We start from the raw sequence: 72,089 nt of genomic DNA on the forward strand, positions 1-72,089 counted from the left end.
CCTGCCCTCCGGTATGTTTTACACTTAGTCATTTTTCTTTTTGACATTGTACTTCTTAACTTCGTTAATCTAACCTTTCAATACTTCTTTTCCAGCTCAATACTTTGGCAGAGGAATATTTCAGAGTCATTTTCCGCACCCCCGTTGACTCTGGGAAGACGGAAGAAACTCCGGAGGAGGAAGAGGAAGAAGAAGAGGAAGATCCAAAGAAGAAAAACGCTCCTCGTCCCTCCAAACGTCCCCGCGGCAAATCCTTCGGCCCCGACGTCGGAACCAATGGTGAGGGCTCAGCCAAGAAGGCCAAGACCGCTCCATCCTCTGGCGTGCAGCGCTTTGATTCTGCGGTAACCCAACATACCACTGCATGGTGTAGTACGCAAGTCATTGACATAACACAAGTGAAACACCGTTGCACTCGTATTACATCCCTCAGAGTGGTACAACATAAACATATGCGATTCCAAGGCATGTCTATAGAAGGATACACGAACTGTTTACAGAAGATCACCATAGCCTCCTACTTTACAGTGAGGTAAAAATTCAAATAAAGCTCCAAAAGAACGACTCGTAGTCTAACTCATTGCTAACTCTAGCTCTAGAGGTAGCTTGCTATAGAACTCTAGCTACTTAGGTAGCTTGCTATAGAACTCTAGCTACTTAGGTACTAGTCTAAGTTTTCACTCTAGCTGATGCAGAAGTTGACTCCATTGACTGGGTTCCCCTTCTTGTTGTACTTGACTCCTTTGTCTTCGAGTTCCACGGTAGTTTCTCCTTCGGTGACTTTAAATCTAAGATGGGGGTTCAAGAGGGAGGGAATGAGTACAAGCGTAATCAGCGAATTCATTATAGGAAATAGGTGTATCATGCACTGGCTACAGCCACAGACCAGAAAGTCATAGGCAAATGCAAGTTTTCGTAATCATTTCTTAAAAAGGTTGGTTTTATTCTGAAAAGTGTGCCCATCAGTCTTCACAGGTTGACCATAACTTTACGGAGTTCCTTTCCTGCCGCGTTCATAGTTCCCTTCCCGGAACAGGGAGTGACAGCCACAATTCAATACACTCTGCATAGGTGCGTTACTTTTCCCATAAGAGAACTTATACTTGTTGCCAACCGAGCTATAGTATCCGTCCACACTTCCTTGGTGTGAGGCCAGGTATAAGATCCAAGCCAATCAATGCCTTCTCTGCGACCTTGCATACCCACCCTTTTATCCATCCGCACATCCCCGGTAGACTTCTCCTGATAATACGGCTTTACCCACGATGTACTATGGACAATCCATCATAGACGCTAGAGCACACTCATTCTCAAGGATGAGGATTTAAGGAATTTCCCAACCGCTGCAGTGTTCTCGCAACACCCAGCCAGGCTCTATCAAGTCTGTTGATATGCAGAAGGAAAAAGATACAACTGACTTCCCCAGAGCTATTATAGATCTTATTGTTAACGCAATATGTACAACGCTAGAATCACTAGACGGCATTGGTGATTAATCCTAGATGAGTTAAACCCTTGCAATGGAACCTCCACCATAAACACATAACATGGTTCCATTGCCCACCACATAGTCATATTCATAATTGTAAAATAATATTTTGCTTTTCAATGCAGGAGTGATAAGTATAGTACTTTGTAAATAGTTTGATAAAAATAATCAAATGACATGAGCAAGCGATGAACTTGCCTTTCTTTACTGCAAGATTATGCAGGAAAAAGCTTCAATACGTGATAACTCCAATCTAAAATACCATCATCGTCCAGTAAGGACAATGTTTAAAGAACTGGCAAAGATTCTATAAGGCATAGTATGAGATGCAATCACCATGAGCGTAACCTAACCCCGATGATTTAGTATTAGTGAGTTATAAAGATTTGTTTAGGGTATGTTGCACTTTTTAGGTATGGTTTCACAAACAAGGTTCTTATTAGGGTTTGATTATATTAGTAGTATAAACAAGTATAATGCATCATAACAATCATACACACAAAAGAATGGTAGTTGCATACTATGCAGAGAGCAGTTGTCCATTTTAAGTCCTATAGAGCATGGTTAGTGGTTACTTGCTATTTACTTCAAAAGAATATCTTTTCAAGAACAGGTTTCCCAATGAACAAGAAATACTTCAAAGGTGGAGCTATGTGCTTCTAGGGTTTACTATTACTTTCAATTGATTCCTAAGTAGTGTAAGGCAAAAACTTTTATTATTCAAGGAATACATGGTTATGTGTAGCTAAGGGTAATAGGTGATTCTAGGTATGGTTTACTTACAGCATTTCCAAGTTCTAGGATCTTCCTAAGTATGGTGAAGGATGAGTTCTCAATGACTCTCAATGTGAATTGATGATGTGATAAGATTGAGTTGTAAGTCTATGCCTCAAGTTTGGGTCTATGCTTTGAAAATGAATGCTAATCCATGAAGGACAATCATTTAAACTCTACTCATGAGCTATGACTGTGGCTTAGGTATAGGAGTTAAATTTGAATTTATGATGAATGTTTATCTAAACAAGACAAGTAACACCTAACTCTAGTTATGATATTCTAGTTAAGATCTAATCATAAATAATTAATATGTAATTATCAAACATAGTCATGCATAGCAAGTCAAACAACTGGTTTGGAATTAAGGACTCATGTGGTTTATTTGTGGTTGGCCTTATTTGGTTTTATATGTGAGTACAAACTCATTACATTGTTTTTAGAATATATAGTTATAACATTTCATACCAGGGTTAGGTTTAAAGAATTTATGTTTAGGGTTTTAGGAATTTCCTAAAGTATTAAATTGTTTAGAATTTATTTAACTACTTTTAGATAGAGAAACTGTTCATCAAAATATAATTAAGTGTCCTAATATAATTTAGAACCATTTTACATTTATTCTATATTTTGTGAATTTTACATGATTTTTTCTTAATTAAAATCAAATCTTAAGTTTTATTTCTTAAACCATGTTAAGTAATTGTGAAAACATATTTATAACATGCTTAAGGTTGGATTAATAATTTAAAATAGTATAAATTCAAATTATGCATAGAATATATTTTCAGAGTTCAATCTACAATTTGTATTTTTATAATGTCTGTTTGATACCTGAGAGTAATTTTATATTATCCAAATCATAATCAAACAATTACACAAGTTATCTATGCAAAATTAGATTAGTAGGTAATTTATATAATGTGTGAATATTAAACACACAAGTGTATACATATTAGACACATGAGTGCATTTTAATAGGCTAGTTATATTTTGGCTAGAGCTAATGGGTTCGTTGATTCACTGGATTCAACTAGGCGCAATTAGCACACATTGAGAGGCTGGCCGATTGGGTTGGGTCAAACCCATACACGAACACAACACTTGTTTACTTCTACTGTATTTTTAGGAATGGGGGGGGGGGGGGTTATCCTCACTGGTCCGTTTACTTCTCCGGTTTTGAACGAAATAATCCCGAGATATCCCCTCCCACTGGCTCGGCTCGGCAATGATGTGCTGGTGGACGTGGTGGACCGGCGGGGACGCGAAGAGGGGCCGGGCGCTCTGGATCCTGTGCGGGGCAGAGATGGCGCGATCGACCTCCCGGCTGCGCCGTCCGGCATCCGGCGGCGGGGAGTCCCGCTCCCGCCCAGCGACAAAGCCTCGGCGTCCCGCCTCGGCACCCAGTTCCGGTATGAACAGGGCCGGTTCATAGATTTCGGGAACCCTAGGGCGAAACAACACCAAGGACCCATTTTCATAGTGGCTGAGCTTTTCTAGGGCAGGGGGCGATGGCCCCCCTACTCTCAAAAATTCCTTAAAGATATTCATTTATGTTAAATTTATATATTATACTTAAAGTTTAAGCATGATAAGTTTTCTAGGCCTCTTAACAATCTCGGTCAAGCTTCACCACTTGGTCACACACAAAAAAAACTAGAAAAAATATTATTCACCAAAATAAATATTAGGGTAATGCAATAACAAATTAAATAATATTTACGTTTGAAAGATCCATGGTCTTCAGAATATTGGTGAAGATGTTTGAAACTATTTATTTCTACTAGCAAAAAGTGCCCATACGTTGCATCGGGAGAAACAAATACTGAAACACTTCTCGACATGTAATATGACAGACTTGTAATGTAATGATTGTGAAGGCACTCTATCTTCCTCTTTTACCTTTTTCACATGAATTCTACAACGCCCCGTTGCCATCGGCTCGTTCCAAGTGGCCACTCTTTAGCCCCAACCTTCTCCTGAGTTGTGGTCATGTCCAGAACCGAGCGACTACCCGTTAGGTATTGCAAAAACTATAAAAATATATGTGCAAACATTAATTTGGAGGTTTTTTTTGACTATTCTTCTGATATCCTAAAAACTCTCCAATCATTCATACTTTTTTTCAAAACATGCTTACTTTCCTCCGGTTTATGCAATTTTGCATACATGAATGTCCTCAGGAAAAGCATGATAACGTTACTACTCAAGCTGAGCAATGAAGAGATTACAGATTCTTCTTGTGATTGCACAATTATATCCTTTTGTGACTCCTTTATTTTTTTATACTCAACCAGATGATTTTCATATATTGCCGCCAATGCCATCACATGTATGCTTGTATATACTAGTTGTATACACAATTCATCTGTAACTCGAATCCATGATCCTGGACCTGCATATGTCTAATCACAAAAGCGACATGCGTCAGCCATTGCTGGCTTCCCCCCCCTTCGATTCAAAACTATTGGACAACGGCCTGCTTGTACTCTGCTCCAGACGACCATGATTACTTTCTAGACGGAAACTAGCTTGCTCCAGGCCACGTACCGCCTCGACTCGAAAGTCGTAACACAGAGAGATAGATATCACTAAAACCTATGGTCAAGTACCAGTGCAATGCCAACTTTAGATCGGTAATGGCGCAAATCAAAGTATTAGGCATTGGCTCCCCTACATGGCGATGATACCGCGTATGGCCAACACGCTCCTCGCTGGGCGTTTCTCCGACATCACCATGGCCCCTCTCCGACATCACCATGGCCGCTCTGCCGTGCCATTGCAACAGACACCTGAGTGTTGCACCCAGAGAGAGAAAAAATGCAAAGCCCCGAAACACACACCTCTACTCTAATTGTGCCAAAATTTCAAATATCATCACCTACTACGTCTATTTCCTTCTTCCTAAACACCGGTGCGCTGGTTCCTTTGGTTGGCATTGGGACCTGAAAATTTTCTTCCTTTTTTTGTTATTGTTCATTAAGCCATAGTTTCTAACATATATATAATTGATCATTTCTTACTTTTTTATTGCAATCGCACATCAAACGGTTATAAACGCGACAAGCAAAAAAGAAGAACGAAACAAGAACACACGTAGGGGACACAAGATTTAACGTGAAAACTCCCTTCCAACAAAGAAGAGAAAAAACCACGGGCGCCAGCCAGCAAAATTTCATTATATCGGGAAATGTTTACAAAACGTCATGGGTTAGAGCATGTCTAACAGGCCCCTTACTTTTCTGCCCTGTATATCGCGATTATTTCGCCCCGTATAAAAAAAGTGCTGGTAGATACACCGTTCCGTCTAGCAGACCCCGTATTTCACCCCGTAAATTCGTAAATTTAAAACCCCGGGAAACTTTCATATTCATAGTTCGTCGATCATACATACGGATCAACGCTTCTACATCCAAAATGCGCGATCCTAAATGGATCGCGACTTCTACTCGGGGAGGTCGACTAGGTACGAGTCTGCCTCCGCCTCCGCCTCCCGCAACTCTGCCTCCTTCGCGGCGGCGATGGCCGCCGCCACCTCTTCCTCCTCCGCCCTCTTCCTCTTGGCGTCGTCCTTGAGGAACTGTCGTAGCGCCTTCAACAAGTCGGGGGCCTCCTCCTCCTCGCCGGCGAGCGGAGCTCCTCCAGCGCTGGTGCTCCCACTGCTCGCGTTCCAAGCCTCCTTCGCCCAGCGGCGGCGCTCCCAGTCGGTGCGCCACTCGTCGAACTTGGGGCCGCTCATCGGCTTCATCGGTGGATCCTCGTTGTACTAGCGCCCGCCCGCCGCGAAGTCAACGAGCTTCGGCGGGACGTACGCGGCGCCGGCGTACCTGCAGGCCGCACGCCGGCTCCCGGCGGCGGATCTCTTGCATTGGCGCCGCCACGCATCCCCCACGTTGTCCGGCGAGCGGGATCGCTTCGATCCGCTCGCCGGCGAGGCGGTACTGCGGCGGCGTGCGTCCATGCCGAAGCTGGGGTGAAATGTGGAGGTAGGTACTTACGGATTGCTCGCCGGAGCTAACTATGGAGTCGGCGGCGCACGGCGGAGCTAGGGTTGCGAGTGAGGGGTTAACCCCTCACTCGCACCTGCGCCCAGTATAAGTACGGGGCGACGGGGTCGATTTCCTGGGCCCCGTATTCCGCCGAAACGGGCCAGCCCGAATACGGGGCCTGCTAGACGCCCCAAATCGCGCCTGCCCCGTATCCCGTCGGAATTTTACGGGGTGGACGGGTTATATGGGGCCTGTTAGACATGCTCTTATCTTATAATCTGATTAACCCTAGCTGACGGCTTACAAAATGTATATATTCGTCAGAAGTTAGCCTCCCTTTAGTATATGAATTTGGATCACAATATAACGCAAGCTGTAATTTCTGACAAAATAGAGTTAAATGTTTCTTACTCTTTTGCAATGTGTAATTCATCACTTTTCAGCAGGTCCACTCTCCAGTTCAACTGCGCCAAGAAAAAGCAACGTTTCGCCAATGAAACGACTTCAGCAAATTCAGTTGCGTTTGAAGCTGCTATCATACATTGAGAGGTTGTTGCCGAACAAATCACGAGGAAGCACTGATTCAATTTCAGTAGGCTATAGTACAACTGCTTCAGATGTTTTTTGAATCATGAATTCATCATCAAGCTGCAAGGATCGTTGGTTCCTAGTCTCATCAAGCTGGAAGTAGATACAACTCATCCATGAACTATCCAGTTAATGGAGACGGGACTCGTGACACTGTCCATGAACTCGCCTGTTGAGTCCTTCTAGAGCCACGCAAATGGCCTCCGATGCTTTTACCAGATTTGTTGAGTTGTGGCACCTTGCACGAGTTTACTGGCATGCTCATCGTCTCCTTGTGCGATAAGTAGAACGTGCTCGCCCTCGCCCCAGTACAACTATATATGGCCTCATCCTGTGCAGCGCGCCCACCACCACGATGGTCGCCAGTCCTCGGGCACGCCCTGGCCGGAGGCGGCCGGCAAAGGCGTGCGGCGTCGTCCTTGCCGAAGAACGTGGCTAGCTGGCGCACTAACCACATGTGTCGAACGACCTCCTCCTTCGAGAGCAGCTCCATTGTAATTACCGTCCTCCCCACGCACTCGTCCTCGTCGAACGGAGTGGCCGGCTGTGCCGAACTACGTCGTGCCTCGGGAGCTGTTCGGCTCTGTCGCACTGTCCGTGCACACTTGTCCTCATCCACCAATGGAGGTCTCCCGCCAGCAGCGTAATCCCACCGGGCACCAGACCCCTCACCACTGCTGGTTGCACCGCTGCGTCCGACACAGGCCACCGGCCACCACCGCTCGTTGTTACCTACAGGCTGCAGGCTCGAGGGACACGGCCGTATCCTCCCTAGCGTGCGGAGAGCAGGACGAACTCCATGTTGTCCTTGCCCGGAGGGAGACCGGGGACGAGCCTAGGCGGCGGGAGACGACCAAGTCCCTGCCGCGCCCGTATCCTCCCTAGCGTGCGGTGCAGCTCCGCCAGCAGAACCTGCACGGAGGAGAAAAGTCTCAGAAGGTCCGTTCGTGGGGCTCACTGCGTCAGGTACCCAGATTGCCGGCACAAAAAAGTGCCGGCAAAGGCACCAAAAGTGCCGGTAAATATTTTTCAAGGCACAAAAAAAAGTGCTGCGTTTATTCCAGTCGAGGTAGGTCTTTGCCGGCATTTTTAGAAAAGTGCCGTTAGTTGTATTTTAAGGCACTTCCAAAAATGCCGCTAGTTAGTATTGCCGGCACTTTTGAAAGATGCCATGGAATCTTTTTGCTGGCACTTTCTGAAAATGTCATAGAATCTTTTTACCGGCACTTTTCGAAAAATGTCACGAAATCTTTTTACTGGCACTTTTCTAGCGATACCATCTAAACTTTTTGCCGGCACTTTTAAAGGATGCCTACAATTACTTTTTCAGGCTTTTAATTCTGGTGCCGCTGATTATTTTCTTAGGCATTTTTAAGGTTACTATACTGCCTGCAAACATTCAAGCAATCTACAATCAAGCATACATCAAACTCAATAAGTTAAACAATGTTTAAAACCAATATTTCCAAGCAGTCTAGGTCTCAAACCAACATTCTGAAACATTCAAGGGTTCACAATCGAGGCATCTAACTTACATGACCAATAGGGTTCATCTCCACATCATGAACAACATGGTTTGAAACCATTAGATAAAATACACAACAAGGTTCATCTAATAGGGTTCATCTTACTGGCTTCCATCTTACTTGTCTGACCAAAGGTTCTCAATTTTCCTCATTTGTTCCCGATTCGCCGCTTGTTCCTCCAATGTCAGCACAGTACCATCATATCTAGAATAAACAGACCAAACATGACAAAAGTAGCAATATTTCTTTATACCAGGGAAGTACACATATTACCCATTGCGAAAATAAAATCAAATTGCAGCAACTAGTAAGTAGTAACACATTAAATTTATCAAGTACATAGGTACCTTGTATACAGAATAGAAAGTATACACATTTATAGTAAAAACCAGTGAGCTCAGGCACTTGTCCTTAACTGACATTTGTTCTGCGCCTCCTCTACTCCTCTGCTCCAAAAAGATAACAGGCAAGAATTCAAGTCAGGTCTCAAAACGAATTCAAGTCAGGTCTCTGAAGAAGATACCAGGCAAGAATTTAAGTCAGGTCTCTGAAGAAGATACCAGGCAAGAATTCAAGTCAGGTCTCAAAACGAATTCAAGTCAGGTCTCTGAAGAAGATAACAGGCTTCCAGGAACTCCATTTGCATCCTACAGTACTTTATTACTTTATTAACAATATATTATTGCATCCTAATTTAATTGTTTCTGGAAGTGGTATGCTTCTACAGTAAGTTGATTAAAATTCTGTAGTACTCCTAATTTAATTGTTTCTGGAAGTGCTATGCATCCTACACCTAATTTAATTGTTTCTGGAAGTGGAGTAATTTAATTGTTTCTGAAGTATAAGATGTGCTTCAAATTCTGAAAAAACTGAAATGTACTCTGAAAAAACAGAGATGTACTCTGGACAGTCTGTTGTGTAGGGGTGGGGAATAGCTTTGAATTTGCTTGCCTTCTCTTCCTCCAGTTTCTTCTGTAAGAGTTGTGCCTCTAGTTGCCTCTCCTTGTCATGCCCTCTTTCCTGTAACATGGGTACACTAATGTTATTTGCAGGAGTAGATTAGAAAAACATTTCACACACATCTAAGTTGTGATCAGACAAGAAAAGTAGACACTAGTCTTTACTATTATATTGGAGTTGGTCGTAGGTCATACAACGCGTTTGGTGAAGGAGATTGAGACCATCCTGTCCGTCCAATCAATGTTACTATCTCTACTTCGTCCGATCCAATTTAATCTTATGGTCCGATCTAATTTCATCTCAAATCGCCTCTTCATCTCTTTGTGACATATATTAAATAGGAAATATCACGGTATCAATCAATCATGCTAGGACATGGTAATCTTCAAAAAAAAAAAAATGCTAGGACATGGTAGAAATTAAAATCTCCGACGTCCAGCCTATTTCCTCATCAATCAATCACGGTAGTACATAGGAATCAAGGGATTATGACTCTGGCTCCTTCCTTATATTCTTATTAAATCAAATTACTTACCAAAAAATCTCTAATTATCATCAATTCATGCCTAAATCTCTATTTTAGGCTTAGCATGCTATCATATCAAATCTCACCTGCCTAAACCATTCGGACACGGTGACAGAATGTATCTCAAATTCTCAATTGCACACCGATGTCCTCGACCACCGTTGTGGCGCCCGTCATTCTTGCCTCGCCCGCTGAGTTTCCATGCACGACCATGACAAGGGTGTAACCCACATGCCACATCAACGAGGATCACAGCCAAATCAGAAAGCACCATTGGAGGCAGCCCTGCTCGGAGCCGTCCCTCGGTGTACGACCCGCTCAACATATGGCTCACCGCTCACACCTTCATCCTCCACGGAGCCACGAGCACCTCCTTCCCAAAGTCGGTCATAGAATTGTCTCTCTTGCTCTTTCTACTACGGGTGTTGTTCTACGCTATTCCTATCCCACTCATCTTCCTCTTTCTTAGGCTGTTTTGTGCTTCCTAAGTGCTTGATGAAAATCCAGCATGTGACATGCATCCATGGAGAAGATCAGGATGAAAAAAGTGAAGATTTACAAGTGCTTAATTACTGCATTTTCCGTTTTTTTTCTCCTAAGGATTTTGCCTCTCTATTTTCTCTCATATTACAAGAGTAAGATTTTTTGTGCACCACATTTTTTTTTTGGCACGGGTGCCAACCTAGATGATAAACTACATAGTGTATAGTTTGCTAAAATTTTCACTGTTACTTTTACGAGTGATAAGCTCAGTCGTTGATCAGATGTTGTATTTTCTAATCTCTTGGTTTGCTGTCAAGAGTGGACCCACGGACACTATTATATGAAAGCTAATGATATGACTCTGGTTTCTAGCATTTGAACTTCCAGGAAACATGTTGGAGCCCCTTTAACATGCTCCAATATACCTCTCAGAAGGTAAGAAGAATTTAATCATTGTCGTTGATTGATCAAGAGTATATTATTACTCCACATAAGTATTTCTTTCATGGTAAGTTATTGGATCTTTGGCTGGAAAACATGTGCCAGTGTTCTTTTTCATGCCCGCGAATGGGTACATGAATAACTACTACACATTTTCTTTTCAAAATAACCCTTTTTAGGATAATATGTTCAATGTTCTGATGTAGACTGCACACACTGTGTTAGAATTATGTATTTTAATACAGGAAAGCTAGATGTCAAATTAACACCGTTGATGCACCTAACTAAGCTGACGAAGTTTGGGTCGTGTACTCATGTCTAACACATGTCGCTTCTATTAATTACTGCAGACGAGGCAGGGCCATGGTGTGAGATCCATGATTCAACCCAACCTCATTTGGATCCTACAGCGGCGACAAGGATTGACACCAGCAGCACGACGGAGAAGAGACGCCAACACAACACCAACTTAGGACGACAAAGCATCAGCTTAATGGTTGATCTACTACTAAATTTGTAAGATGATTAGTATGTCACTTTCCTTAAAATAGTATTTTTAATATTTTTAACTTGAATTGTTTGCAAGTGAAATACTGATTGGATAAATCTCTCGATCTTAACGTGAAATTGATTGTGTGAGAACTGGTAGTTAATCCTTTTGCTTGTTTTTCTTTATAAAATTTGTTGTATCATCCATAAGATGATTGTTGAATTGGCAACCGAGTATGATTAATATGATGTCATACTACAAATAAACATATTGGGTTCATCAATTATGTACAATCCTACAAAAAAAAGGTAATGTCAACATACAAAAAGAAATTTCTTGATCTTATTTTTCTGGTTCTTAGATGTTACTGCGCTCTATGTTAGGCTAAGCACAAGTGGCCCTGAAGACCGTCAGTTTACCTTTAAGAGATCTCTGAATTTTTTAGGGGTGATATGGTTTGTTACAAATTATTGTTGGATTCGACGAGAATAATGGGAAAGGATCTGCATTTCTCCTTCGTAAATTTTAGCGATGAAGCCTTTTTTTGCTTGTCCTAAACCCCCTAGATCATCTAGCAACCATGAATTGTTTCTGTTTCTTGCATACTATGTGCTAGATTTCATAAGTTCTTAGCATCGTGAAGGAGCTATATTGGTTTGCCATTTTCCAATTCAGTTGTAGGCGGAACCAAACTGAGATGAACTTTTTTGTGGTATTTTGTATGCCTCTTGTAAGCAGCATTTGTTTACGGCAGGGCCATATTGGTAGAACGAAGGCCAAGAAAAAAGAAAAGGGAGCGAGGTAAACAAATAATCTCCCTAAAGCCTAAAAGTTCCACTATGTATGTGAATAATGTTCTTAAACTTCAATTAAAGTTGTATTGGAACTAGATAAAAGATATCATCAAAGTTGCCACAAAATAATTTGTATTGGTGCTCAATCCCTTGAAATCTTATTTCTGAAAAAGTACGATGGTCGTGTTTGTTACATACAAGTTAGTTTTGTGTATACTTGTCCATACCATGTTAAACTCCTGAATAGGGATTGTAATTATGGAAAGTGTTTACATTTTATACCATGTTTTGGGATAATATGCTTTTTTTGTTTGGAATTGCTCTTTACAAAGAGCATACACATGACTTATTATCAATAAGTCATTATTTGATAACATTTTCCACACACAGAGCAATATAACTTAACATTTTCCTCACAAGAAGAAATGGGTGCGGAGCTTCAAACCTTATCCACTAGACTTGAGTCTTAAGAAAATCCTGGACATACTCAAGATGGATTGACCTATGCATAATGACTGCTTCAACTTCATCGGCATAGTGGCATGGGATGAGATCCTCTAGATGGTAGAGACTAATGTGCACTACATAACCAGTTGCTGACAATGTTGTCCGATAGTTGGCCTCGGATAGACTATAAAATCTCTTTAGAAAAATTGTAAAGATATTGACTTATCCAACCGTTGTTACATTATATGTATCCCTTTAAAGGTATCTAAGGAGCAATAGGAGTATATTTTTTTTACTATATTTACTTATCCAACATTGCACGATAGAATCTAAGGAGCATCGAAGAGTAGAATTTTTAATATAAAATAATTAATCAAATGTTTATTTTATATTGAAAAATGTCAGTTATAACGGTAGCCCAATTATACTTCGAATGGGTAGAATTTTATGTTTTTTTAGAATATATAATGAATGTGTTTATGATACAAGGATTTTTTATATTTACTAGATTAACAATTGTGAAAAATAATAGAAACCGTAGCAAACCACGGGCATTCAACTAGTTACATTCTAAGTTGACAACTGTTAGAAAGGGGGAGAAAGGGAGATAGCACAGAAATATCCGACCAGCATAACATCTTCCTTGAAGGGCACTTACATGCAACAAGCTATAGATTGGTAATTACAAGCATCAAGATCAAGTTATAGACTGTCAATGCAGCAACACACGTTGTATAAATTAAAAAACTCGGAACCAGGGTTGTGAGGTTTCATCTCTATTTATTTGTGTGCGTAGAGCCAATTTTAAAGCCATATATAGCAAGAGGATGTAGTCACACACTCACACTTACCAGTGACAATGTTGTTATGACGGCATCTGTGCTTCTTACAGAGGAACTGGCAACCATTGTTCTGTGCTTTTCCCCTGAGTTTGCTCACTTCTTAATGGATGCACATCTGCTCGTGGGAGCCCAGCACTGCCATTTTCGGCCTGTGCATGAAATGTTACACACCAAAAATCAACTACTAACACTGAAGGGGCTAGGAGATTCAGTCCAAACGACAAATGCAGCTTTAAGGCGCATCTCCAGACCTCGACAACGAGACATTCATGATAAAATTACACTATCTTACTCTCGAGTATAGGTGGCACAGACTGCTTATCTTTCAGTTATACTTTCAGTTAACATGGGAGTAAGTAACATGCAGGACTAGTTGCTAGAGTACAAAACCAAAAATGAGATACTTCATGGAGTAAACCATTCTACTCTTCAGGAACCACTCCAACAGAAGTTGATAGGACGCCATTATATGCACTATACAATACCCAATGTGGGCAGTTGGTTCAGGAACCATGAAACATGCCACTGGCCGGGCTTGCATTGCTACTTCCTAAATTAATTAGGCAAATAAGACTTTGATGAAAGTAAAAGAAAAAAAACTAGATAAGGCCTAAATCTCATACCAGTCAAAAGCATTCTCGCCTTGCTGAAAGCTGAGGCAAATAACGTTGTTAGATAAGCTGATCTGCAGTCTACCAGCAGTGTAACCAGGGTTGAAGGGTCAAGACAAAGAATTATATTTCAGATGGGCATTCGATTTTAAAATAAACATGAAGAAAGAAAAGGAAATCCAGGGTAGCTGATTGCACTAAGTAGCACAAGGTACGAGTACGACATGTACATACAGGATAGGATAGGTGACACTAATGTCTCGTTGGTGCCAGCCAACAGGCATAGATATGAATAACTATTTCCCATAACATAGAATTGCATAATGATGTTACAATTGAATTCGTGAATCTATAATCTCTATATACACTGGCAGTATGTATGTATACTGGACGGGCTATTGATCACGGAAGGACGGATGGGATACAAAGCTCCAGTCACCCCAGCTTCTTTCCTATGCACAGTACGTACTTACCATCTCGCTACTATGGCATGTTGACGGCGTTGGTTTATTTTGTTCACCGGTGGTTATCGCCGGCGAAGGATACAACAGAGAGAGGGCTGGGCTGGGAACAGGGGCGTAACCCGCCGGCAGCATGCCTCTGGTCAAGCTAAAGCTCTTTTTGCAAGAAGTGCTACTACTACTTAACAAAGAAACAAAGAAAGAGTAAAAAACAATAGTAGGAAATATGGTACGGACAGAACCATATGGAATGCAGTTTTGAAGAGTGGAAGTAGTTGTCTCTGCATTCCATTATCTTTGTGCAAGCTAGTTAAACTTACAAAGTTCGTTCAACGACCGTCTGACTAAATCAATTAAATTCCTGCTACTATGATCTTGAAGAGTACACACATGCATCATGACTCATCAGCTTTTTATAACTAGATGTATGTAATTAAATTACCATACAACCATTACGGTTCTTCCTAAATAAGCAAAACTAGAAATGTAATTCCATAGAACACAAAATGCTGTAAATTTATCCTCTGTTGCACTTCTCAGTGCACCTCCAAACTGAACGCAGCAATAAAGGACTAACTCGTCAGTCAATACGAAAATAAGATCACGGTCTTCCTAAATAAGCAAAGCTACAAATGTAACTCCATCTAAGTACACGAAATGCAGTTAATTTACTACAGCTCTTAAAAGTCATTTGCATTACTAAGTGCATCACCACATCGACAACATTAAGGCACAAGCATGTACATGAATCAGCTATTATGGTCATAAAGATCAACATGATGTAATGTAACTATCTACTATCTCACGTGTCACAGGGGCATACAAACATGTCATCACGATCAAGAATGTCTAGCATAGAACACAGGGAGAACCAAGAGCACATACAGTAGGGTTGCTTGTAGCCGAACAAGAGCCACCGTGGTTGTGGCGAGCCCACCACCGACACATGGCAGCGGCCACTTGATACGCTGGGGTTGCAGTAGTGCTGTCCCACCGCTGTTGTCGTCGAGACCACTGACTATGTCAGTGTGCAGGATACCACCTCTCAACAAACTCCAGCCGCCAGGATGCCTGACTCTCCCTGCTTCTCCAGGTCACTCCCAAACAACTCCAATCTCAAACCAGCGGCACCGCTCGACGCTTCGGACGAAGCCCTGTCCTCAATAAAAGAAAGAGGAAAGATTACATATTCAAGCATTCAGAGACACCAAAAATGAGTTATTAAGTACTAGGAACAAACACTAATTTAGAAAATTTACATTTATGTCCATATAGTTTACAGTATAACATGTAGTTAATTATTTAGCTAGTACTACATGTTTGCATCCACTTAATTTGAACAACCGAACAATACATCAGCCTAAACATATTTTTCTTATATGGAATTCTTGAGCATCAACAAAGAAGTAGAACATACTGCATGTTAAATCTGCACCGTACAATCTAGAAGGATTTCATGGTTTTTGGACCTGATCTGGGATGATGAGATATCAACCAGACAAGTAGATAAGGCTGCAATATGGAGTACTGTACTCTAGGGTCAGTCATCAATTCTAAATTATAGTAACAAGTAGTAGGAAACTATACATTTCCTGCAATTTTCAAATCAATGATTGAAGGAAGATAAGCACACTAACAGAACATAATGCATAACACAGGCATTATCACGAACAGATAGCATGCAACAAAATTTTCATCAAATTTTCTAGGGACCAAACAAAGTAATTTACTACCCAGGTTCGCAAGCATAGATTTAAGGATCTAATTGGGTGAGACAATATGTTCCGAAGAGAGAAACGTGAAATCGAAACAGAAGGAGGATGAGTAAAACTGACCAGATCAACAAGCTTCTCGGATCCAGAGGGTCCGTCACGGGTAGGAGGAGTACGGATCCGACGTTCATCGTCGTAGTTCGTTGGAGAGAGATCAGCTGAGCTCGTCGGCCTTGGCGCGCGGCATGCGGCGGAGGCGCAGCGGCGGCTTCCAGCCGGTGCGGAGCGGCTCGGTGTAGGTGATCCCCTTGGCGAGCTCCTGCACGGACATGAGCGACTTGCGGTCGGCCGTCGGCGAGGTTCTCGATCATCTCCTTCTCCTGCAGGATGAGCTGCTCGGTGGCGGTGACCTCCGGGGCGGCGCGCTTGTGCTGCGTGGACGTGACGAGGAGGCTGGGCTTGGCGGAGGGCGCGACGGCATCGGGGGCGGCCGCGGGGTTGGTCGTCGGTTGGGGCGTAGGCTGCGGGAGGGAGGCTGGGGAGCCTGCGGAGGAGGGGGCGGCGGGCTTGGAGAGGCGCTGGTGGCGGAGGCGATCGGCCTCCATGGCCCTGCGCTTGGAGGGGATGTACTCCTCGTAGTCGTCCTCGTCATCGGATTTGACCGCCGGGGCGGCGGCGGCAGCGGCGGGGGCCATGGCTGGGGTTAGGGTTTGGAGGATGGTGGGGATCTCGTCGGGGAAGGGAAGGGAATGGGACGAGAAAAGAAGACTTGGGAAGAAGACAAGTTTAGTTACCGACATGGAAATCAGCCCGTGAAGCTTTGGCCCAGAAGAAATTGAGGCATAGCCCAAGACCAAACTGAACGTATCCTCTGCACTCGCTTTTCTTTTTTGACCTTTTTTTCAGTTTTGCTATTTTTCAGCTAGCCGAAATTACAATTCGCCATGCGTCGATCGCGTAGGCGCGATCGACGCGGAGGTCCGGCGGTAGTTACCGCCGCCTGCGCCAGATCTCGGCGCTCCTATATGGCTCGCGTGCAGGAACGGGCGGTACGCGCACCCGGAAGTAGCTCAGCCGCCAGGCATGTGCATGTCCTCCAGCCGTCGCACGGCGTCCAGTTCGCGTGCATCAGCCGCGCCACGCTAACGGGCAGCAGAACCATGTGCACCACGCTAACCGCTCGCTATGACTGCATGTTCGAGGAGGACGACGACAGCGTGCGCGACGGGTTGGCAGCGGTGTCGCGGCAGCCGACAGGTGCGGGCCAATGTGGCACTGTTTACATGGGCTAATTGACCTTGAGCTAAAGGTGATAGTTGTTTAGGTGAGTAATGATAAATTGTGGCACTTAAAAGTGCCCCAAAAGGTATACATCTATTGGGGCATTAGAAAAAATGCCCTAATAGGTATACACATATTGGGGCATTTGAGAAGTGCCCCAATAGATATACAATTAGGGGCACTTTCGAAAAGTGCCACTAATTGACTACTATTAGCCGCATTTTGATAAGTGCCACTAGTAGAAGTGCCCCTAATTCTATGACGTGGTGTAGTGGCTACTGCCGCCGCCCATCTTGTGCTACGCAAATCGAATAGAGGTCATTTCTAACGGCTCCGGTTCCTACTGGAGTTGCACCAGCCAATTATATGGTGTCAGCTATCTAGTACTAGTCTACGTTGTCCGAGTATTCCTGCGTATTCGTTCACGGGCTGTGCTCCGGTGTCCCCCTCTGCGAACGACGTTCAGGTGGTAAATATGTGTTTGGTTCGTGACCAGAAAATATGGATGATCCCATCCCAAAAGCCGAATATTTCTGAAAAAGGCTGGACCATATGATCCGTGAATTTCATGACTAATCTCACTAGCCGCCTGAGAATCCATGATCGTCGACGCGACTCCGACACCTGCCACCGTCGTATGTGTGGCTCCCGGCTCGGCGGCGGCCACCATGTCACGGCGAGCGGTGGGCTTGCTTTTCCACGTGGCTCCCCAGCTCGACATCGGCGGCCTCCAGGGCGCGGTAAGCGGCGGGCTTGATTTTCAACGTGGCTCCCTAGCTCGGCGGCGGCGGCCTCCATGGCATGGCGAGCAACGAGCTTGCTACGTCTGCGCCACACCCAGTCGACAGAAATGGCCTACCCGCACATATTTAGCGAGGCCATTTCACTTCGCTTATTGCGGCTAGGCACGGGTAGGCGGCCACCCGCTAGGTCCGGCCTCCACCACAAAGGGAAAAGGGCCCGTTAATTACATATTAACCGGTGTGTTAATGGCAAATTTATCTTTTTCTATTAATCGTTAATTAAACATATTTTATCCCATCCCATCTTGTACATGTTTGCCCATGAACCAAACACACATGTTAAGTCAACCCACGAAAGGGTATCAGTAGATCCTAGCCGTCTAAATAGAACAAAGTTTAGAGGGAGGGGGAGGGGGGGACACCGGAGCAATAGCCTTCGTTCACTGCCTGATTTTTTGCTGCATATGTAGGTCCCCCACATGTGCCTCTGTCTCCTTTGCATGCGCGTGCTCTCACTTCGCTTATTGCGGCGATTTCACCAGCTAGCTAATACTAATCCCATATTAGAGTAAAATATATCTTAATTTTTCTGTTACAAATTTGAAATCATGATTTGTAGAATTATTTTTTGAAGTTCAGTTCGTTTTTCAAACATGCTGCAGTTCAAGACTTTTTTTCCAAATTTCAATAAAATATTCTTTAAATTTCTACAAGCAACTCAAATTAAAAGAGTAATATGTTTTTCTAAATGTGGGTTCATCTATTTTTTAGAATATTTGTACAATTTTAATTCGGTTTTCACATATACTCCATTTTTTCACATAAATATGATTCACACATAATCTAGTTATATTTTTTTTGTCAAATAAATTCGGTTTGTTCAAAAATTCAATAAAATACTGAATTTTTGCAAGTCATGTACAGAATCTTTTTGCAATGTTAGATATTTTTAAATCGTACAAAGACTTTTTTTTACTTTGTCAATACTGAATTTTTGCAAGTCATGTACCAGTATCGGTAAAAAAGAAAACTCTTTTATTCAATAGGTGATGCCTAAGGTATTCTTCACTTTACTTGTCTTGCAAAATCTCACTGCATATTTTTAAATATTTAAGGTCGGTAACTCTAGTACTCCCTCCATTTTAGGAAACTTGTCTGACGTTTGTCAAAATTTAAATGTATTTAACATGTTCATCCATGTGTACTATGGTTAAAAATAGCTTACCTACTTTGGTTAAAAAATTACATATAAACATATTATCAATTCACTATTTTCTTATCTTAGAGAAATATTCATTCGCCAATCTGACATACATGTGACAAATGTGTACACGCACCATCTGAAAACCATATCCACTCACAAATTGCACTAATCAGGGGAACTACACTACTACCTTGACTAAACCTATCATATAAAGATCGTACTACATGTCTCAGTCTCATCAAACATAAAATCCAGAAAACAACTAACCTGATATAGAGCTCAACATTACAGCATCTAGAATTCTAGATACTGAACAACTGATTGCCATTTCATTGTGATAGATTCAGATAAGTTTGCAATATCACATCGAGCCACTGTCGATTTCTTTCACTGCCGTGTACGGAGAAGCAACAAAGCATCCGGACATGCGTGCATAGGAGGAAGAGGGGTAGTTTTGTGCTGCACCAAAGAAGATGGGCGACGCGAGGTGGCCTCCATGGCCGCGCGTGGTCCGGGGCGGCGCCGAACAGGCTGTCCCCAACTTCCCATGGCCATGCCCCAGTGCTCCACCGAGCCCACCCCATTGATAAACTACCATATATTGTCAAGGTTGTTATAGTAGCCTAACCATAGTTTGTTGTATATTTGGTAGATAGAATCGTATCCCTGTAAATCAGCATGATGTAAACTTGTACTCTACTCCAAGTAATATCAATATAAAAGGACACGCCGGCCATAGAGGAGCTGTGCGATCCAATACCCAATCATACTTGTTACCTTGTTTTTCATGGTATTAGAGCTACCGGCTCACACCCTAGATCCAATCTACACCTAGCCAAACTCCTCCTTCTTCTTTCTCCATGGGTTCCTCGCCTGCCTCTAGCGATGCCTCATCAGGCTCGATGATCTCCGGTGGCACTGCTTCAAGGCTGCCGAATCCAGCGCTCAGCTTCACCACCAGCGCTTCGTCAAGCTCGTCATCGACACCGGCGCCGTTCAACTTCGCGCCGCTCGTCACTACTCGTCTCGGCAACGACAACTACCTCTACTGGAGGGCGCAGGTGGTGCCCATACTCCGCAGCCATCTTCTTACCGGCTTCATCGACGGCTCCTTCCCTTGCCCGCCTCAGGAGATCGACAACCCGAAGGCGCCCGCTGATGCTGCTGCTCCGCGCACCCTGCCGAACCCAGAGTTCGCGGCGTGGCATCAGCAAGACGCGGCCATCCTGTCCGCGATCATCTCCACGTCCACAGAGGCTGTTCAAAGCCTCATCCTCTTCGCTGCTTCCGCTCAGGACGCCTGGACGACGCTCGCCTCGAGCTTCTCCTCACAGTCGTCGGCGCGCTACATGCAACTCCGTCGACAGTTGGATGATTTGCAGAAACTTGATTCATCTGTTTCTGTGTATTTCAACAAAATTAAGTCTCTTTCCGATACACTAACGTCTATTGGACAGCCCCTTCGCCAAGAGGAACTCGTCAGCTGCATCCTCAATGGTCTCGACGAGGACTTCGACGCTTTGGTCGAGGTGGTCTCCGCACGGACCACCCCGATCCCACTTCGCGACTTGTACGCCCAGCTGCTGAGCACTGAGCAGCGCATCGCGCATCGCAAGGCCGCGCTGCATGGAGGTCACAACGACTTCTCCGCCAATGCCACACATCGTGGTGGTGGCAGTGGCGCCAAGCCTGCCTATCGCCCTGAGTACCGCATGGGTCCTGACCCGCGCTCTCTGCCTCGACCGTTCTATCTCACCAAAACGGCCGGGCAGGGGCCCAACTCTGGCGGCAATACTCGCCCTGGTCAAGGCGACCGTGGTGATGGTGACCGCGGTGACCGCAGCAACCAGAATGGCGGCGATCGTGACCGCGGCGATCGTGACCGCGGTGTGCGCAACGGCGGTGGTGGCGGTGGCAACCGTCCGATCTGCCAAATCTGCGACAAGCCCGGCCACAAAGCATCCAGCTGCTTCAAGCGCTTCAAGCAGGACTACCTCGGCGTCGACAACGACGGCCGGTACATGGAGCGCCAGGTTGCTGCAGCAACTACCCCTGGCCAAACAAGCTCTTACTCCGTCGACTCCGGCTGGTACATGGACACCGGAGCCACCGACCACCTCACCAATCACCTTGACAAGCTCACGGTGAAGGAAAACTACACCGGCAATGATCAAGTGCACGCTGCAAACGGGCATGGTATGCACATACATCACATTGGCCAAACTACAATTCCTACTTCATCTTCTCATTCATTACGTCTTAAGGGTATTTTGCATGTACCTTCTGTCACTCGTAGTCTTCTATCCGTTCGTCGTTTTACCCTAGACAACAAGGTTTTCATTGAGTTTCACCCACATTTTTTCCTTGTCAAGGATCGAGACACGAAGACAATTCTTCTTAGTGGTCGGTGCCATGGTGGTCTTTATCGCCTTGACGAGTCATCCCTCAAACAAGTCTTCAGTGGAATAAGAGTGTCACGTGATAAGTGGCATTGTCGTCTAGGACATCCAGCTACCCAGATAGTTCAACATATTTTGCATCATCGTCAACTTCCTTCGTCAAACTTGCAGAATAATGTAATTTGTGATGCTTGCCAACAAGGCAAGAGTCATCAGTTGCCTTTTTCCCTTTCTAGTCATGTAGTTTCTACACCACTTGAAATAATCTACTCGGATGTTTGGGGTCCTGCCCAACCTTCTGTAGGAGGACACACATACTATGTCAGTTTTATTGATGATTATAGTCGTTTCACATGGTTGTATCTTCTTAAACGAAAAAGTGATGTTTTTGAGATCTTTTTGCAATTTCAACGTCACATTGAGCGCCTTCTCAACAAGAAAATTATCCATGTGCAAACTGACTGGGGAGGAGAATATACCAAACTCAGTAAGTTCTTTAGTGACATTGGCATCACTCATCGTGTTTCATGTCCCCACACGCATCAACAAAATGGCACCGCTGAACGCAAACACAGACACCTTGTTGAAACTGGATTGACTCTCCTTGCACATGCATCTGTGCCTTTTCGGTTTTGGAGTGATGCGTTTTCCACTGCATGTTTTCTTATCAATAGACTCCCCAGTCGTGTCATTCATATGAAAACTCCCTTGGAACGTCTTCTTGGTGAAGTGCCTGATTATTCCTTCTTTCGTGTCTTTGGATGTGCGTGTTGGCCTCACCTTCGACCCTACAACAATAGAAAGCTCGAGTTTCGCTCAAAGAAATGTGTGTTCCTAGGGTATAGTTCCCTCCACAAAGGGTACAAATGTCTCCATGTTCCCACTAATCGAGTATACATTTCTCGCGATGTTGTTTTCGATGAAGGAAACTTCCCTTTTTCACAATTACCATCCACTATGCAAGACACTCCGAACCATTCCATTCCTAGCTTTGGCCAATTTGATGATGTTGCAAATACTCCCTTGCTACTGCCTAACCATGGTGCAGGACTTGGACGCGGCGCACGTTTGGAAATACTGGATACAGATGTCGATCTGCATGGTGATCACGTCAATCACGCCTCGCCTGGCGTGCCAGCCCATGCTGGGTCGGGCGCTTCAGCCAGTTCGGTTCCGCCCCGCACCGAACGGCCTGGCTCCACTACTCCGGCCCACGGCCTGCCGCTCGAGCCGCGTCGCCTGGATTTCTCCCATGCATCGCCTGGTGAAGAAACAGCTGCAAGCGGGTCGCCCTCTGCTCCGTGTGGGCCTTCGGCCCAACAGCCATCGCTGCCCCCACCTGCACCAACTCGGCCTGTTACCCGACTACAGCATGGCATTAGGCAGCCCAAGCATCGTTCTGATGGCACTGTTGCCTGGACGGCGACCTGCATGGCACATGCAGTTGCTTCCTCTGTCTCCGAACCGCGAGATCTTCATGATGCACTCCGTTCTGTTCACTGGAAAGAAGCAATGGATTCTGAGTACTCTGCCCTGCTCAAAAATGGCACCTGGTCTCTTGTTCCACCACGGCCAGGTGTGAATGTGATTGACTCGAAATGGGTGTTTAAAGTGAAGACTAACCCGGATGGTTCTATTGAGCGCTACAAGGCGCGCCTTGTTGCGAAAGGTTTTCGGCAGCGCTATGGGCTGGATTATGAGGACACGTTTAGTCCGGTTGTTAAACCAACCACTATACGTCTTCTTCTCTCACTTGCTGTGTCTCGGCGTTGGCACTTGCGACAGCTGGACATCCAAAATGCATTTCTTAATGGAGTACTTGAAGAAGTGGTTTTTATGCGTCAACCACCAGGTTTTGAGGATCCTACTCACCCCTCTTATTTATGCCGGCTACAGAAAGCGATATATGGACTTAAACAAGCTCCTCGTGCCTGGCATGCTCGTCTCAGTTCTGTCCTTGGCTCTCTTGGTTTTCGAGCTTCTACTGCTGATACATCATTGTTCATCTTCAGACGAGCTGCTCTTACCATGTTTCTCTTGGTTTATGTTGATGATATAATTGTTATTATCTCCTCATCATCTGCTACCGACAGATTGATTGTTGCGATGCGTTCAGCCTTTGCAGTCAAGGACCTTGGTGCACTTCATTATTTCTTGGGCATTGAGGTACATCATACCTCGTCTGGCGATCTTGTTCTCTCACAGAAGAAATATGCTATGGACATCCTACAGCGTGCCAATATGCTCAAGTGTACACCGGCTGTTACTCCTATGACTGTGGTTGACAAACTTTCTGCTTATGAAGGTGATCTTCTCTCGGATGCTGATGCCACTCGCTACCGTAGCATTGTTGGCGGTCTCCAGTATCTCACTCTCACACGGCCAGATATTTCGTTTGCTGTTAACAAAGTCTGTCAGTATTTGCATGCTCCTCGGATTCCTCACTGGACTGCAGTCAAGCGGATTCTTCGGTTTATTAAACTTACTGTTTCTCATGGTATGACTCTTCGGCGTACTTCTGATACTTTGTTGTCCGCCTTTTCTGATGCGGATTGGGCAGGCAATGTCGATGACAGGCGATCCACAGGGGGATATGCCATCTTCTATGGTGGTAATTTGATCGCCTGGAATGCGCGCAAGCAAGCCACTGTTTCACGATCTAGTACGGAATCGGAATACAAGGCAGTGGCAAATGCAACAGCTGAAATTATCTGGGTACAGTCTCTTCTGAAGGAGCTGGGTCTCTCTCTGAACCAGATACCTGTATTGTGGTGTGATAATATTGGAGCCACATATTTATCCTCTAATCCGGTGTTTCATGCTCGTACCAAGCATATTGAAGTTGATTTCCACTTTGTTAGAGAAAGGGTGGCTAAGAAGCAACTTCAAATCAGATTCATTTCCTCTAAGGATCAAGTGGCTGATATATTTACTAAGGCTCTCCCGTTACCAGCTTTTGAGGCATGTAGGCGCAATCTCAATCTTTTGGAGCAGGTTGAGATTGAGGGAGGCTGATAAACTACCATATATTGTCAAGGTTGTTATAGTAGCCTAACCATAGTTTGTTGTATATTTGGTAGTTAGAATCGTATCCCTGTAAATCAGCATGATGTAAACTTGTACTCTACTCCAAGTAATATCAATATAAAAGGACACGCCGGCCATAGAGGAGCTGTGCAATCCAATACCCAATCATACTTGTTACCTTGTTTTTCACCCATCTTACCTACTCGTTCCAGAGTTTCAACTTTCAAGGGCATGCATCTACAATTGGGACCTGGCTTCTTGAAGCTGTGGTAATATATAGAGATTGCATAGGCATATTCTTTTCGGGAACCTCCACACGGGTCGGCCGGATCGAGCGGCGTCAACCCCATCGATCTCACATCCGTCAGGACCTTGTCCAACCGCTGTATTTCCGATCTCCCGATCTCTGACCTCCTCCTGAAGAAGCAGTTCCAACACCATGGTCAGAGTTGTCTGGCGAGGCTGGCCGGCGCGGCGAGCCCGCGACGCGCGTTGCGAAGAGGAAGGCGACGAACCGCTCCGCTCTGACCAGCGCCGAGGAAGAGTACGACGAGGGATTTGTTATGTTCGGGCCCGCTAGTCTGCGCGAGAAGACGGACTAAACGAATTGTTTTTTAACTCAGCAGTGGCAACGGTTGTAACTTTGACTGAAAATCAAGGGTAATAAAAAACTGACAAACAAGAAGCATACAAAATAATTAAAAAAACAATTCTAAAAATGTCAAAAAAATCTTACATAAATTTTTTAGTGTACATCGTGACATTCTATGTTAGTGCATAAGTTTTCGCGGAGAAACAGCATTTTGTGTGCCGTGTAAAAAAAGACAAAAAATTATACGTAGTCGTGTTATAGCATCAAAACTTGTTTTTTTACAGGAGCTACAAATTTTTGTATTTTTTTTTGAAAATTTATGTACGAACATAAAATGTGTAGATGTACATGAAATTTTTTATTTTAGAATTTTGTGACACTTTGGAATGTAGATTCAAACAATGGGAGCAAATGCTTCTATGAGGCAAAGTGAATATCCCATAGATTAGCTACTATATAGATATAGACTAATCTACACTACTTAAAAATGAGGAACATGTTCCTTATTCTGCCAATACGTCAAAACTTTGGTCGTACTCCCGGTCCGCACTGCGTCGCGCTCGCGCGTCGTTCTCCCACGAATGGGCCAAGCCCAACAAATCACTAGCATACACCTCCCCTATGCCTCCTTCCCCGCACGCGTAGTCAACGCCTGAGCCTGATCGTCCTCGCCCTATCCCTCTAGATCCCAGATTGTTCCTCGCCGGCACGGCCCGATTACCGGACACATGCCCCATGTTCTCGCCGGCACCGCCCGATTCACTGGAGACGGCGATTCCTCATCGCAAGGGAGTGTGATCCTCCACGGGTGGTCTGTGGACACTGCGGCGTCTCCGTGGGTTCCATGGCCGCCGCCTCGATGCGCATCCTCCAGGGTCGTGGGCGACCACCCCACGATGCTGCATCCGCCGCCGACCGCGATGCTGCGAACCCGGTGGCTATGCTGGAGTATAGGGAGCACCTGGTGCGGGAGAAGTGGATCCAGATCGTCGAACGCCTCCGCTGGATGTGGTTGTTCCCGCAGAGCGCCGACTTGGATGGGGTGGCGTGCAGATAGCCAGATACAGCTGCTCCTGATGCTACTAGGTATTGTTGGAACACGCTAACTTTCATCTACTCCATTTTTAGTAGAGATAAGTCGTCAGGCACCTAAATTGTCGGTCAGGCGCCGACTTGGATGGGTTGGCGTGCAGGATGCAGCTATGCTTCAACGTGCCATAGCTCTGGACTCGACACTGGCGATGACCGCGGCACCTAAATTGTCGGACAGGCTCGGAGGATCTCTCCAGAGGCACCATGTCCAGCAGGAGGCACTGACCTCTGACGATGCAGCCGCAGCCTCGAGGAGGGATTTCGCCTTTGGCCTCGGTGTCGCCGGAGGGCGGTAGCTCTGCCCCTCCTCCGCCGTTCGTGGTGGCAGGCGGGCGGCGGCGCTCCCGCCTGTCGTCCGCTGCAGGGAAAGGAACGAGCGATTTGGGGATTCTTTGGTTGATCAATCGAAAGATCAGGTTCTGCCCAGCCAGGTTATTTGCCAAACGGTACAAGTACTGTATTCCTCTATGTACTGGTGTTAAAGAAAATAATAGAGCTGTAAAGAGGGAAAGAGGGCAAATTAGAAATGAATCAAATCTAATGTGTGGAAAATTATCAAAGGCTAAGTAATGTGTGCCAAATTATAGAAGTCTAAAGTAAAACGTGGCAAATAGTAAAATCTCCCTGCATCCTCCAGGTCAATTAACAGTTCGTAAACTCTCGCTCCCATCTGTCATCTACACGTCTCACTTCACATGGTTTACTTTAGAATATTCAATCTTCTTCAGGAAACGTATATATGGTAGTATTGTTCATTTCTTTCACTTGCAGCCCGCAGGAGCATTCTTCAGACCTTTGCAAGAGGCCAGGCTGTCCATGATCATGTTCTGAAGAAAGTTAGTCACTGTTTTACTAACAAATCTGGTCAACTGCGATATGAAATTGGAGAATTGGCTAATAACTTTGTCAAATTTGGGTGTGTTTTTATTCAGGATGAAGAAGGGATTGTGCAACGATGACAAGGTGCAGAGGCTCGCACGGCAGCATTGACTCGAAGTGTGAGTGTCTCATCAGTTAGAAACATGTCGTAGTACTTCAACTTTTGACTCGTGTAATGTTTTATCATGCCATGAGCTCATGCCTGTATTGAAATTGGTGCAGATTCACCCACGGCACCACAACGGTCACAACCTTACTACTAGGCTCCACTACGAGAGCAAGCCATCTTTCTTCTACCGGTAATCTGGTATGTTATTTACTGGATAGATTTTTTGAACTTTTCAGCCAATGTTTAGCTTCATTTATGTTGAGCATGTTGACTCTTGATCAGAAGGAGGTTGTGTGTTTACAATATTGCATAAGAAGCATTTTCTCTGAGTTAGTTTCTTGCAACCAATAGATTGTAATTGGTTCCGTGATTTTTTTATTTGTATAACACCTTCTTTTTTATACAAGGCAATGTAGATTTTTTTGAAGAAAGGGGATGAACACAGCGTATCGAATTCTGTCCGTTGTTTGCTGCTTCTTAGCAGCATATCATGTTCCTTTCGGTAAGTTTTTGGGTTTGTTATTATAGAATATGAAATGGACGGATGCTTCAGTTTTGGTCTCCTTTTAGTTTTCCGATGATTGCGTACTTTCTTGTTTTTTTTGTTGTAATATATGTTACTAAGTTAGATACTTTCAAAATTTGGCTTTATGTTTGCTATCACACCTCCATGTAAATGGTACATAAATACTCTTGAACTAAATAACACTTGCTATACAGGTATGGTTATTATTATAGACCTTTATGTTTGGCTATGATTGGTAATGGAGAATTAATGATATCAGAATGTCCAGATAAAGTCATATGCAGATCAAGTTTATAAATAGATGCTCCTATGTCATGAGCGAGCAAGTAAATGCATTTTTACAGGTCTCTTGATGCCCAAAAGAAGATTATCTTTTACAAGGCATCATGATGCAGACTAAGTATATAAATTGATAACGGATTCTCAAACAGCCGTGAAAATTTCATGGAGCCAACAGAAAATTAGAACAAGTTCAGTATAATCTGAATTTCTATCCTCCTTTTACGTCATAGAAGATAGTATTAGATTCGGTTTTGTTTCTATATTTTTGGACGTAGTTACCGCTCTTCTTCCTGTTTTAGTTGGTACATTTTATTCAGACAAATTTGTGGTTCCTTTGTTTGGTCACGATGGCTCTGCCATGCTCCTATGATTTTGATTCTTCGGTACTTGATGTGTTTGTGTGCCCACTTATCTAGCAGAACAAAGTAGCAAAGGTCCTCACTGTTACCAGTTCAATTGTAGCTTCATCTACTGGTTTGGTGGAAACACGAAAGCAAGGATTGGTAATTAATTTCCGAATTGTATGGGAAGATTATTGCTATATAAAAAACCATTTTACTGATCAACAAGATGCACCAAACTGTTTTTAGTTGATACTTGATAGTCTTTCCATTTGCCGACCACCATATTTTGTACATACTTCTTGATTTGTGAAATTCTACGTGTTGGTCCGATATCTTGTGTATGCAAAAATCGTACACTTTTGGTGTCATTTCTAATTGCTCTTAATACAGAATTAGAGGACAGTGAATTGTTTGTTCATATTTCACTAACCACCTCCTTAGTTGTTTTACCTTATAGAATTACTGACCTTTTAATCAGAGTGAAAATTCTACCGGATGCTTTAAGCCTTTAATTACCCGTCTAATAATATGATTACCTAAACAAAAAATAACCACAGGATGTTTCAGTGCCCTCTATGTGTTGCACAGAGAATAAAATGCGTGTGTGTGTGCCTGTGTGTGTGTGTTATTTTACTCTTGCAATCCTTTTCCACTGAATTGCAAGGCTCCAGCTAATACTGCAGATTTATTCTAGGAACAAAATTTGTAAGTACATGCTAAAAAATATTCCTAATATCTTTTCCATTTATACTGAATTGGTTGGTTAGTTACTTTGCCCTCTTCATTGCCACCCGTCTCTGTTTTAAATTTCCATATATCAGCAAGCAAAGCAACACGTTCAGACACCAACTATTCCATTTCTATTATCTTCTATAATACTCCTACTGAGCCTTTGCCTTTGCCTTTGCCTTCACCTCCCAATTGATTTAGATGAAATTTTCTATCTTGCTTCGTCAGGTTTTATTCAAAAATTGTTCTGGCATTACTGCTTATTGTTTGTTGTCAACTAGAGTACTACTGATAGGATTTTCTGAAATCAATTGGTTGATAAACTATCCTATTACGACGCTTAGATTAAGCTTTATTTATGTAAATCATTGCAGGTCATCTTCACCGCCTTAGCCCTTCACAGTGATGGTATGTCTCTTCTGCTTGCCTAAATAACAAATCAGTGACTCCATAAAGAGCTATATATAGGTATTCCAATGCTAGATGTGTTACTACCAATGCTTTGTGCATTCATTGGTCATACATTCGTTACCTCAACACCTGGTGAGCTCTTGAAAAAGATTTCACCGTCTACAGCTGCCAGATTTCATATTGTAAGCTGCTCTTAGAATGTAATGCAAATACTGACAAATAAGGTCAACCAGTCACTAAATTCTCTCTCCGTTTATACCAACCAAAGACAGCTATTGGCTATGTTATCTTAAACCTTTATTTGCATTGGAGCCTAGAATATACTTCAGATTCGTTGTTCCATTTTATGGTATCTCTGCTGAGTGTTACATTTCACCAAGATGTTTGATTTAGAAGCTATCCAAAAAAAAAGTCTTGGCAGTGGTCTTGCATCCTAAGACTGACACCTATTTTGCAGACCTGCGACGTGTATGTGTGTTTGCCAAGAAAAATATGCATGTTTGGGTTAGAGTTAAATTGTTGAATGACATTGTGTTTGCCAAGGATGGATTTTCAGTGGTGAAGTGGAGTTATATAGTGGTTATCCGAATATGGCTCGATTGGGTGTGGGGTCACTCAGATCATTCATCTCAAGTTAGCTGATCTGCCGTGCAGCCTAAATTGCGCCAATTATTGAGTACATCCTCAGCTTATTTGCTTTGGTCAAAACACATGGAACATAGCTTCATAGATTGAACATGTTATACCAACTTTGCGGCGAGTTAAGATGTTGCTATCTTATCTCATAGATTGAACATAGCTTTCCTCGGACAGCAGTTGCAAATGTCCACTATTCTCCATATCTATACATTCCAGGACTATTTTAGATGGAGTGCGGCCTATTTAGCTCAAGCTATGTTAACTTTTCAGAAACTATTTGATGCACAAGAGAATTTATTAGTGTTGGTGTATAGTAGTTGGAATTTAATTACTGCTTAGTGTTTAACTTAGTTGTTGACATGAACTACAGGACCAAGATAGTGTTCAGACAACTATATGTATATGCACAAGATAGTTGTTGTATTTAGTGTTTAAGTTGCTGTTAGAGCTGATCAAAAGACAAAACATCTAAACCCAAGTATTTGGAGATGGCAGTTACTTTAATGTGTTTTCCGTTGCCTAAGGAGGTTGTAATCAAGTTGCTATTTTTTTCGTTTGCTTTACCTGCCTTTTGTAATTCCTATTGTAACCAGCTAATTTAGTAAAACATACAGTTTCTCCCTGTTCAGTTCTAAGCTTGCTATTTTAGTTTCAGTACATGTACATCAGCATAGGGATCAAAGAGTGTCATGATGATGATAACAAAAATGGAACCGGTGGCAGTACAGGTATCTGGTTTAGTTCAGGAATAGATAACGCTTGTAACTTTTCTTTACTTATGATGGGGAGAGAAACAGGAGCATACCGAAATAGAACTTATCCTCTTCTGCCCATGCACCATTCCTGCCACCGCCTATTGATGCAGGAATACTCGATTCCCCCACTCTCCTTAGCTTCCAGCCTCCCACGACGCCCTCTCTAGCAGTCCACTCCTGCACCTCTATGCATGGTGCCGGCGCTGCACCAGCGGCAGAGTCGCTCCTCCCTCTAGATCTGCCAGTGGAGTCGGTGATGCGTCACACAGAGATGCTGATGGACAAAAGATCCCAGTGGGCGCTTGCACGGAGGATGCCGTTGGCGATGCCCCTCTACTGCGCCTGGTGTAGCCGCCATCGTCTTCTCCTAGGAGAGCTAGAGCTGCCCCAAGGAACATCACTCAACCCGGGCCGGCCAAGTCTCTGAGCTTGACTTCAATTGTTGTTGGATTTTGCAGTGGAGCAAGAGCGACCCCCTACTTCCTCACTTTCTGCCATATACTCTGCTCCTAGGTATTGTATCTAAAGCGGCAGTAGGAATTCATCGTGACATACCAGCATAGCGGAGCTTCTCACTTTATGTTCTCATTCTAACATGAGTTTGCAGCTTTTGCTCCTAAATCTGTTTGTTGATCAAATGACTTGGTATTTTCGTGTTTGGTGGAATTTTTGAAAAGAGTGCAATAAATAATTATTAATAAATATAATTAGTATATGGTGTAAATATAAAGTATAAAGATAACAATTGGGCATGTGTTGGTTGTTAGGTAGATGAGGGAGAAGACAAGAACAAATGTTGATGTTTGCCCCGGTCGACCAAACGTATCACCGCCATCCTCTCTTCGCATCTTTGTCGCTTCGTTGCTGATGACTCGTAGAACCACAACCCAAAGTATGCAGCTCCAAGTCCCTGCTCATATTGCATCTTCTTCACCCTTGATGGGGCGCACGGCTCTAGCAGAGGTGGAGACCAACCGTGCACGACGTCCCCGTGGCGGTGCGTGGCTCGTGCCAGAGGACCCCCCACGCGTTCTTGTCCTTTTCGTCACAGCGATAGAATGATGTGGCGTAGGGAAGGGAAGTTGCGACGTCCACATGATTAGGCGCCATCCAACGACGCTCCACCCAGAGGTTGAGAGCGGCGCAGCCTCCTGGCGAATTGGGTCCTTTATATTTTCAGATAGAAGCAGTAATATATTTTTGTTTTCCCGTAGCAACGCACGGGCAAATTACTAGTATATATAAGTAAGTGAAAAATTGATCTTAGAGCTCATTTCCCCCCTCCCCCTCTCTCGTGAGTGAACAATACCTTGAGAGTCACTTTCTCTCCGCCGGCTCCCCTCTCTCCTCCGGCGGCCTTGCCGGCCGGAGTGACTAGGAGAGGGGAGGCCGGTCCCCCTCTGTATATGGTAGTTTAGGTGTAGTTTTTGTTCCCCTGGTGGAGTTTGGCGATATGTCGGCGGATGGAGAGCTCCTCGCGCTTCCAAGCGGCGCTGGGTGGCCGGTGAGGAAGATCCTGATGGTGCCAGCGGCGTGGTGCTGGTGGCTGCCGCTCAAGTTCTTCCTTCCCCTGTCTAAGAATAAGCTTGAAGATGCGGTCAGGGCTCTGGATCTAGGATTCGGGGTCATGGCTGCAGCTATGTGCAGATCCATGGCAGCTCATGGTTGGTGCATCCTGTTCGGTGCTCGCCGTGGTGGCGAGAACAGCTTGATGCCCCAAATCTCCATCTGCTTGCTCCTGGATCTGTGCCAGGGGAGTATTGAAGCAGCTCCCGGGAGTCCCTCCACGGCTGTCCTCGGTAGGAAGCCGTCTGAACTGGTCGTCGGGCGACCACTTCCTCCTCCTTCGTCAGCGACGGTGTATTCCGGCTGGCGACTGCAGGTCTACAGCAACCTCCAGGCCATGATGCCACAACGGAGGCCCTTCAGTTTCATCGGAGTTAGCTCCCGCCTCCACGCCCCAAGTGGTTATGTCCTCGGTGGCATTGAGGTTGGCTCCGGCGAGCTCTACGGTGGTGGATCCGGAGCTGGACTTGATCGCGTTTTCAGTTCTCAATCAAAGGTCCTTAGTGCAAAATGTATGGGTCGGTTTGTATTTTTCTACTTCTTTATGACCCTTTCTATAATTTGTACGTCCACCGCTTTTAATGGAAAGATGCTCTAGATCCTTCGGGACCTCCCTGTTCAAAAAAAAAAGTAAGTAAAGATGCAGAAAAAATGGTGCAAGACCAAGCTTCCGATTGATACAACGATCGACGATATCTACCGGTGTCGTCCGACTTTTAGCTTCCAATTGTTGTGAAGTGTATATGTGGATTGCCTAACCCTTTCCATCAGTTCGGACTTTTGGTTCAAGTGGCTAGTGCATGAAGCTTAACATGGTATCAGAGCCCCAGGTCTCGAGTTCAAATCCTGTCTTTCACATGGTTTTCGCAATTAAGCCTAAAAATTGCTGTTGCCCCCCTCTTTAGCCACCGCTGTTTCGGTGTGCTCTTCTTCTTTCACGTGTTGAATTTCTCTTCTCTCGTCACACGCGAGTGGGGGTGTTGTGAAGTGTATATGTGGATTGTCTAACCCCTTCCATCAGTTCGGACTTTTGGTTCAAGTGGCTAGTGCATGAAGGTTAACACCAATGGATCCCCGATCTATAATATTTACCAAAACTAAAGATCGATTCCCCACCCGCGTCAGGAGCTCATACATGTTTGCTGGCCGCGAAAAGGGAGGCGATCCAGTAGTGGACAACGTAAAACACCGACGTACCATCATCTCTGGTTCTACTTAGTAGAAATTTTTCCCTTGTGTTGTGTTTCTAAAAAAGGACGTGACTAGTAAAGGCACTACTATTTACCGAGCGGCCGAGGAAGGCGTGTTTGAGAAACACAAACTAAAAATCGATTTCCCTCTCGCGTCCAAGTTTGACGGCCGCGAAGCGCTCATGCACCTTTAACTAAAGGCTAGTATTGGCCGTCAGCCGCGATCTGATTTCCCAGTTTTGTAGTTTCTGTGCTGATACGCGTTTTTTTTAATTTTTGTTTTAGCATAACAAAAAAGATTCACCACGAAATAAAAGAAGAAGGCTGAGCTCGCCAGCGGAGACTCGCCGGAGAGCGCGTAGCAAAGAAATTGTGCTATTGTAGCAAAAAAAAGGATATCGACTGGAACTCGTCGGAGAACTCACCGGAGACCTCGCTGAAGACCCCACTAGCAAACATATTTTACAACTGTAGCAAAACTCTAAAAATATTTTAGCAAAAATATTATTCCTAAGTTGCAAATCCTCATATCGGAGAGCTCGTCGAAGATATCAATAAAGACCTTGCCGAAAATCTTGCAACAAAAAATTTACCTTTTATTAGCAACATTGCGCAAAAAAAGTCTACCATCTCCGACCCCCGCTGGTAGCAACAACAAACATCATCGGTAGAGGGTTGCAAACTAGAGGTTGTGCCTGACTTGGTGGCGAGCATGAAACGAGTGAACCATCACGTGGCGTCTCCGACGGGGTGAAGATGTCCTCCACCTCCGGCGGGGCTCGGTCTTGCCGGGTGGGGTCTCAAACAAGGCGCACCTACGGAGACGGGATCTTGACAGCGGGAGGCTTATGCGGCTGCCGATTTGGCGTGAGCTCGGCAGGCTCGGTCGCTTGGAAGGGGTGGCGAACGACTGCCAGCCACGACAGCCACCTTGCAAGAGCTTGGGCGTAGCAGAGGATGTTGAGGCGACTGTTGATTTCACTAGCGGAAAATAGGCCTAATGTCGCGGGTCGTATGACCCTTTTGTCGCGGGCGGCCAGCTGCGACAAGGGAGGCGCGACAAAAGGTCACCCTTTTGTCGCGGGTCGCTTACGACCCGCGACATAAGGTCCACCACGTGGCAGCCGCGGGGCGCGCAGGGCACGGGCCCTTTTGTCGCGGGCGGTATTACCTCTCGCGACAAAAGGCCCTCTACGTGGCGCACGCACAATGCTGCTGCTTTAGGGTTTGAGAAGTGCAGCACACCCCCCCCCCCCCCGCGCCACCGACCCCCTTTTATTTCATTTTCTTCATTCGAAAATAAAAGTTGCATATATTTGTACGCTACTAGAAGTGGTACACGTTCATTCATTATATATATATGTATAGATCGATCAAACAAATATTGGAAGCAAAAGTCGATTCCCCTTACACATATTCGTAGATTCCCTATATATATACATGGAGCTCACGATCGACAAGCGGTACTAACGACCGTCTATTTGGAGGTAGAGCATCTATTTGGACTAAACAAGCCTTTGTTGTTTATTACTTCTCTAACCAAAAGTCCCGCCAGTTCCTCCGCGATTCCTAGTAGGTGTTCCTTTGGTTGGAGTCTGTCCCGCATGAAGTCGACCTATATACGAAAATGAGATGAGTATGACTATATCAGTCTTGATAACGAAATATTGATGATAATAAATAAAGTTGTGAATGTTATTGCTTACGTCGAATTTATTTTTGTTCTGCTTCTCAGTGGTTAACATGCGAATGGACTCGCGAACGTAGTATCCACATAGATTCGTCCCTTGTGGCTGCTGGGGGCACGATACAGGAGTAAATGTTAGCTTCTTTGCCCAGGTAATCTCCTTATGATGATTCTTCAAAGCTTACCAAGCCCTGCCAGGCAAAAGAATGATTGAATGAGTGGATAATTAATTGATATCTCACGAAAGATAAAGCGCGGCGATGAAGAAAATTACACTTGGAGCAACTTCTGCAAGTCCTAGAACCCGTCCACGCCTCTACTCAGTGGGTCTCTTACTTCAACTATTCCCTTATCAGGTTGAATGTCTAGTAGAATCCAGTGGAAGCTGCACATGCTATGCATATACGTCAGGAATTACACTTAACATCGAGTAAGAAAAATTGAATGTGCATAAAAGATCATTAAGACTCTCACTCGTAGTTGTAAGGAAACAATATTGAATCACAGAAATATTGCTCCCCCAAAAACCTTAGTAGGTTTCCCCCCGTTTCTTCGCGTTTATGCTTTACCATTTCAACATGTATTTTATCTGGGTCAATAAACCCAACATTGATAATATTATTACTTTTGCATTAACTGATCTTCAGTCTGCATAAGAGAACACATAAGATATAATGAGTATATGCAATGAAAACGAACATGAACTGAATGAAAATGAACTTATATGTAGTTAACAACTTACAAGCAATAGCAACTCATGAGAGATTTGTCGAGGGCATCTAGATTGAATAACTGCCGAGTTCATTCATCTCAATATGGATCTCCTCCTTTCGGTAGTAATATTCCCATGGTATACTCGCCACGATGTACATTATGTTCTCCTTGCATGCATCAAGGTACCACTGATGCAAATTCCGCATATGTGTTGGCAGTTTATGCAGCTGCTCTCTGCTGACCAAGTCGGCCCCGTAGACAAATTTAGGAGCTATATCAGCAGTGAGTAGTGCAGCATCTGCTGCAGACAGCAGTTCCTCCACGGTAACTGAACAGGAAGCCGCTAGCCTTGCAGCTTCTTCCATATCGAGACTACCATGTTCCCGGTACACCTTGGGAACATTAAACACTTTGAGTGCTGGGATCGATTGTTTGGGCTGATCTCCGAGGAGGGGAACTTCCTTTCTCTTTCTGCCTTTTGTCGTTTGCTTGGCCTTGAGGGGTGCACTTGTTGAACTTGACTTATTCTCGGCTGCACTTCTAGCTGATGATTTGCTCGTGCCGACAATGTCCTTCTCCTTAGCCTTTTCATCCTTCTTATGGTCAATTACCTTCGCAAGAGTGCGTGTATAGTCATCCTTCTTCTCGTGTAACTCATACTGCGATGGTGTGTTCAGAAAACTAGTGGCATATTCTATTTGCTTCTCTGTGTATGGCTCTGGCGCTGGAGGTTTTGGCTTATGAAAAAAATCATAATTGTATTTCTTAACAATGGCATCTTTTTCCTCCTCAGTACGATCGTAAGGACGGGGGGGGGGGGAACCTTTGGTACTTTTGGGAGGGGCGACATCTTGCGGACATGACTCTTGAAACGCTTCCGGCTGGGTGCATTCCGAGTCTTAGTGGGCGGAGGCGGCGGCGCTGGAGATGGAGATGGACTACCGATGTCGTGGTCGACGTCGTACCCACGGGGTGATGGTGGCGACATGTGATCAGTAGGAGGAGGTGATGGTGGCCTGCGATCACCCGGAGGAGGGGATGGTGACCTGCTGGGACGACCGGTACTAGGGGCTACCCAGCCCGGCAGCCTGATGTTCTTCTTTTCCCGGAGAATGATTTCTCCCAAGCACCTCTCCGAGTGTAAGCCCCCCATCACCTCCGGGGATTTCGAGCTCCAATGTCTCCCACGACGGGACAACCGAATCCACCCCGACACGAGCATACCCAGCTGGAATCGGATTGCCATGCCATGTTGCCGGCTCACCTTCGGGTCCAAATGCCGGTAAGACATAGCCGACCGCCACCTTAACGGACACCTTCCTGAACACCTCATGGAGATCACAAGGTGTTTGCTCCTTGATTCCATCCAAGGGGTCTCCAGGACCGGCATCTATCATCATCCGTGTAGGAGGGGCCTCCGAGTCGGCCACGCTGCTGTCTCGTCGCTGAGATATGCCAGCGGTAGTATCTGGCGGGCGCTGTCCTTTTAGTTCATTTATCTCCCGCTGCTGCTGCTGAAGCTCCCGCTGCTGCTGGTCAAGTCGGCGTTGGAACTCGGCCATCCGGTCATTCTACACCTCTAGCTGGCGTTGTTTAGCTCTCGCTCGGCTTCTATAAGTCTCCGCGTCGGCCGGAAACCCAAGCGACCACGAAACACTAGGGCCGAAGCCTCTTGTTCGTCCTCCCTTCTCAGGATTACCGAGGACAAGCGTCAGCAAGTCTTTCTCTCTATCGGGAGCAAACTTTAGTTTTCCCGCCTTTATATCTGTCGTCACTTCAATCCATTTTTTCCTGGGTACCCTAACCCTGCTGTCACTTTCAACAATGTTCCCTGTCTTCATGTCATACTCACAACCATGCGCGAGGAACCAATTTCGAGCCCTAATGTTCCATCCTTCTCGCGTGGGTTCTGGAGTGATCCCATTCAGCTCCATCTCAGCCTCTTGTGCATCCCACTTAGGCATGGCTACTCCGTAGCCCCCTCGCCCCGTATGATGGTGATATTTCTTCTCGCTTGCATTCTTCTTGTTTTTCTTGGACAGGTTCACAGCCTCCTCTGATTCTTTGTACTCCACAAATTCTTCCCAATGATGCTCCTGCTTCGCTAGATAGTTCTCGAATAATGGAGGCTTCTTGTCTTTCTTATAATTTTTCCATAACCGGTTCTTATACGCCCGGAAAAGTTCCCCCATCTTCTTAAGAGCCCATTTCTTCACTAGCGCCCTCTACTTAGCATTCTCAGACTCCGATCCCAAATCTGGCAAAGTGAAATGTGCCATGAGGTCGCCGAAAAGTGTGTCTTTGTACCTATCGACAACCTGATTTTCGGACACATTCTTGGTCTTGTTCCATTCTCTGATAGTGATCGGGAGACGATCTCTAACCACAACTCCGCACTGATTTTTAAATGTCACTCCGACACTCGCGGGTACCACCGGTTGGCCTTCCGGTGATATAGCTTCAATTGTGAAGTGGTCTTTTTTGCCCAACTTCTTTGCCGGGCCTCGTTTCTCTATCTTATCTTCGGAGGCCTAAGAGAATACATATAGAATTGCATTAATGCCTCTATACTAATGCCTCTATACATATGTACATATAGAATTCCATTAATACCACGTCATGACCGGAGGCGTCGGCTTCTCCGTCACCGGAGCCGTCGGCTTCTCCATCACCGGAGCCGTCGGCTTCTCCATGACCGGAGCCGCGGGCTTCTCCATCACCGGAGTCGCGGGCTTCTCCATAAGAGTCGCGGTCTTCTCGGTCGGCTTCTGTACCATCACGGATTATGTCCGCGAACATGTCTTCCTGTTCCAAGTCCCGTTCGAATGGATCCATTGTTTCTGCAAAAGAATTAAATCGATAAGTACATGTTCTAACCCTAACCCTAATCAAACACAAACCAAACCCTAACCCTAATCAAACACTAACCAAACCCTAACCCTAATCGGCGACACGTGTTTGCGAGAGGGAGAGGTTGTCGGCGACGCGTGTTTGCGAGAGGGAGAGGGTGTCGGCGACGCTTGTTTTAGAGAGGGAGAGGGTGTCGGCAACGCGTGTTTGCGAGAGGCTCGGATGTTCGCGAGAGGTAGAGGAGAGGGAGAGAGAGGGGAGTTGCGGCGTCGAGTGATCGCGAGAGGGAGAGGGAGCACGGGACGAGGGCGATTGCGCGAGAGGGAGAGGAGAGGGCCGGTGTCGGCGTCGGGGGTGTTCGCGAGAGGGAGTCGTCCGCTAGGGCTATGTACTAATTAATTTTAAACTAACTATAACTAAATACACTAAATAACTAACTAAATACATATACTAAAAAACTAAACTAAATACATATACTAACTAACTAACTATAAACTAACTACTAAATACATGAACTAAAAAACTGTATTAAATACATTAACTAAAAAACTAACTAACTAATTAACTATTAAACTAACTACTAATTACATAAAACAAATGAAATAAAAACTAAAAAATTAAAACTATAACTATACTAACTAAACCTAAAACTATACTAACTAAACCTAAAAACTATACTAACTAAAACTATACTAACCTAAAACAATTACAGAAACTATACTAACTATACTAACTATACTAATTAAACTATACTAACCATACTAATTACTAAACTATACTAATTAATTAACTATACAAAAAAACTAAAAAAAAAAACCGAGCTCGATCAGCTCGGCAGAGAGGCAGCGGTGCCGGCGCGCTACCTTGCAGCGACCGAGGCGGCGGCCCGAGGCGCGGCGGCGCGTAGAAGTAGGCGGCGGCGGCCGAGGCGGCGGCCCGAGGCAGTTGGCGGCGGCGCTGGAGTCGAGGCAGAGGAGGCGCGCGGCGGCGAAGCCCGAGGCAGAGGAGCGCACAGGCGTCGGCGGCGATGGCCCAAGGTGGAGGAGCGCGCGAACGGCTGAGGGCGTCGGCGGCGGCGGCGGCGCAATCCGGCAGCCTGGTGGCGCGAAATCTAGGGTTGGCCTCCTGGTCGTCGCGGGTTGTGGCTTGGCCCGCGACGGGCGGAGCTTTTATACTGCGCCCCCTTTTGTCGCGGGCGGTGGCTCAACCCGCGACAAAAGGCCCCCCTTTAATCTTGGGCGGTGGCACGACCCGCGACAAAAGGGGGGTCTTTTGTCGCGGGTTGAGCCACCGCCCGCGACAAAAGGCCCTTTTGGCCGATCCGTGGCACTGCGCATCCAACGGCTCCGGCCGTTTGAATCCAACGGCCTGGAGCCGTTGGACACGGATCAGGCTCTGTTTTTTTTTTTTTTTTTTATTTTATTTCAATAACTTTTAAATGGTAAATCAAATAGAAAAGTGTTATATATGAAAATTTGTCAGAAAAATACAATGAACATGAATATGACATCCATATAACTATTTGCATCTCACAATGAACATAGTCGTGTATGTTTCACCCCTAATGATATGCGGAGTGACACCGAGTAAGGTTTCACCTCGCCACGTGTCGCCGCTGCTTCCACGTGCCTCGCCCCGTCGCTGCCGGCGTGCGACGTTTGTAGCCGTGGCTTACACGTGCCTCGCCACATGTCGCCGCCTCTTCCACGCGCCTCGCCCCGTCGCTGCCGGCGTGCGACGTGTGTAGCCGTGGCTTACACTTGCCTCGCCACGTGTCGCCGCCGCTTCCACGTGCCTCGCCCCGTCGCTGCCCGCGTGCGACGTGTGTAGCCGTAGCTTACACGTGCCTCGCCACGTGTCGCCGCCGCTTCCACGTGCCTCGCCCGTCGCTGCCCGCGTGCGCTATATAGAGCGACGAGTGCGGGCGCAACCACACGTCTCCACCGCCTCTGCTCATTCATCTCCGGGATGCCTCCACGTCGTCGAGGGGCGTCCGGTTTCCGTGGCATTCGAGTGCGTCCGAGCGGTAGGTTCTATGCCGAGATACGCGCCGGTGGCTTCCGCCTCACCCTCGGCACGTACAACACGCCGGAGCTGGCGGCGCGCGCTTACGACGCGGCGGCGTGGCGTTTTCGGGGGCCACGGCGCGACATGAACTTCCTGGATGTTGAATCGTGTAATATCCCAGGTAATGGGGTTACAAAAATAGAGGAAACAGATGTGTGCATTGCATTCATGCATAGAAAATCTGGAGAATTTTCGCGCTTTAAAGTAAAACAATCACGATGAATCGAAGTTTCACTTGACCTTGGTGGAATTGAAGTAGCTCATCAAGTCAAGCGCTATAAACCTCAATGTGACTTTGCTAAAACCTTGTTTTGGGTAGAGATGATTTGATCTAAGGGGTTAGATCAAATGGAACTAATAATCAACATAACAACACTTTACTCAATGATCAATTGCTTGATCTTATAAAAGATTATAATATGGTAATCCTTACCATAACATATGAACATACATCTATTTGGAAATCAAGTAACAATAAGGGGAGAAACTATTTCTAACTTATCTTTTCCATGTCTTAAACTAATCCATGATCCTACCATGAACCTCATGGTATTCATTTTACTTCATTCTTGGAAACATGACAAGGAGATCAACTCTAGAAATATATAATCTTCTCTATTCCAAATAATTAAGAATCAAACCTAGAGAGGTGAGAGTTCTATTATAATTATTAGAGAAGCATTAACAAACCTTGAGTTAAACCTTGGATATGCATCCAAGTATTCAAATCATCATCTTTAAGAGAAACCCTAGGATATTATTCAAGACCTTTCCTAGAGAGAGAACCCATTTATATTAACCATAGATATTGGTGACCCATAGTTATCTTTGGAGAATAACCTTAGGTTAGTATTGAAGTCCTTCCCAAGTGAGAGAGCCCATTCATATCAATTCAAGCTTTACCTATTTCAGAATAAAGGACAACCTTTGAACTATAGTATTAGGAGGTAAACCATTTCATCTTGGAATGGTGAGATAACCAATACCAAATGGAGTAAGATCATATCAACATTACTTAAGTAAAACCCTAACAGAATATCTCAGGTATTCTCCTGGGATATAAATTATTGAAACAACCATAGTAGTTCCATACAAGAAGGTAAATTAGAAGTGCTATACCTTGATTGATCAAGACAATACTTGATCATGGAAGAGAGAACCCATTTAATGAGAGATCCCTAGGAATCCAAACCTTGATCATTATAAATTGAGTGATGATCATAAACCCTAAGAACTTGAGGTAGAGATATTAATAACAAGTGGATCATGCCTAATCCATGACCATGCTTTGGAGAAATAGGAGAATAATTCAAATGCTAACACTTATATGATTAGTAGATATTATTCCCCACATGAAATCATAGGGAGGTAACTAGTAAACAAACCTAGACTTGTATCCCAACCTTAACTGGGGAACCACTTGGTGATCATAAATAGAATTATTCCACCTCTACATTCCACATATTCTTCACCTTAGAAACATAAGAAAATCTTAGAGTCAAACTCCATACTTAATATAGTGAGAAACCATCCATCCATATGACCAAAGTTAACTATAAAAAGAACTATAACCAATGTAGTTACTTTAATGATAAATTGAGGATAATAATAGAAGTTAATTGGTAGAAGATAAAACCAATTCTCAAATCCTTAGTAATTAGGGAAGCACATAAAATATGAAGCAAGTAACCATATTACCATGGTTAGGGGAGACTAAACCCTAGCAACTGCAATATGATGTCATTCTAATTCCATAAACCAGTATTATATCTCAACCCTAGTTTATGTATCACTATGGTGATCATAATATGAACTAAGCCACAAGTAAATTCCAAACCATGTGCCATTAGGTGAATATGCTTTTAACCCTATAATTGCTCACTAATTAAAATCTTATGCTTCAATTCTTCAACATAAGAAAAACCTTGTGCTACATTATATGGTTAAAACCATATGTGTAGTGATCAACTATTTATCTTGGCAACCAAGAACAACCATGATGGAACACTACCTACCCTAGATCCTTTCAATAATAATAATAGTGTTAACTTTACAAGGGGCTTGTAATAGAAACCATAAAACCCTAATAGATTTAATGCTCACATAAAATCATATGTGAACAACCAATTTCTCAAATAGAAACCAACTCCTAAAAACTAACTCTGAAATACTATGAGTTGAGATTATCAACTCTATTAATTCCAAATAGAGTTGATTCATATCAAAAAGGAATTAAAATGAGAATACAAACTCATGTTTAATTGCTATATTGAATAAGACCACATATGTGAAATTTAATCAACTATAAAATGCTTTTCTCAATTGGGAGAGTGGTATAATGGTCATTGCACTAAATACTCAGTAAACTCCAATTATTTAACACCTGCAAAATAAGAAGATTCAAATTTGAATTATAAAAAAAAAACCAGAATTGAAAACAGAAAATAAAACAGAAAAAGAAGAGAGGAGGGAAAAACCTACCTGGACCTTACCTGCACCGCAGCCCAGGCTGCAGCCCAGCAACCAAGCCCGTAGCAACCCAGCAGTAGCCCACCAACACGGCCCAACGCCAGCCCAAAATACCCTTTCACCAAAATAACAGAGGAGAGGCGTCGTCCTCATCTCTTCTGGCGCATGGAGGCCACCTCGACGTCATGGCCGGCTTCTCCTCGCGCTGGCGCCCTCTCCTTCCTTGACGACGTGACGAGGCACCCTCCGACTCCGTATAAATACCGCGGCGAAACCCTAGCCCCGAAGTTCTTCCTCTCTGCCCCAATTTTTCCCCATACCCGAAACTCTGGTTCCACCGGACACCATTACCGCCGGCGATGGAGACCTCACTAGGCCAAGCCGTGACCACCACTGTGATCACCGTCCTCGTCTTGGTCACCGTGTGCAAGGAATTAAGCTGAGGCGTCTTCAATCGACCGTGCCAGGTCGTCTTCTCCGACGACGGTATCAAGCAATCCCGGCGATTGCGACCTCCCCTCGCCTCGCCGACAAGCCCTTCGTGTTCTGGGTGAGTCTCTGATGCTCAAGCGCCTCCTAGCCCTCTCGATTACGCCCTTAATCGTGTCCGCGCCGGTAGTCTGCGAGCCCCGCCGCTCGGCCTCGCCGTCGATCTTGCTCCGATGACCTATTCGGAGCGGCGCCGCCACCATAATGCTCACCGTGACGCGCTGAGTCGAATAGGCATAATGGTGCGTCTTCGGGAGTAGCCAAACTCTGGCGATCATCGCCACAGTACGCCGGCCACCGTGCTCAATTGCCATGTTGGCAATTTTGACCCAGTCAAGCATGCGTGGCAGGTGACGTGGACGTAGGCCCACTGGTCAGTGACTAGGTGGGTGATACGTATCCGACGTATCGATAATTTCTTATGTTCCATGCCACATTATTGATGTTATCTACATGTTTTATGCACACTTTATGTCATATTCGTGCATTTTCTGGAACTAACCTATTAACAAGATGCCGAAGTGCCGATTCGTTGTTTTCTGCTGTTTTTGGTTTCAGAAATCCTAGTAAGGAAATATTCTCGGAATTGGACGAAATCAAAGCCCGGGGGCCTATTTTTCCACGAAGCTTCCGGAAGTCCGAAGGAGAGACGAAGAGGGGCGACGAGGGGGCCACACCCTAGGGCGGCGCGGCCCCCCTTGGCCGCGCGGCCCCGTGGTGTGGGGCCCCCGTGCCGCCTCTTGACCTGCCCTTCCGCCTACAAATAGCCTCCGTGACGAAACCCCCGGTACCGAGAGCCACGATACGGAAAACCTTCCGGAGACGCCGCCAACGCCGATCCCATCTCGGGGGATCCAGGAGATCGCCTCCGGCACCCTGCCGGAGAGGGGAATCATCTCCCGGAGGACTCTACGCCGCCATGGTCGCCTCCGGTGTGATGTGTGAGTAGTCTACCCCTGGACTATGGGTCCATAGCAGTAGCTAGATGGTTGTCTTCTCCCCATTGTGCTATCATTGTCGGATCTTGTGAGCTGCCTAACATGATCAAGATCATCTATCCGTAATTCTATATGTTGCGTTTGTTGGGATCCGATGAATAGAGAATACTTGTTATGTTGATTATCAAAGTTATACTTATGTGTTGTTTATGATCTTGCATGCTTTCCGTTACTAGTAGATGCTCCGGCCAAGTAGATGCTTGTAACTCCAAGAGGGAGTACTTATGCTCGATAGTGGGTTCATGCCCGCATTGACACCGGGACGGTGACGAAAAGTTCTAAGGTTGTGTTGTGCTTGTTGCCACTAGGGATAAAACATTGATGCTATGTCTAAGGATGTAGTTGTTGATTACATTACGCACCATACTTAATGCAATTGTCCGTTGCTTTGCAACTTAATACTGGAGGGGTTCGGATGATAACCTCGAAGGTGGACTTTTTAGGCATAGATGCGGTTGGATGGCGGTCTATGTACTTTGTCGTAATGCCCAATTAAATCTCACTATACTCATCATGATATGTATGTGCATTGTCATGCTCTCTTTATTTGTCAATTTCCCAACCGTAATTTGTTCACCCAACATGCTGTTTGTCTTATGGGAGAGACACCTCTAGTGAGCTGTGGACCCCGGTCCAATTCTCTTTACTTGAAATACAATCTACTGCAATACTTGTTCTACGAGTTTTCTGCAAACAATCATCTTCCACACAATACGGTTAATCCTTTGTTACAGCAAGCCGGTGAGATTGACAACCTCATCTGTTTCGTTGGGGCAAAGTACTTTGGTTGTGTTGTGCAGGTTCCACGTTGGCGCCGGAATCCACGATGTTGCGCCGCACTACATCCCGCCGCCATCAACCTTCAACGTGCTTCTTGGCTCCTCCTGGTTCGATAAACCTTGGTTTCTTTCCGAGGGAAAACTTGCTGCTGTGCGCATCATACCTTCCTCTTGGGGTTCCCAACGAACGTGTGAGTTACACGCCATCAAGCATATTTTCTGGCGCCGTTGCCGGGGAGATCAAGACACGCTGCAAGGGGAGTCTCCACTTCCCAATCTCTTTACTTTGTTTTTGTCTTGCTTAGTTTTATTTACTACTTTGTTTGCTGCACTAAATCAAAATACAAAAAAATTAGTTGCTAGTTTTACTTTATTTGCTATCTTGTTTGCTATATCAAAAACACAAAAAAATTAGTTACTTGCATTTACTTTACTTATTTCATCATGTTTCCTTTTAATTTTACCACAAAAGACATACCGGTAGGACGTGGGTCTATAGTTGGGAGAAATAATATAGAAGAATTCTTCAACCATGTTAGTACCATTGAAAATTTTGAAGATAGACACTTGGTAGACCTTGCGCCTACTTATGAAATTGCTGCTGCGCATTTAGTTCGCTCTGTTGGAAACTAAATTTGTTAATCTTAATCCTATAATCCAACACATGTTTCTCACACTTGGTGATATGGAAGAAGGGGAAAAGAAAGATTTTGTATTAGAAACCCTTCTTAGAGAATTTGGTGGTCTAGCAAGAGAAGCTAGAAAGGTGTTTGCTAAATTTAATATGCTTGGTTCTCCTACTAATTTTGTTAGTCTCCTTGAAAAGATGGATATAGATAGAATAAGATACACTAATAATATTGACGATGGAGGGGAGATCAAAGCACCAATACCATGTAAGCTCCTAGCTATGAATGATGCACTAGAAAATAACTATGCTTGGCTTGTTCCTGAAAATTTGTTTGATGAGAGTAGCACGCCTAAGACTAATGAAAAGGGAGATGCTAAAACTTATGTATCTAATATACTATGCCTGGTTGAGAAAAGCCCACACCCCGCTGAAGAAGTACCACCCTTCGATAATACTTGATACACACTTTCTGCGCCTAGCTGAAAGGCGTTAAAGAAAAGCGCTTATGGGAGACAACCCATGTTTTTTTTTACCTACAGTACTTTGTTTTTATTTTGTGTCTTGGAAGTTGTTTACTACTGTAGCAACCTCTCCTTATCTTAGTTTTGTGTTTTGTTGTGCCAAGTTAAGCCGTTGATAGAAAAGTAAGTACTAGATTTGGATTACTGCACAGTTCCAGATTTCTTTGCTGTCACGAATCTGGGTCCACCTCCCTGTAGGTAGCTCAGAAAATTAAGCCAATTTACGTGCATGATCCTCAGATATGTACGCAACTTTCATTCAATTTGAGCATTTTCATTTGAGCAAGTCTGGTGCCATTTTAAAATTCGTCAATATGAACTGTTCTGTTTTGACAGATTCTGCCTTTTATTTCGCATTGCCTCTTTTGCTATGTTGGATGAATTTCTTTGATCCACTAATGTCCAGTAGCATTATGCAATGTCCAGAAGTGTTAAGAATGATTGTGTCACCTCTGAATATGTCAATTTATATTGTGCACTAACCCTCTAATGAGTTATTTCGAGTTTGGTGTGGAGGAAGTTTTCAAGGATCAAGAGAGGAGTATGATGCAACATGATCAAGGAGAGTGAAAGCTCTAAGCTTGGGGATGCCCCGGTGGTTCACCCCTGCATATATCAAGAAGACTCAAGCGTCTAAGCTTGGGGATGCCCAAGGCATTCCCTTCTTCATCGACAACATTATCAGGTTCCTCCCCTGAAACTATATTTTTATTCCATCACATCTTATGTGCTTTTTCTTGGAGCGTCGGTTTGTTTTTGTTTTTTGTTTTGTTTGAATAAAATGGATCCTAGCATTCACTTTATGGGAGAGAGACACGCTCCGCTGTAGCATATGGACAAGTATGTCCTTGGTTTCTACTCATAGTATTCATGGCGAAGTTTCTCCTTCGTTAAATTGTTATATGGTTGGAATTGGAAAATGATACATGTAGTAATTGCTATTAATGTCTTGGGTAATGTGATACTTGGTAATTGTTGTGCTCATGTTTAAGCTCTTGCATCATATGCTTTGCACCCATTAATGAAGAAATACATAGAGCATGCTAAAATTTGGTTTGCATATTTGGTTTCTCTAAGGTCTAGATAATTTCTAGTATTGAGTTTGAACAACAAGGAAGACGGTGTAGAGTCTTATAATGTTTTCAATATGTCTTTTATGTGAGTTTTGCTGCACCGGTTCATCCTTGTGTTTGTTTCAAATAAGCCTTGCTAGCCTAAACCTTGTATCGAGAGGGAATACTTCTCATGCATCCAAAATACTTGAGCCAACCACTATGCCATTTGTGTCCACCATACCTACCTACTACATGGTATTTTCCGCCATTCCAAAGTAAATTGCTTGAGTGCTACCTTTAAAATTCCATCATTCACCTTTGCAATATATAGCTCATGGGACAAATAGCTTAAAAACTATTGTGGTATTGAATATGTAATTATGCACTTTATCTCTTATTAAGTTGCTTGTTGTGCGATAACCATGTTCACTGGGGACGCCATCAACTATTCATTGTTGAATTTCATGTGAGTTGCTATGCATGTCCGTCTTGTCCGAAGTAAGAGAGATCTACCACCTTATGGTTAAGCATGCATATGTTAGAGAAGAACATTGGGCCGCTAACTAAAGCCATGATCCATGGTGGAAGTTTCAGTTTTGGACATATATCCTCAATCTCAAATGAGAAAATTATTAATTGTTGTTATATGCTTATGCATAAAAGAGGAGTCCATTATCTGTTGTCTATGTTGTCCCGGTATGGATGTCTAAGTTGAAGAATAATCAATAGCGAGAAATCCAATGCGAGCTTTCTCCTTAGACCTTTGTACAGGCGGCATAGAGGTACCCCTTTGTGACACTTGGTAAAAACGAGTGCATTGTGATGATCCGGTAGTCCAAGCTAATTAGGACAAGGTGCGGGCACTATTAGTACACTATGCATGAGGCTTGCAACTTATAAGATATAATTTACATGATGCATATGCTTTATTACTACCGTTGACAAAATTGTTTCATGTTTTCAAAATCAAAGCTCTAGCACAAATATAGCAATCGATGCTTTTCCTCTATGGAGGACCATTCTTTTACTTTCAATGTTGAGTCGGTTCACCTATTTCTCTCCACCTCAAGAAGCAAACACTTGTGTGAACTGTGCATTGATTCCTACATACTTGCTTATTGCACTTATTATATTACTCTATGTTGACAATATCCATGAGATATACATGTTACAAGTTGAAAGCAACCGCTGAAACTTAATCTTCTTTTGTGTTGCTTCAATGCCTTTACTTTGAATTATTGCTTTATGAGTTAACTCTTATGCAAGATTAATTGATGCTTGTCTTGAAGTGCTATTCATGAAAAGTCTTTGCTTTATGATTCACTTGTTTACCCATGTCATATACATTGTTTTGATCGCTGCATTCACTACATATGCTTTACAAATAGTATGATCAAGATTATGATGGCATGTCACTCCAGAAATTATCCGTGTTATCGTTTTACCTGCTCGGGACGAGCAGAACTAAGCTTGGGGATGCTGATACGTCTCCGACGTATCGATAATTTCTTATGTTCCATGCCACATTATTGATGTTATCTACATGTTTTATGCACACTTTATGTCATATTCGTGCATTTTCCGGAACTAACCTATTAACAAGATGCCGAAGTGCCGATTCTTTGTTTTCTGCTGTTTTTGGTTTCAGAAATCCTAGTAAGGAAATATTCTCGGAATTGGACGAAATCAACGCCCGGGGGCCTATTTTTCCACGAAGTTTCCGGAAGTCCGAAGGAGAGACGAAGAGGGGCGACGAGGGGGCCACACCCTAGGGCGGCGCGGCCCCCCTTGGCCGCGCGGCCCCGTGGTGTGGGGCCCCCGTGCCGCCTCTTGACCTGCCCTTCCGCCTACAAATAGCCTCCGTGACGAAACCCCCGGTACCGAGAGCCACGATACGGAAAACCTTCCGGAGACGCCGCCAACGCCGATCCCATCTCGGGGGATCCGGGAGATCGCCTCCGGCACCCTGCCGGAGAGGGGAATCATCTCCCGGAGGACTCTACGCCGCCATGGTCGCCTCCGGTATGATGTGTGAGTAGTCTACCCCTGGACTATGGGTCCATAGCAGTAGCTAGATGGTTGTCTTCTCCCCATTGTGCTATCATTGTCGGATCTTGTGAGCTGCCTAACATGATCAAGATCATCTATCCGTAATTCTATATGTTGCGTTTGTTGGGATCCGATGAATAGAGAATACTTGTTATGTTGATTATCAAAGTTATATCTACGTGTTGTTTATGATCTTGCATGCTTTCCGTTACTAGTAGATGCTCGGCCAAGTAGATGCTTGTAACTCCAAGAGGGAGTATTTATGCTCGATAGTGGGTTCATGCCCGCATTGACACACGGGACGAGTGACGGAAAGTTCTAAGGTTGTGTTGTGCTGTTGCCACTAGGGATAAAACATTGATGCTATGTCTAAGGATGTAGTTGTTGATTACATTACGCACCATACTTAATGCAATTGTCCGTTGCTTTGCAACTTAATACTTGGAGGGGTTCGGATGATAACTCTGAAGGTGGACTTTTTAGGCATAGATGCGGTTGGATGGCGGTCTATGTACTTTGTCGTAATGCCCAATTAAATCTCACTATAATCATCATGATATGTATGTGCATGGTCATGCTCTCTTTATTTGTCAATTGCCCAAGCTGTAATTTGTTCACCCAACATGCTTGTTTATCTTATGGGAGAGACACCTCTAGTGAACTGTGGACCCCGGTCCAATTCTCTTTACTCGAAATACAATCTATCGCAATACTTGTTCTACTGTTTTCTCGCAAACAATCATCTTCCACACAATACGGTTAATCCTTTGTTACAGCAAGCCGGTGAGATTGACAACCTCATCTGTTTCGTTGGGGCAAAGTACTTTGGTTGTGTTGTGCAGGTTCCACGTTGGCGCCGGAATCCCTGGTGTTGCGCCGCACTACATCCCGCCGCCATCAACCTTCAACGTGCTTCTTGGCTCCTCCTGGTTCGATAAACTTTGGTTTCTTTCCGAGGGAAAACTTGCTGCTGTGCGCATCATACCTTCCTCTTGGGGTTCCCAACGAACGTGTGAGTTACACGCCATCAAGCTCTTTTTCCGGCGCCGTTGCCGGGGAGATCAAGACAAGCTGCAAGGGAGTCTCCACTTCTCAATCTCTTTACTTTGTTTTTGTCTTGCTTAGTTTTATTTACTACTTTGTTTGCTGCACTAAATCAAAATACAAAAAAATTAGTTGCTAGTTTTACTTTATTTGTTATCTTGTTTGCTATATCAAAAACACAAAAAAATTAGTTTACTTGCATTTACTTTATCTAGTTTATTTTATTTACTGTTGCTAAAATGGCCAACGCTTAAAATACTAAGTTGTGTGACTTCACAACCACAAATAATAATGATTTCTTATGCACACCTATTGCTCCACCTGCTACTACAGCAGAATTCTTTGAAATTAAACCTGCTTTACTGAATCTTGTTATGCGAGAGCAATTTTCCAGTGTTAGTTCGATGATGCTGCTGCCCATCTTAATAATTTTGTTGAACTATGTGAAATGCAAAAATATAAAGATGTAGATGGTGATATTATTAAACTAAAATTGTTCCCTTTCTCATTAAGAGGAAGAGCTAAAGATTGGTTGCTATCTCTCGCCTAAGAATAGTATTGATTCATGGACTAAATGCAAGGATGCTTTTATTGGTAGATATTATCCCCCTGCTAAAATTATATCTTTGAGGAGTAGCATAATGAATTTTAAACAATTAGATACTGAACATGTTGCTCAAGCTTGGGAAAGAATGAAATCTTTGGTTAAAAATTGCCCAACCCATGGATCGACTACTTGGATGATCATCCAAACCTTCTATGCGGGACTAAATTTTTCTTCACGGAATTTATTGGATTCAGCTGCTGGAGGTACCTTTATGTCCATCACTCTTGGTGAAGCAACAAAGCTTCTTGATAATATGATGATCAACTACTCCGAATGGCACACGGAAAGAGCTCCACAAGGTAAGAAGGTAAATTCCGTCGAAGAAACCTCTTCCTTGAGTGATAAGATTGATGCTATTATGTCTATGCTTGTGAATGATAGGACTAATATTGATCCTAATAATGTTCCGTTAGCTTCATTGGTTGCACAAGAAGAACATGTTGATGTAAACTTCATTAAAAATAATAATTTCAACAACAATGCTTACCGGAACAATTCTAGTAACAACTATAGGCCATATCCTTATAATAATGGCAACAGCTATGGTAATTCTTATGGGAATTCTTACAACAATAATAGGAGTTCACCCCCTGGACTTGAAGCCATGCTTAAAGAATTTATTAGTACGCAAACTGCTTTTAACAAATCTATTGAAGAAAAGCTTGGGAAAATTGATATACTTGCGTCTAAAGTCGATAGTCTTGCTGCTGATGTTGATCTTTTGAAATCGAAAGTTTTGCCTAATGAGAATCATCATAATAAAATTGTTACTACAGCAAATGCCATTCAAGTTAGAATTAATGAGAATATAAGATTAATGGCTGAGCTGCGTGCTAGGTGGGATAGAGAAGAAAATGAAAAACTAGCTAAAGAGAAGAATGTAGCTAAAGTTTGGACTATTACCACCACTAGTAATGCTAATGCTACACATGTTGCTGCACCTCCTACTAATACTAATAAAAGAATTGGTGTTAGCAATGTTTCCACTTCTAATGCAAAGCGCGAAAAAATGCCTGAAACTGCTAAAACTGCTGAAACTGCCTGTGATAAAGCTGCTGAAATTTTTTCCAACATTGGGGATGATGATCCCATTGCTTTAGATTATAACGGTTTGAATTTTGATGATTGCCACATCTCTGAAGTTATAAAGTTCTTGCAAAAACTTGCTAAAAGTTCTAATGCTAGTGCTATAAATTTGGCCTTTACACATCATATTACAAATGCTCTCATTAAAGCTAGAGAAGAGAAACTAGAGCGCGAAGCCTCTATTCCTAAAAAGCTAGAGGATGGTTGGGAGCCCATCATTAAGATGAAGGTTAAAGATTTTGATTGTAATGCTTTATGTGATCTTGGTGCAAGTATTTCTGTTATGCCTAAGAAAATTTATGATATGCTTGACTTGCCACCGCTGAAAAATTGTTATTTGGATGTTAATCTTGCTGATCATTCTACAAAGAAACCTTTGGGTAAAGTTGATAATGTTCGCATTACCGTTAACAATAACCTTGTTCCCGTTGATTTTGTTGTCTTGGATATTGAATGCAATGCATCTTGTCCCATTATATTGGGAAGACCTTTTCTTCGAACTGCTGGTGCTATTATTGATATGAAGGAAGGTAATATAAAATATCAATTTCCTCTCAAGAAAGGTATGGAACACTTCCCTAGAAAGAGAATGAAGGTACCTTTTGATTCTATTATGAGAACAAATTATGATGTTGACACTTCATCTCTTGATAATACTTGATACACACTTTCTGCGCCTAGCTGAAAAGCGTTAAAGAAAAGCGCTTATGGGAGACAACCCATGTTTTTACCTACAGTACTTTGTTTTTATTTTGTGTCTTGGAAGTTGTTTACTACTGTAGCATCCTCTCCTTATCTTAGTTTAGTGTTTTGTTGTGCCAAGTAAAGTCTTTGATAGTAAAGTTCATACTAGATTTGGATTACTGCGCAATTCCAGATTTCTTTGCTGTCACGAATCTGGGTCCACCTCCCTGTAGGTGGCTCAGAAAATTAAGCCAATTTACGTGCATGATCCTCAGATATGTACGCAACTTTCATTAAATTTGAGCATTTTCATTTGAGCAAGTCTGGTGCCATTTTAAAATTCGTCAATACGAACTGTTCTGTTTTGACAGATTCTGCCTTTTATTTCGCATTGCCTCTTTTGCTATGTTGGATGAATTTCTTTGATCCACTAATGTCCAGTAGCATTATGCAATGTCCAGAAGTGTTAAGAATGATTGTGTCACCTCTGAATATGTTAATTTTTATTGTGCACTAACCCTCTAATGAGTTGTTTCGAGTTTGGTGTGGAGGAAGTTTTCAAGGATCAAGAGAGGAGTATGATGCAACATGATCAAGGAGAGTGAAAGCTCTAAGCTTGGGGATGCCCCGGTGGTTCACCCCTGCATATATTAAGAAGACTCAAGCGTCTAAGCTTGGGGATGCCCAAGGCATCCCCTTCTTCATCGACAACATTATCAGGTTCCTCCCCTGAAACTATATTTTTATTCCATCACATCTTATGTGCTTTTTCTTGGAGCGTCGGTTTGTTTTTGTTTTTGTTTTGTTTGAATAAAATTGATCCTAGCATTCACTTTATGGGAGAGAGACACGCTCCGCTGTAGCATATGGACAAGTATGTCCTTGGTTTCTACTCATAGTATTCATGGCGAAGTTTCTCCTTCGTTAAATTGTTATATGGTTAGAATTGGAAAATGATACATGTAGTAATTGCTATTAATGTCTTGGGTAATGTGATACTTGGCAATTGTTGTGCTCATGTTTAAGCTCTTGCATCATATGCTTTGCACCCATTAATGAAGAAATACATAGAGCATGCTAAAATTTGGTTTGCATATTTGGTTTCTCTAAGGTCTAGATAATTTCTAGTATTGAGTTTGAACAACAAGGAAGACGGTGTAGAGTCTTATAATGTTTTCAATATGTCTTTTATGTGAGTTTTGCTGCACCGGTTCATCCTTGTGTTTGTTTCAAATAAGCCTTGCTAGCCTAAACCTTGTATCGAGAGGGAATACTTCTCATGCATCCAAAATACTTGAGCCAACCACTATGCCATTTGTGTCCACCATACCTACCTACTACATGGTATTTTCCGCCATTCCAAAGTAAATTGCTTGAGTGCTACCTTTAAAATTCCATCATTCACCTTTGCAATATATAGCTCATGGGACAAATAGCTTAAAAACTATTGTGGTATTGAATATGTAATTATGCACTTTATCTCTTATTAAGTTGCTTGTTGTGCGATAACCATGTTCACTGGGGACGCCATCAACTATTCATTGTTGAATTTCATGTGAGTTGCTATGCATGTCCGTCTTGTCTGAAGTAAGAGCGATCTACCACCTTATGGTTAAGCATGCATATTGTTAGAGAAGAACATTGGGCCGCTAACTAAAGCCATGATCCATGGTGGAAGTTTCAGTTTTGGACATATATCCTCAATCTCAAATGAGAAAATTATTAATTGTTGTTACATGCTTATGCATAAAAGAGGAGTCCATTATCTGTTGTCTATGTTGTCCCGGTATGGATGTCTAAGTTGAAGAATAATCAATAGCGAGAAATCCAATGCGAGCTTTCTCCTTAGACCTTTGTACGAGGCGGCATAGAGGTACCCCTTTGTGACACTTGGTAAAAACATGTGCATTGTGATGATCCGGTAGTCCAAGCTAATTAGGACAAGGTGCGGGCACTATTAGTACACTATGCATGAGGCTTGCAACTTATAAGATATAATTTACATGATGCATATGCTTTATTACTACCGTTGACAAAATTGTTTCATGTTTTCAAAATCAAAGCTCTAGCACAAATATAGCAATCGATGCTTTTCCTCTATGAAGGACCATTCTTTTACTTTCAATGTTGAGTCGGTTCACCTATTTCTCTCCACCTCAAGAAGCAAACACTTGTGTGAACTGTGCATTGATTCCTACATACTTGCTTATTGCACTTATTATATTACTCTATGTTGACAATATCCATGAGATATACATGTTATAAGTTGAAAGCAACCGCTGAAACTTAATCTTCTTTTGTGTTGCTTCAATGCTTTTACTTTGAATTATTGCTTTATGAGTTAACTCTTATGCAAGACTTATTAATGCTTGTCTTGAAGTGCTATTCATGAAAAGTCTTTGCTTTATGATTCACTTGTTTACTCATGTCATATACATTGTTTTGATCGCTGCATTCACTACATATGCTTTACAAATAGTATGATCAAGATTATGATGGCATGTCACTCCGAAATTATCCGTGTTATCGTTTTACCCGCTCGGGACGAGCGGAACTAAGCTTGGGGATGCTGATACGTCTCCGACGTATCGATAATTTCTTATGTTCCATGCCACATTATTGATGTTATCTACATGTTTTATGCACACTTTATGTCATATTCGTGCATTTTCCGGAACTAACCTATTAACAAGATGCCGAAGTGCCGATTCTTGTTTTCTGCTGTTTTTGGTTTCAGAAATCCTAGTAAGGAAATATTCTCGGAATTGGACGAAATCAACGCCCGGGGGCCTATTTTTCCACGAAGCTTCCGGAAGTCCGAAGACGAAACGAAGAGGGGCCACGAGGCAGCCGGAGCATAGGGCGGCGCGGCCCCCGCCACGGCCGCGCGGCCCTATGGTCTGGGCCCCTCGCGCCGCCTCTTGACCTACCCTTCCGCATACTTAAAGCCTCCGTGACGAAACCCCCAGTACCGAGAGCCACGATACGGAAAACCTTCCAGAGACGCCGCCAACGCCGATCCCATCTCGGGGGATCCAGGAGATCGCCTCCGGCACCCTGTCGGAGAGGGGAATCATCTCCCGGAGGACTCTACGCCGCCATGGTCACCTCCGGTGTGATGTGTGAGTAGTCTACCCCTGGACTATGGGTCCATAGCGGTAGCTAGATGGTTGTCTTCTCCCCATTGTGCTATCATTGTCGGATCTTGTGAGCTGCCTAACATGATCAAGATCATCTATCCGTAATTCTATATGTTGCGTTTGTTGGGATCCGATGAATAGAGAATACTTGTTATGTTGATTATCAAAGTTATATCTACGTGTTTTTTATGATCTTGCATGCTTTCCGTTACTAGTAGATGCTCCGGCCAAGTAGATGCTTGTAACTCCAAGAGGGAGTATTTATGCTCGATAGTGGGTTCATGCCCGCATTGACACCGGGACGAGTGACGAAAGTTCTAAGGTTGTGTTGTGCTTGTTGCCACTAGGGATAAAACATTGATGCTATGTCTAAGGATGTAGTTGTTGATTACATTACGCACCATACTTAATGCAATTGTCCGTTGCTTTGCAACTTAATACTGGAGGGGGTTCGGATGATAACCTGAAGGTGGACTTTTTAGGCATAGATGCAGTTGGATGGCGGTATATGTACTTTGTCGTAATGCCCAATTAAATCTCACTATAATCATCATGATATGTATGTGCATGGTCATGCTCTCTTTATTTGTCAATTGCCCAACTGTAATTTGTTCACCCAACATGCTGTTTATCTTATGGGAGAGACACCTCTAGTGAACTGTGGACCCCGGTCCAATTCTCTTTACTGAAATACAATCTACTGCAATACTTGTTCTACTTGTTTTCACGCAAACAATCATCTTCCACACAATACGGTTAATCCTTTGTTACAGCAAGCCGGTGAGATTGACAACCTCACTTGTTTCGTTGGGGCAAAGTACTTTGGTTGTGTTGTGCGGGTTCCACGTTGGCGCCGGAATCCCTGGTGTTGCGCCGCACTACATCCCGCCGCCATCAACCTTCAACGTGCTTCTTGGCTCCTCCTGGTTCGATAAACCTTGGTTTCTTTCTGAGGGAAAACTTGCTGCTGTGCGCATCATACCTTCCTCTTGGGGTTCCCAACGAACGTGTGAGTTACACGTCATCACAGAGTCAATGTTGTAATTCTATAGACATGCCTTGGACCCGCATATGTTTCTGTTGTACCACTCTGAGCGATATAATACTAGTGGAACGGTGTTTCATTGGTGTTATATCAGACTTGCATACTACACCATGCAGTGGTATGCCGGGTCACCACAAATCGCTAGAGGAGGCAGTGTTCCTCGTGCCACCGCCGTGCCTCGTCGACGACGAGGACCGTCGACGGCACCGCCAGGTGCAGCGCAGGATCGCCATCGCCGAGCACGACGAGCAGTTGATGCGCCAGTGGAGGGCGCAGTTCCCCAACAACGTCGACAACACCGACGCGTTCTTCGCTATCCTTAGGGCACAACGCAGGTCCAATAGGCGCCACCATCGGGCCGTCGCCACCTTCGAGCTCGAGAACCCGAATACAACTTGGACCGAAAACGACCCTCGGTGGGATGACATTTGGACGGAGACAACCTCCGACGACGAGTAGAGACTAGACTAGTAATTTATCTATTTTATTGTAATTTCAATAAAGTCGTTGTCGGTTTTATTATTTTAAATTTAGTTTATAAAGTCGTTGACGGTTGTTTTTGTTCAATAAAGTGGTTGACACGAAATTTATTACGACTGAACTGAAATTAAAGTACAGAGCTCAACTGAAAATTAAGATACATGGCCAGATTCGAATGTTGGAGCCATTCAATCATAGTCGTGCCTAGCCCTATAATAGTCGCCACTGTAGTCATCATAGTCGCCGACGTCATTGTCGCTAGCATCGGGGTCGTGGTTGTCCAACCTCAGCGGGTGAGCACGCGTGGGCTGGGATTGAGGGTAGCGCAGGCGGGGGCCACGATAGGCCATGACGCTCTGGAGAGTCCGGCCGCGCCACCACATCCGACGGCCCGCCTCCTCATCATAGTCGCCGACATCATTGTCGCTAGCATCGGGGTCGTGGTTGTCCAACCTCAGCGGGTGAGCACGCGTGGGCTGGGATTGAGGGTAGCGCAGGCGGGGGCCACGATAGGCCATGACGCTCTGGAGAGTCCGGCCGCGCCACCACATCCGACGGCCGGCCTCGTTGAAGTTCGAAGGAGGCGGGCCGTCCTCCTCGTACTCGGCAACCGCCCTCTCACGCCGATTGATGAAGAAGCTGTCCCAAGTCGGGCTGTAGTCGGGATGCCACCGGGGATTCCTCCGCTGCTCGGGCGTGAGCTCGAAATAGTAGTGGTTCGTGATGGCCATCTCGCGTGGCACACCAAGAGGGATAGGAGGGACCGGTACGCCTCCGACGCTCAGAAACGGGCCGGTCGGGGCGCGGTAGCCGGGCGGGCAGGGGTAGTTCGAGGCGCAAAGTGCCTCCGCCTCCCGGGGTGTTAGACATACGATGGAAGCCATGGGAGAGAGTGATGAGGTTTGCAGATATGAGTCCAAGCCTACATATATATAGTGGAAAAATGGCGGGAATGCGGGAAGAAAATAGGCGGGAATTAACGAAGTGGCGCGCGAAACTTTCATCCCGGGTGGAGGCTCAAACCGGGACAAAAGACTGGGGGAGGCTTATCAAGGAGGGCCTTTTGTCACGGTTGGTGGCTGCAACCGCGACTAAAGCTATCGGCAGGATAAGTATGTGTCGGTAACCTTTTGTCACGGTTGGTGGCTGCAACCGCGACTAAAGCTGTCGGCAGGATAAGGACGCGTGGGTGGACGCACTGCTCGATGAGATAAAGCATGTAGCGCACGACGCCCTGTCGAAGGAATAAGACAAAGTAGAAGCGGTGCCGTGCCTATAAAAGGAGCATCGATACTCCTTGCCAAGAAAATCAACAAGCCAAGCACAGTTTCATTCCCATGGATGAAGGAAAGGGTTCTCATTATTACGTAAATGTAGAGATTGTCTTGGGAACTATATATGAAGAATACATTATTACATCGCCATCTAGTGTTGTGATCTTCTACGCCGTAGCCATGGAGAATCTTCATCATTTAGCAAGATGCTTGGGTCAATTTTCACCGTGAAGGGCGGAATTTCTTTAAACTTATTATAATCTTCCGACATGTCTGTCTTGTCATCCACTCCCACGATGTTTCTTTTCCCCGAAAGAACTATGTGGCGCTTTGGCTCCTCGGTTGATGTATTCTTTTGTTGATTTCTTTTTCTTGATTTGCTAGACATGTCCTTCACGTAGAAAAGTTGAGCCACCTCGCTGGCTAGGACAAAAGGCTCGTCCAGGTACGCAAGATTGTTGGGATCCACTGTTATCATACCGTACTTATCGTCAATATGTATAGAGCTGAGCTTCACCCATTTGCACCGAAACAAAGGGACCTTAAAAGTGGGACCATAGTCAACTTCCCATATCTCCTCTATGTATCCATAATATGTGGTGGTCTGCCCATTCTCGTCTTTTGCATCGAAGCGGACACCGCTGTTTTGGTTGGTGCTCTTTTTATCTTGGTCGATCGTGTAAAATGTATTCCCATTTATCTCGTACCCTTGGAATGTACATATGTTTGAAGATGGTAACCTGGCCAACAAGTACAGCTGCTCCACAACAGATGGGTCATTAATGAGATGTCTTTGCAACCAACTCGCCGAAGGTATTCATGTGTTGACGTGTAATCAAGGACTCGAGCTGGCCCGGGTTTATTTCTCGTAAAACATTCTTATGTTTCTCGATGTACGGAGCCACCAAGCTGGAATTGTATAGAACTGTGTAGTGTGCTTGATTGAAAGAAATCTTGTCCCTGCACACCGTTTCTTTCCTTCCTAGTGTGCCTTTTCCAGTCAGCCTCCCCTCATACCGAGATTCGGGAACACCAATCGGCTTAAGGTCAGGAAGAAAGTCAACACAAAACTCAATGACCTCCTCAGTTCCGTAGCCCTTTGAGATACTTCCTTCCGGCCTAGCTCGGTTATGAACATATTTCTTTAAGACTCCCATGAACCTCTCGAAGGGGAACATATTGTGTAGAAATACAGGACCGAGAATTCTAATCTCTTCAACTAGGTGAACGAGGAGGTGCGTCATAATATTGAAGAAGGATGGTGGGAACAACAACTCGAAGCTGACAAGACATTCGACCACATCTTCCTGTAATCCTGACAAAGTTTCTGGATCCATTACCTTCTGAGAAATTGCGTTGAGGAATGCACATATCGTCACAATGGCTAGTCGAACATTTTCTGGTAGCAGTCCCCTCAATGCAACCAGAAGCAATTGTGTCATAAGCACGTGACAGTCATGGGACTTCAGGTTCTGGAATTTTTTCTCCTTCATATTTACTATCCCCTTTATATTCGACGAGAAACCAGACGGAACCTTGATACTGAATAGGGCTTCAAAAAAGATCTCCTTCTCTTGTTTGGTAAGAGCGTAGCTGACAGGCCCTACAAACTGCCATGGATGATTGCCGTTTCGTCCTTTATGAAGTTCTTGGTCCTCCCGTGCTTCTGGTGTATCTTTTGTGTTTCCATACACGCCCAGAAAACCTAGAATATTCACACAAAGATTCTTGGTCAGGTGCATCACATCGATTGCAGAGCGGACTTCCAGGACTTTCCAATATTCTAGCTCCCAAAAAATAGATTTCTTCTTCCACATGGGCGCGTGTCCGTCATCGTCTTTCGGAACAGGTCGACTGCCTGGACCCTTTCCAAAGATAACATTTAAATCCTTCACCATGTCAAATATATCAGCACCACTACGGGGGACAGACTTCGGACGGCGGTCTGCCTCGCCATCGAAATGCTTGCCTTTTTTCCTTAAGGGATGCTTGCGCGGAAGGAAACGACGATTGAACGGGTACACAACTTTTCTGCTTTTTCCCAAATATTTACTTTCGGTCTCATCTAAACAGTGTGTGCATGCATTGTATCCTTTGTTCGTCCGTCCCGAAATGTTACCGAGAGCAGGCCAATCATTGATGGTTACGAATAGCAATGCTCGTAGGTCAAATTCTTGCTCGTGTGCTCATCCCACACACGTACACCTGGTTTGGCCCACAACTCCAAAAGTTCATCGACTAATGGCCTTAGGTACACATCAATGTCGTTGCCCGGTTGCTTTGGGCCTTGGATAAGCACTGGCATCATAATGAACTTCCGCTTCATGCACAACCAAGGAGGAAGGTTGTAGATACATAGAGTCATGGGCCAGGTGCTGTGATCGCAGCTCTGCTCCCCAAAAGGATTCATGCCATCCGTACTTAGACCAAAGTATAAGTTCCTTGCCTCACCTGTAAAATCCGGGAACTCTCTCCCGATGTTTCTCCACCGCCGACCATCGGCGGGGTGCCTCAACATCGCGTCTTTCTTACGTTCTTCCATGTGCCATCGCAACAACTTGGCATGCTCTTTGTTTCTGAACAAACGTTTCAACCGTGGTATTATTGGAGCATACCACATCACCTTCGCAGGAACCCTCTTCCTGGGTGGCTCACCCTCAACATCACCAGGGTCATCTTTTCTGATCTTATACCGCAATGCACCACATATCGGACATTTATTCAAATTCTCGTACTTCTCACCGCGGTAGAGGATACGATCATTAATGCATGCATGTATCTTCCGCACATCTAATCCTAGAGGGCAGACAAGCTTCTTTGCTTCATATGTACCGACGGGCAATTCATTATTTCTTGGAAACAACTTCTTTAATATTATCATCAATTTCTCAAATCCCGAGTCAGTCACACCGACCTCTGCCTTCCATTTCAGCAATTCCAATATGCTACCCAGCTTTCTATGCCCATCTTCACAACCTGGGTACAACAATTTGTGGTGGTCCTCTAACATCTTGTCGAACTGCAACCTCTCCTTATCCGTGCCACAGCCTCTTCTTGCATCAGAAATGGCCCGACGAAGATCATCATCAACAGGATCATCTGATGCCTGTTCTTCACCTCCTTCTTCTTCATTGTCGTCCATTGCGGTATCAAAGCATTCAGAGAACATAGATCGGTACTTGTCATCATTATCTTCTTCTTCATCGCCGTCTTCCATCATAACCCCTCCTTCTCCGTGCTTGGTCCAAACATTATAGCTGGACATGAATCCAAACCGAAGCAGGTGGCTCTTAATGTCTCTTGAGCAAGAGTAATCCTTCTCGTTCTTACATTTTAGACATGGACAGCACATAAAACCTTGCTTCGACTTGTTGGCCTCGGCCACAAGCAGGAAAGAATTCACGCCCTCTCCGAAAGCGGGAGCACATCGGTTACCGTACATCCATGGATGACTCATCTGCATCATAAGTACAATTATATATGTATCAGATGCAATCACCTTGCTAAAATTAGTATTGTACGGACTATGCATATATATATAGTCGAGAAAATAGTTGCTAACCTTTTAGGATCAAAAAGAGGAGAAATCTTATCAAATAAAACCAAGTGGCATCCCTCTCACAAGCATTCCATCAAACACCTCTTGTGCACATGTAGAAAAAATGAGCTAGCATACACCTCCACCTTCACCACCAAGGAAAAAATGAGGTGGGGGGTGGCTGGCTGCTTCTATATATAGGCATGGACATTTTGTCGCGGGCCGTATTACGACCCGCGACAAAAGGGGTGGCCACGTCGCTCCGACCCCTTTTGTCGCGGGTCGTAATACGGCCCGCGACAAAATGCCGCGACAAAAGCATCTGCCGGATTAGGAGCGACGTGGCCACCCCAATTGTCGCGGGTGCAGGCGCGCCCGCGACAAATGGCTCCCACGGAAGCCCTATTTTCCACTAGTGTTTGGTCGGCGGCAGCGGGCATGGCTAGATCCCACCTCTCCAATTCGTCGAGCCCGACGCGTGGCGGTAGCGGACGACCATGGGTCACGGCGGCCAGCCAGGTTCGCCGGTAGCTCTGTCGCCCGATCTTCCCGGCCCGGTGGCGCCTCGCTTGGTGGTGCCGGGCAGGTGAGGTGGAGAGAAAAAAATGATGGGGAAAATAAGTGAAGGAGGAAGAACCGTGTGATGATAAGAAGAGGGGGTGGGACCCGGGGGGGGGGGGGGGACACGCGGCGATAGGCAAGGCGGAGGATGCGATCGCTGCGTGCCACGTGGGAATACCATCATTTTCCTTAACTATAAAGGAAGTTAAAGATCACCCCTGGTTCACATGCGCGCTACTGACAACTGTGAGCACGTTCCAAAATTCAAACCAATCCAAAGCACGCAAACAAATCGAATCGAGCTAGCTACCATCCTTTCGTTGGAGGCTAAGAAAATCTATCGTGCTGCTCTCTTCAAACACACAAGGAATCAAAAGATTGCTGATTTCTTGTCCATTTTGATCGCACATCAGAAAATATGGATGAATGGATGATTTACAAGGAATAAGGTAAAAACGCACTAGCTAGGGGTACATGCAACTACTCTGGGAACAGTAGGCTCGAACTCAACACAAAATTTTATTTGAATAGCAACATGCTATTTTACATGCATGTTTCGGTAATACAGGCCCTTATTTTGATTTTATGGGCGGGCAATTTGCCTGACAATCTTTTAGGGAATGAAAGCACGGTACTTCTGGCTTAGTGACGCAACAGATGCATTCTCTGGTCAATGCTTCGCCTTTGGTCTTGCAGTTCCTGATCACACAAAATTTCAAGCGAATCTTGCTCTCATCTAACAATAATTCCAGCCTAGTCGCGTTGGCACGACCATCTTGATATAGGTCCTTCGGGTTTCAGGACGACCTACATTTTTTTTCGAAATGGAGGCATAAACCCCAACCTCTGCATCGATTGATGCATGCAGCTTTTATTTCATTATTGAAGTAGCGAACTTAGTTTTACAAAAGATTACATTATGGGTCACGCAGGGTCGATACATGTATCAACCATCTAAACAAAGAGTATGACAAGAGATTCATAGGCACTAAAATGCTAGGCGGAAATCAAAACGCCAGCAGCACTAGTTGTACATATCCCGCGCAACCCTCTCTAGCCGGTTGCACCCAGTATCCAAATCCGCTCGTTTCTTCATTGGTTGTAGGTAGGACCACATACGGATCCAATGGGTAGCCATGGAAATAACCTGCATAAAAGATGAAGATTTTGCATTGTTAAAGATATAGTCATTACGCACGTTATATATATAATGTAAACATTATATAGTTGTGAGTGCTGCTAGAATATAAACAGTGCGACAGAGATGATATGCTTACATTGTCCACCAACAACAAGCCACGTCATGAACAAAATAGCAATTGTGTAAACCACGCTGCCCTCCTTCATTGGAATTTTTTTTCTCGACGAACTAGAAGAAGGCAATAAGCCAATGACCTAACGATCGCCTCTCGCATCAGTATATATATAAAAAGAGTATACGATCCTAATTAACTACGAGATCTGTTACGCTAATTGGTAAAATGATATTAATTAATTGGCGCAATCCATACATACATGAAGGAAGACCTGCGAAATGATATATATATACCTGCGATATGATTTTCAGATCAAACAATTATAGTGCGTATCATTATTATGTGAGATGCTACTCCTGGTTAGGAACGCGTGCTATCGGCAGGATTTTGTTTCCGCGAAACAATCAGAAGGTATAGGATTCTGCAAGTTTTTTTTTTCATGGATCTAGTTACCGCGCTTAGTACTCTGACCCAAGGTATCATTTACAGTACTTCCGACCTAACCCTCCGCCAGGTGGCGACGCCACGCCACTCTGGGGAGCCCCTTCTCACCGGCCCCCCTCCAGCCCCTCCCTCCCCTCGCCGCCGCCGGGCAAAGCCCGCGCGGCATGGCGGCGGCGGGGGTTTCAGCTGGTCGCGCCTGGGGAGCGGGGGCGGCGCTCCTGATCTCTTTTGTGGTGGTGGTGGTGTGCGGCGTCGGTGGCCGGAAGGCGAGGCGGCGGCGGTGGTGGCGTGGCCGGATCTTGGCCCTTGGGGCCTGGAGGCGGTCATGTCTGTTGCGCCTTCTCCTCTGTGTGACGGGCTGCTCCGCCCGCATCACATGGGAGCCAGGGCAGCGGCCCCGGGCATGGCGGCGACCTCCTCTCCGGAGATGGACGGCCTCGTAGGGATCTTTGGTGGGGGATCTTGGGATCCCACACAGATCTCCGGCGGTGAAGATCGAGTCGACGCCGAGCTTAGGGTGACAGGGCAGCCGGTGAAAACCGCGCTTCGCTCTCGGTCTGCGCGGACGATGTCTGCGTCGCTTGGCGTCGTGTCGAAGGCATCGTATTTGCTTGTCTCGTCACTACACTCGGCGAGTTGGAGATGTGCGGCTTCCGGTGAAAATCGTGCTCCGACCCTGGTCATGGCAGGCGATGGCGACGTTACGCGTCGTTAATTTCTTGAAGGTATCGCCGTCGCAACCTGCATCTACCCACTCGCGCTGCTCGGGGGGAAACCCTAGATCTGGGTCTCCCGGATCGGACGATGGCGGCGCTACCTGCATCGTTCTACCTCTTCGGGCATAGTTTTTTGGAGCACCTGCTGGATGTTGGCGGATGTTACTGGAGTGGTATTCATCTACCACATTGATGGCACTGAGTCTCGGTGGCATGGTGTTGCAGGGTATCGACGACGGATGCGAGATGATGTATGTGTGCATGATGGTGGAGCCGTCTGACGTCATGGTGGCATCGACGGCAGATCTTGCAAGGTTAATGCGATGATCTCTCTTGAAGATGGGGTCGAGGAAGACGGCGGTAGCAACTTCTGTAGCGTGTGCATTGGCATGCGCCGAGAGTCTGCTTGACTGGATATGCTTCTCACCTGCTATTGGGCGGCTTGGGAAGGCATTTGGTTTTTTGGATGATGTGAGTTGGTGTATGATACGTCCAAAACGTATCTACTTTACCGAACACTTTTGCTATTGTTTTGCCTCTAATTTGTGTATTTTGGATACAACTAACACGGACTAACGCTGTTTTCAGCAGAATTGCTCTGGTGTCTCATTTTTGTGCAGAAATCCAACTTTCAGGAAAATCCCCGGAATTTATGTCGAAGGTCTTATTTTTCCAGAAGAATTACGGAGCCAGAAGGGCAAGCCAGGTGGAGGCCCGAGGCCCCCACACACTAGGCCGGCGCGGCCCAGGAGGGGGGCGCGCCGCCCTACTGTGTGGCCGCCTCGGCTGGCCTCCGACGCCCTCTTCTGGACTACTAAAGGGGTTTCGACCTAAAAAACACGGGAGAGAAGTCGAAGTCGCCAGAAACGCTCCAGAACGCCGCCACATCGCGAAACTCCGTCTCGGGACCAGAAACTCCGTTCTGGCACTCCGCCGGGACGGGGAATTGGAGGAGATCATCGCCATCGCCACCACCGACGCTTCTCCATCGACCAGCAATGTTTCCCCCATCCATGTGTGAGTAATTCCCCCGCTGTAGGCTGAAGGGGAAGGGTAGGGATTGGATGAGATTGGTCATGTAATAGCATAAGATTGTTAGGGCATAGTGCCTAGTGTCCGTAATTGGTACTTTGATGATATTGTTGCAACTTGTTATGCTTAATGCTTGTCACTAGGGTCCGAGTGCCATGATTTCAGATCTGAACATGTTATTGTTTCATGATGATATGCATTGTTTTATGATCTTACCTGCAAGTTGTATACACATGTCGCTGTCCGGAACCCGAGGCCCCAAAGTGACAGAAATTGGAACAACCGGAGGGGAAGGCGGTGATGTGAGGATCACATGTGTTCACGGAGTGTTAATGCTTTGCTCCGGTACTTTATTAAAAGGAGTACCTTAATATCCAGTAGATTCCCTAGAGGCCCGGCTGCCACCGGCTGGTAGGACAAAAGATGTTGTGCAAGTTTCTCATTGCGAGCACGTACGACTATATACGGAACACATGCCTATGGATTTCTTAGTACTTGGACACCGTTTTATTATTATCTGCAAATGCCCTGCTTTGATTTTTACATGAGTTTCTCTCATCCATGCAACGCCCGTCATCCATCCTTGTGCCTACAGTATTTTAATCCTGCTGTTTACTATAATCACTACTGCTGTCTTTGTTTCACTGCTGCTGTTATTTCACCACTGCTACTGCTATAAAACTGTTACTACTGATAAACTCTTGAGAGCAAGTCTGTTTCCAGGTGCAGCTGAATTGACAACTCCGCTGTTAAGGCTTTTAAGTATTCTTTGTCTCCCCTTGTGTCGAATCAATAGATTGAGTTTTACTTCCCGCGAAGACTGTTGCGATTCCCTATACTTGTGGATTATCAAGACTATTTTCTGGCGCCGTTGCCGGGGAGCATAGCTTTATTTGGAAGTTCACTTGGATTGATATTGTTCGCTGCAAATTCTCCATCATGGGTAAATCTCGCGATTCTAAAGTCGCCATATTACCATCCACTACAAGAAAAGTTACAACTCTGAGTACCTCTGCTGCTCTTGATTCACCATTTGTGATAAGTCAACTTGTTTCACCACCGCAAGCTTCACTTGCTGGTACTTCTGCTGAATCTGAAAACTCTTATAATATTGATGATGCTTCTGATGTGCTTGATGATAGTGGTTCATTGGGATCCTTTCTAGATGCTACAATTGCTAGGTCTAGACAAATTGAAAATGCTGAAACTCCTAATGAAAATACTGCTACACCTGTTAATTCACCTGAGCTTGAATACTCTAGTGATGATCCTGATGAGGATTATGTGGAGCTTGATGATGATTTTATTGATAAATGCAATGCTATTACTGATGCAAGAAAAATTAAAAAGTTTCTCGCACAACATACTGTTAGATATAAGCTGTCTCCTGATCCTAAATTTGCCACATCTCCTATAAACATTAAGGATAAAGATTATGATTTTTCTCTTGATCTATCTCATATAGCTATTGTTGAGAAAACACCCATTTGTGGTACTGAAAAAGAAAGTGCTGTAGAACACATGAATGAACTTTCTTCTATGAGTAGCTTGTTTTCTCATGATGTCAAGTTGTGCACTTATTTTGTTGCTAATTTTTTTCCTTTCTCATTAAAGGAAGATGCTAAAACTTGGTATAATAGTTTGCCTCCTGGTTCTATTAATAGTCCAGGTGATTTTCTTGATGTTTTCTTTCGGAAATACTTTCCTGCTAGTGCTCAACATGCCGCTTTACAGAAAATTTATAGCTTTGACCAGGAAGATGGAGAGAAATTGCCTGAAGCATGGGCAAGATTTTGCTCTCTTATTAGAGCTCGACCTGGACATGATTTGGAGAAGCATGATTTACTTGATATATTTTATAGTGGACTAACAATTGAGTCTAGAGCATATTTAGATAGTTGTGCTGGTTGTGTTTTCAGGAAAAGAACTCCAGACGAAGCTGAAGAATTATTGGCTAAAATTGGCCGGAATCATGATGATTGGACTACACCTGAACCAACTCCGACGCCGATATTGAAGAAGAGGGGTTTAATTAAATTAAATGATGAAGATATGAGTGAAGCCAAGAAATCTCTTAAGGAGAAAGGTATTAAATCTGAAGATGTAAAGAATTTACCTCCCATAGAAGATATATGTGAGATAATTCCTCCTTCATCCATGATTGAGGTAAACTCTCTTCAACGCTTTACTAGGGAAGATATTCCGTATTCAAAACCTCCTGCTCAATGCTTAGATGAGTTTGACAATTATATTATTAAGCAAGAAAATTTTAATATGAGAGTAGAGAATCATCTAATGGAAAAATTCTCAAGCTATTAACAGTTTGCATGATATTGTGGTGAGAACCTCCAATGATGTTAAGATGCTTGTTAAATATTTTTAAATGGTTCAAACTCAAATTGATCAACTCACTAAAGTGCAAAATAACTTGTTAAAAAATAATTCTAAAGAAAAACATGCTTATGAAGTAACAACTAGAGGCGGTGTTTCCACCCAGGATCCTCTATATCCTGAGGGGCATCCCAAAAGAGTTGAACAAGATTCTCAACGAATTGAAACTAGTGCTCCTTCTAAGGAAAAGAAGAAGAAACATAAAAATGTTGTAGAATCCTCTGAACCTGTTAATGATCCTAATAGTATTTCTATTTCTGATGCTGAAACTGAAAGTGGTAATGAACTTGATAAAGATAATGATAAGAATGATGCTTCTGATAAAGAAGAAGTTGAAGATAAACCTGAAAAGCATGCTAAAAATAAAAAGTATACTAAAGAAGATTTTATTGCTAAGAAATATGGTAATGAAAGGGAACCATAGGTACAAAAGCAAATGCCTTTTCCTGCTAAGAAACTAAAATCAAAGGAAGAAGAACATTATAATAAATTTTGTGATTGGATGAAACCTCTATTCTTGCAAATCCCTTTGACTGATGCTATTAAATTGCCTCCTTATTCATAGTATATGAAAGATATTGTCTCTAACAAAAGGAAAATTCCTAATGAGGATATTTCCACTATGCTTGCTAATTACTCTTTCAATGGTAAAGTTCCAAAGAAGTTGGGCAACCCAGGTATACCGACTATTCCTTGTTCTATTAAGAATAATTATGTTAGAACTGCTCTATGTGATTTGGGAGCCGGTGTTAGTGTTATACCTTTTTCTCTTTACAAGAGACTTTATTTAGATAAGTTGATACCTACTGATATATCTTTGCAAATGGCTGATAAATCTACTGTTATTCCTGTTGGTATATGTGAGGATGTTCATGTTCAAGTTACTAATAACTGCTTGATATTAACTGATTTTGTTGTGTTGGAAATGCCTGAAGATGATAATATGTCTATTATTCTTGGGAGACCTTTTCTTAACACCGCAGGGGCTGTTATTGATTGCAATAAAGGAAAGGTTACTTTCAATGTCGATGACAAGGAGCATACCGTTTATTTTCCCAAGAGGATTGATAAAGTATGTGGAGTTAATACCATTTCTAGTGTGAGAACTATCAAAGTTGGAGCTATTGATTGTCCTATATATGAGCCTAAAGAAGGATATCAAAATCTTATGATTGGATCCATATCAATACAATTCAAGGTAACATGATTGATTTGAGGTTTATTTCTTCTTATGCTATGTAAAATTTATTTGGTGGCAAGACTTGATCAACCTTGTTAACAAATACCTTTTATATGCATAGAGGAGGTAAACAACATCTCTTTCTTCCTCCACTTTTGCTGTAGCACTTTTGTTTTGCAAAGTTCTTTAGTCAATTAGAGATTTCAAAAAAATTTCCTGCCCAGTAATAATAAATTTAATACCCAGAAATGTGCATTTTTCAAAGTTTTCAAAAATTCACAAAAATTATACCGTTGGTCTTATTTTTCGAAGACGCACCTGGGAGCACCTGGGGATGACCAGTGGGGCACCCCAGGGTGGCACCCCACAGGCCGGCGCGACCAGCAAGGGGGGCATGCCACCCTGTTGTGTGGGCCCCTCCTTGCCCCACTTATTCATCTCTTCCTCCCACTCTCTTCTCTCTCCCGAAAAAACTCGCACCAGCTTTCTCTCACTCGTGTTTCTTCTCAAGAGCTCAAGATTTCTCGATCTCTTTGCTCAGCCCAGATTTCTGTCTGAAATTTGGCACATTTGCTCTCCGGTATGTGACTCCTCCGATTATCCAAGTAGAATTTTGTTTGGTTGAGTATATCTTGAATATTTTGCTGATGTAGGTAACATGTTTAGTGAGCTTGCATGCTTGTTCTAAGTTGTAGAAACTAGTTTTGATGCATGATTAGTACTCTAGCAAGTTCCTATGGTAGTTTCCCTCAATTATATGTCACCAAATCAAATTTTATAATGTTTGTTGAAAAATTTCAGAAAAGGAAGATGGATAATTATAACTTTGGAGAAGTGTTTGAGAGAGAGATGACAAGCACGGGAAGGCCCTCTAGGACCGCCACTCGATTCAGGCGATCCTATAATGAGGACGTCATCGCGCCAAGCTTCGAACCCGAAGAGGACAATGGAGTCCCTAACGCTTCATCTTTCCCATGCTATGACTTTTTGAATAATGCAGGGTTGTTGAATGATTTCTTGACCCTCGTTGGTAAGGCGGGCTTAACCGCCTATATGGAAGATGAGAGGGAGCAATACCACATGCTCACTAAAATCTTTGTTGAAAGCTTCAAGTTCAACAACAAGCACTATCACCCGACAGTAACATTCAAGATCTATGGTAATCCTGTTACTATGAGTTTGGAAGATTTTTGTATTGCATTGGATATTGCCCCTGTAGGTACAGCGAAGAGGATCGAGGACAATCCCAGGGCTTTGCTTGAGCTCTATCGAGAGATCACCAACGATGATTGCCGCACCATTTAGCGTGGCAAGATAACAAACATCCAACTCCCCGCCATTAAGTATTTTGCTTATTACCTTGCTACTAGCATTCTTGGTAGGGAGAACACTAGCAATATT

The 72,089-nt window shown here is 44.2% G+C and overlaps 1 protein-coding gene and 1 long non-coding RNA gene across 19 annotated transcripts; one reads left to right on the forward strand and one right to left on the reverse strand.

The window, feature by feature from the left end:
- Window positions 1-8,249: 8,249 nt before the first annotated feature.
- LOC124707100 (protein TPX2-like) lies at window positions 8,250-16,606 on the reverse strand. Of its 9 annotated transcripts, XR_007004742.1 has the most exons (7): window positions 16,257-16,606; window positions 13,973-15,575; window positions 13,359-13,498; window positions 9,268-9,386; window positions 8,927-9,013; window positions 8,714-8,812; window positions 8,250-8,570 (listed from the first exon to the last, which is right to left on the reverse strand). XR_007004742.1 is itself a non-coding variant. In XM_047238762.1 (3 exons), exons 1-3 carry the CDS (start codon window positions 13,413-13,415, stop codon window positions 8,764-8,766), a joined length of 225 nt encoding a protein of 74 aa, XP_047094718.1. In that variant the 5' UTR covers window positions 13,416-13,899; the 3' UTR covers window positions 8,620-8,763. The 9 variants fall into 9 exon arrangements, 1 of the variants encoding a protein (XP_047094718.1); XR_007004739.1 differs by lacking the exon at window positions 8,927-9,013; XR_007004735.1 differs by having other exon boundaries at window positions 8,714-9,013; window positions 9,247-9,386.
- Window positions 16,607-26,806: 10,200 nt separating this feature from the next.
- On the forward strand, window positions 26,807-31,018 carry LOC124707103. Of its 10 annotated transcripts, none has more exons than XR_007004749.1 (5): window positions 26,807-27,307; window positions 27,404-27,469; window positions 27,573-27,961; window positions 28,684-28,770; window positions 29,715-31,018. It is a non-coding gene; the product is annotated as an uncharacterized LOC124707103 (long non-coding RNA). The 10 variants fall into 10 exon arrangements; XR_007004747.1 differs by having other exon boundaries at window positions 28,687-28,770; XR_007004748.1 differs by having other exon boundaries at window positions 27,573-27,657; window positions 27,867-27,961; window positions 28,684-31,018.
- The last annotated feature ends 41,071 nt before the right edge of the window (window positions 31,019-72,089 follow it).

Source organism: Lolium rigidum, chromosome 4 (assembly GCF_022539505.1).
Source record: "Lolium rigidum isolate FL_2022 chromosome 4, APGP_CSIRO_Lrig_0.1, whole genome shotgun sequence".
Classification (NCBI taxonomy): Eukaryota; Viridiplantae; Streptophyta; class Magnoliopsida; order Poales; family Poaceae; genus Lolium; species Lolium rigidum.

What these genes read in the sequence shown, in the direction of transcription:
- LOC124707100 (XM_047238762.1), bottom strand. Translation starts at nt 13,415, where the DNA reads ATGGTTGCCAGTTCCTCTGTAAGAAGCACAGATGCCGTCATAACAACA. An exon ending in TCATAACAACATTGTCACTG is followed by an intron (nt 9,387 to 13,358) that starts GTAAGTGTGAGT and finishes CCCATGTTACAG; the next exon opens with GAAAGAGGGCATGACAAGGA. An exon ending in TACACAACAGACTGTCCAGA is followed by an intron (nt 8,813 to 9,267) that starts GTACATCTCTGT and finishes TTTTTGGAGCAG; the next exon opens with AGGAGTAGAGGAGGCGCAGA.